Raw genomic sequence first — 62797 nt, 5'->3', positions numbered from 1 at the left:
TCCGGACGGGTCCGTGTCCGCATAGAATAATTTCTCCCCTCGTGCACCTTAATAGCGGCGGTTTTTGTGAAATGCTTTTCAAAAATATTTCTACCAATGTCGAGTGGTCATGCCAATGATGTTTTAAATCAGTCATAATTATAATCTTTAGGCAATATTTTGATATTTTGCTGGCCATCTCTTTTCTTCAATCACCAACATTACAGTTACTTCATTGCTCTACTCTTGCTTAATGATTTCATTTGCATTAATATCTAAAATGGACGATGAATCTGTTGGCAACTACAAGAGAAGGACATTATAGGGGCAAATTATTGCATCCGGTCACCGGACGCGCAGAATAGGTTTGGACATCCAATAAAAACATGTCACATCACCTGCGCTTAAGGCGCGCTTTAACTGTGCTTTATCTACGCTTTTGATGCGCTTAATTTGAAATAATATTTTATTAATATCCGGATCTATCTCCGTGACCGTTGATCGGATGCAATAATTTGCCCATTATAGGGCAACAAATGGGGGCTTCTTTTCTCAAATCATAGGAGTTTTTGAATACAAGCTCAATGTGATACTAAAATTCAGTCCGTTTTCATTCCAATTAGATGAAGTTGTTTGTCTTTGAAAATGTCATTGAGATGTGGAGATGACTTAGGCTTCGTTTGATTGTCTGGTACTTTTTGTAAAAGGTAGGAAACGGAGGTTTCCATCTGAGAAACAAATATCAAAAAGTTCTTCAAAACAGTAGAAAAATGATGCTACGTAAAAAGTTTTTTTACAGAAGCGTCAAATGCAAATGGCAATCAAAAAATAATTGCGCCATTTCGAAACATAAATGGTGAAATTAATTCGTCTCAAACGGTGCCTTAAAAAAGAGTAATAAATGCCACATCTTAGTTCAAATGTTATAGAATTTTATTTTGTCATGTATGTAGATGCATGTTTTTGATGTCCTGCATAAAATAAAATCATTATATTATTATATAAAATTTGTTGTTGTTCAATAAATTATTCAAATATATGAGGACTTTCTGAGCACGTTTATCACGTTTTTTTTGTTAAAACTAAGCGCAAAAATTAGTAAAATATTAGAGGTGTTACCCTCCTATGCAAAATCATAGGAAAGGCTTATTTATTTTTTGCATTGTGAGGAGTTTAAGATATCTTGTGATTTTCCCATTGTTTGAAGATAATAATGCTTCGTTTGGGATTGCTTTTTTAAAATCAGCTTTTTAAACTAAAATTTTCATCAACTATAATTTTTTGTAATAAAAATTATCTCAGAAATCTGAATTTGAGAGAAAGAAAATGCAAAAATGATAAAAAAAGCTTACATTATCTTAATCAGCTCATTAAACTTTCTCTCTCTTATTTGCCTGTCATCAATTCCAAAAAAAACAAAAGTTTTTTTTTTTCATTATATAAAAATTACTATCGAAGAATTGAGTTATGTTTTTATTCCCTTTTATGTCTCAAATGCTATATCATTACCAAAATTATATCATTGTTATTTTGACTAAATATTCTAAAATATCTATCACTTATCCTTCAAAAGAGAGCCTTTCATCTTCCAACTTTCCATGAAAACCTCGTTAAGTAAATAACTTTGGTGCACAATTCAAAAAGCGAAATTATTGCATTCAATTAATTATTTAAATTTTTGTATTATTTAAATATAAAGTCAGAAAGCTTATTGCGTATGTCTCATATAAATTTGAACAAAAGGTTCAAACAGATATGTATAATTGAGTTGAAAAAGCTAATCCTGGCAGCAACAAATTTTCATCTCTTCATCAATGGATCACCTTCATCAATAATTTCACACTTAATAATTTATATATGAATATCAACACATATCTTGAGATTTAAGTTTTTCTTTGAGAAAACTTTCTTAGTGCTTTCTCTAGCAATTGTTTAGCAAAAAAAATCCTATAAAAACAGTTAAAAAATTATCCCAAGTGAACCCTAAGTTTCAAATCATAAACTATAAAGAAGTTCACAAACCAAATTGACGATTAAGGCTTTGTTTGGGACGGCTTTTTTTGTTGGTTTTTAAATCAGTATAAATATTTTAATTTTTATACTGAAAAGTTGTTTTAAAAAGAAACAAAAAAATCGTCCCAAATGAAACCTAAATAAAGGGATTTGCAAACAAGTGCTATGAGGGTAGTTGATGTTAAAAATGAAAACTTGATTATTATAGACATATTATCAGTATCAAGAATGTTGTTGCGGGCTTGAATATACGCGGTGATAGAGTTTTAATTATACGTCTTAGCTTTGCACGGATATTCAGCTCACACACAGAGAACACATGATTTTTTACGTGGAAACTCCTTGAAAGGGGAAAAATCACGAGGCCTAGCCCAGTTGAAAATGATTCTACTGGAATATAAGTTAGTTACAATGGGCTGATTCGCCTCTGAGGGCGATCAGATTACAAATAACAACTGTACGATAGAAGTCCGGGTGTCAGGTGATGGTATGGCAGAACTTCGGGGCTCAGGTGATGGTTTGACGAAGGTGAGGGCCTCTGATGAAGGTGAGGGCCTCTGAAGAAGGTGAAGGCCTCAAATGGTGGTCTAGCGAGGGTAAGGGCCTCTAGGGAAGGTGAGGGCCTTTAACGAAGGTGAGGGCCTCAGGTGGTGGTTCAGCGAAGCTCCAAGCCTCCAGCAGTGGTCCGGCGAGGCTCCGGCGGTGGTCCGTTGAGGCTCCGACGGTGTTCAGGCGTTGGTTCGGCGAGGCTTTGCGCAGTGGTCCGGCGAGGGTGAGGGTCTCATGTGGTGGTCCGACGAGGCTCCAGCGCTTGTCTGGCGAGACTCTGGCGGTGGTCCGGCGAGGCTCCTAGGGTGATCCGGCGAGGTTCCGACGGTGGTCGAGGAAGAACTTCTTGCTTCTCTTCTTCCTTCTCTTCTCTTCTTGCTCGGGTCCCTTTTCAAGAGAAATGAGGGGTCTATTTATAGATTTTCTGGAGTGGCATGGCCCGTAAATAGGTGAGAGATCAAGGGTAAATGGGGAGTGGTTGGATGGACGGTCGATATTGAACCCCTTGATCATGTACCGTTCGTCAGGCATTTGGAAGCCTTAATGATTTCGAAATTCAGTGATCTTGGGCTTGTTGGATTCGTCTCGTCGAGCCGCTCGATTCGACTATAAGCTCGTCATATTTGGAAACCGTTTGGTAACTCAAACAGTGGTACAAAGCTTCCAACAACGCTTTAGTCCTTGATTTGGGCTCATTTTGGCTCGGATTGAGTCGAATTTGGTGTCGTTGGGTTCGTATTTCCAAGACGCTCAATTTGACTGTAAGTTTGCTAAAATCATAGTTTGGGTGACCCCGAATTTAATTTTTGAAGTTTCCTGCCTGATTTTGCCTCGAGATTAGTGCCAGATCAAGATAATTTTTTGATGACCTATCAAATGTAAAGAAGCCCAATCAAGATATGATATCAAGCTTAAAGGGTGAGTAGATACTAAGAAGGTTGTCATAGGAACAAATATATATATATATATATATATATAAAGGAGCATATAAATAGAGAGATAAAGAGAATTATTAAAAATTTTCTCTCTTTGTCTTTCTACTTGCATGTCACTTGAGTTGGTAGCAATGGTCAATTTGAAAAAAAAAATGTAGAAGAGATTATTTTGCTTACAACACGACAGCAAAAAGAAATATTTTTACTATTATAGAAAATAATACATCAAACTTTCTCATAGTTTTTAAATTTTTGAAACAAAAGTGAAAGACCAAATAGCAAAATATAAAGCGTTGAAGAAAGTTATAGTAAAGAAAATCGATTCATAAGGATTTCTCACTCGCTCAAATCAGAATTTCTTCGGAACAACTGAACTTTCCCCTGACAGTATCTCTCTCTCTCTCTCTATCCTTCTCTCTCTCTCTCTACTGACATATTTCCTACAACTCCATCAAAGTTAGAGTAAATATGGGCAACGTTAATTTATGCTTTTATTTGGACAGCTTATTTACTAATTTTTAAATAATAAAAAATTTCTGATTTAAAAAAAATTTTATGCTAAAAAATCACTTTAAAAAGCAATAAAAAAGTTCTCCCAAACAAAGTCTTAGATTGAAGGTCATTAAGGTGGGTCCCACCAATAAGGCACATTATATGAACACCTAAACATGCAAGAAATTGGACTAATTATTCTGTGCAGACACCGGGCGAAGAGAAATGTCTAGATTGGCTGCGCTTTTATTTCTCTTTTGTTGTTGCGCTTTTACAAAGGGCGGTAAAAGAATAACAAAGATTTAATATTTACTAGATAATTGAATATTTGATGGTCTTTTACTGAGTATTTCAAAAAAAACACAATAAATGATAGAAAAAGCACATTCATACTTAAATATTTGCTATCTTTTTATTGCTCTTTTACAAAAGGACAGTAAAAGCACAACAAATCCGGACGGTTCTCTGATAATATATCCGCACAGAATAATTTATCCAGAAATTAACCGGATATCAATGAAAAGAAAATAACTTTAATGGAGTAATGTATAATCATCAAACTTTTGCTCAACTTTGAATCTTAAATTCTAAATTACTTCTTCTAAGTGAATTTTATAGTGGTGGTCTGAGAAAATCCACTACAAAGCAAGATTTGGATCAAGTCAGACATTCAAGTATATTTTGCAAGAACACACAATTTTCTAAAATTATGGCATAGAAAGCAAGCTGAGAATTTCTGTTTATATTGAACTATTCTCATTCCAATTCTTGGAGAAATTTAATAACCAAAATAAATAGCACAAATGACCTAACCCTAAAATGCTTTATTTAGGGCACCATTTGGTTGCTGTTGCTTCTCATATATATATATATATATATATATATATATATATATCAAAATTTCACAAAAAAGATTATTTCATTCAAAGATAAAATGACTAAAAAAAGAATAATTATTGTTAAAAACATTTTTTTCCTATCTAAAGAAACTAAAACTTCGTTTGGGACTACTTTTTTATTGCTCTTAAAACAATTTTTTAGTAAAAAATTAATTTTTTGTACTGAAAAAGTTACTTTAAGAAGCAATAAAAATGCCGTCCCAAACCAACCCTAAATGAGCCGCTACTTAATTTAAAAAATCTAACCAAAACTATGCTACTCAACAAATTACCAAATTCTTTGGACCAATTTTCGCTAAAGTAGAAGATAGAGAATGCACTCTAAATGCCATTGTACTAGACTGAGAGAACCGTACTTCGAAAATTGTAATGAAGTTTGTAAATTTTTTTCCTAACTCATTTTCCCCTAAACTAAGGCTTCGTTTGGGACAGCTTTCATAATGCTTTTTAAAACGAGTACAAAATTTTCAAATTCAAAAAAATTTTGTACTAAAAAACTATTTAAAAAACAAGTAGAAAGCAGTCTCAAGCAAAGCTTAATTCAGTCAATTAACTGCCTGTTCTAGAGAAGACCACAGGCTAATCATGAGGACATAAAGAATGACAAATACAATCATAGCATAATTTACGTAAATTATTCCTAGCAAAGCCATGCTTAAATAATTAAACCATTTAAGCACTGTGAGTACATCATGCAAATAGTTTTTTCATAAATTGGCGTTAAAATACTTACCAATCCTTCAAAATTGGTGCGACTTAGTCCTCCAAAGAGCTGTATTACAAGCTCCAAATATTCATGTAGGAGCTATTATGTGGCCTTTGATGTTTGTGTGTTCTCAGATGATGCTTTGCTATCTGGTTTTGTAGGCTTTGTAGCCCAGATCTTACAGATAGGTATTGTGTCATCCTTGCTCAAGAGCTTCAGTGATGAATGAACTTTAATTTCATGCATAAAAATTTTGTCCCCAATGTCCAAATTTGAAAGGTCCACCTCAACTTTAGGAGGAATATGTTCACTTGGACAGAGATATTTCAGACTGGTTCTAATCTTGTGCAAATGGCCCCCTGTAGCTCAGGAAATAGGAAGGACAACAAAACATATCAATTTACTGCTAAAGGAGAGAACAATGGGGTGAAGTGCATGCCCAGCATCAAAGAAGAAAAGAGAAATGTTAGGGTAAACCACATTTAAGTTGCTATAACTTGTCTATGGTTCCAGTTTGTTATAATTTAAAACTATTCTAATCGAATGCAAAACTCAAAATAATGATGTAAAATTAAAGATAAAAGAAAAAGTAGAATGCTAACTTCTCACATGAACATCACCCAATTTTAAAGCTGTTATGAGACAATGATAGGAAATACTTGAGTTTGCAAGTAACCCTAAGGGAAATACTTGAGTTCGCAAGCAAATCTAGTAATAATTGGTAAAAACAGCAAGAAAGTTGCTGATTTCAGAGAGAAAACAGCAAAAATAATGCAGGAATCTAATGATATTGGAGAGAAACACAAGGAAAACTTCTATTCAATCCACGAATAAGAAAAATAATACAAGATACAAGTTTCTTCAATTCGAGAGGAAGAAACAACTCTCCAATTCTCTAGCAAGCCTAGAGCCCAATAACATAAACCCTAGATCTCAGATCGCTTTCCAAATCAAGATGAAAACCTAATTCTAGCATTAGCCACGAATTAAAGCAAAAGGAGAAATACAAAATCCCTAAACAGCTCCTAATTCAAATTTTCCTCCTAAACACCCATTAAATTAATTTCTTGGGCCCACTAGGGCATCTGCCCCTCCCGCTTGATTCCGCCCCCCTAGGCCGGCGGCTGTAGACGTGAACCGGTTGGACCAATTCAGCCGGCCCCTCCTGAGCCGGCCTAACAGACAACAAATACAAATCGTCATACTTCGATTCATGCTTAATTGCTTTGATGGTACTCGTTCTTTTCCTCTCAACTAGAAACCTAGCTTGACTGAAGAAACGAGGAATTAAGTTGATTGGGAGATGGTTTCACATGGCAAGCCAATCTTTTTGCAGTTTCGTTTGCAGTGATTGCAACCAGTTTATAGGACTTCATCAGGATAATTAAAATAGAGGCACCAAAGCGAACAAAGAACCAGAGTATAAGGGCTATAGAGTGGTCTATCCAAAATAGAAACTATCAGGGATAACATTTTCCAAAAAGACTTCTAGGATAAAGCTAAAAGAAAAACGAATGTCTAAGAAGTGGCTCTACAGAGATCCCTCCCTTGGTTCTCCACATTCCATTGTAATAAGGTTTATTTATATGGAGTTTTCTGGAGGTTTTAGTCATGGGGAATTTTGTTGCTATGCCAGTAAAAATGTAAAATAGAGGATCTTATATAAGCAGGCTGCATTTAAGTACATTATTCTATGAAAACAACAACATACCTCATAAGCACATCTGTGTGTCCTGTTGCATTGCCTGTTTGATAAATAATTCTAAATCATAATTGGAACTCAACAGTTCTACTCTCCAACCAGTAAAACTAAATCATTTAGGAGATAGATTTGACGAATAATTGATTAATTTATCGACACACACGAACACAGGTTAATGATATTAGACATTATTGAATTGATTTTCTAGATAACAAACCTAAGCAATAAGTTGATTTAGTTTATAGATTTGCTAGCTAAATTTCATAATTAAAGATTTATTTCGGACAACTTTCTGTAATCCTTGCTTTCCAAATCACTATCACACTGATGTTTGGCTAATAGCTTATCGACTGTGTTTCAACAAAAGTTTGTTTTCTAGAATAATTTTTCTTGGCAGAATTCATCATCCGACATTCTGATGGCGCAGCTGCCTTATGTAGTTTCTCATTATAAGGTTTTATAATTATTTAATCTATAATTTAAGGAAATGATATGATAACTTGAAACAATAGTTTATCTTATGGCAATTTCACAACTGAATTTTTCTCTTTTCAGGCAGCTTCAACTGCACTAAAAAGACCCTAAGTACTAAAATAATCATTTATGTTAATTTCTTGGGAGTTGACATCCATGCTTACCTCAGGCCACTGAGTAAAGGGCCTGTTTCTAATTTTATAAAAAAGGTTAAAAGAGGTTGGGATTTGATAAATATTGCTCAGAACTTATGATAAATTAGCTCAATAGTTGTAATGACACTGATTGAAGCTATCCGTATTTGAAATTACAATCTTTTGTCCTTATCTTTTGGGAAGATCCTGCCAATCCCTGGTTTAAGACGGGACTGATATAACAGCCTTACCACTGCATTTACACAGAAACTATTTTTTGTGACTTAGAACCTATTTCCTGCATTTGCAGAGAAACTATTTTAACCTATTTCATGCATTTGTAGAGAAGAAACTTAAACCACTGCTCCAAACCAATCCCCCACTCACAATCTGTTGCCCTCTTGAATTATATTTTAGTGAAATTCGTTTTCCACAATATGCACAAATGTAATTTAAAGTGAACTTTCAGCATTTTAAGAATTTGAGATTTTAAGCACATTTTATGTGCGAGCAAGTATTATGGATGTTTCTGAAATGTTATGAACCTTTCTATTCTTTATGATTCATTTTTTGGCTTAAAATTGTCTGAAATCAGGAAAAGAACTCGTCTTACTTTTTAGAAATTAGAGGACTGGACCAACTTTAAAGTTGATCAAGCCAGTTAAGCATGGACCAGCCCTTTTTCTCTGAAAAAAAAAAGTCTGCAAGGGGAAAGACATACAGATGGAGTGTGAATGAACAAGTTTGGGAGAAAAAAGGAGCAGAATTTTTGGCCAATTTGACATCACCACGGCTATAAAGTATTCTCTCACTAATCTACTATTTATGTCTTTGGCATCATCTTTAGTCCTATTACGATACTTATTTTTTAACTTTTGATAAAAAAAAACAGCTATGAATTGCATCGGTCATCCAGTTATCGACCAATAAATGCATATTAATTGTGAACTCTGACATATCATCCCATTTCCATCTCCCATCATCGCCATAAAACTATTACTTTTTGACTATATTTGCTAGTACGACCTTAAAGCATCTCCATTTATATATTTGACCGTATCTAAAGCCTTTGAGATGGCTTCGTATAGAAATGCGTAGACTATAAATGTCTAGTTTATGAGCTATCTCCATGCGGTATCTCAAATTACCGTGTCATTATATGATGCAATTTGATGCAAAATATTGAGGTCAAGATCAACGTAATAAGAAAGTTGTCACGACCCGGCCTGGTTAGCTCGTAAATACGAGGCGGGAACAAAGTCGGACGATCAAAACAATTTAATCATCATATTTCATATATAACAATCCCAAAAGACTTCAATAGAAACATAAAAGCACATCTAAACTTTTCCAAAACGTGTATTTAACATTCTAACCATTAAAAAAGAAGAAGTTCATGTATAAGGTGGTATAAACTTAATATATTCATGTTATGACAAAAACCACCCAAAAGAAAATAACTATAACTAGGAAAAACAAGTAAGAACCTGTCGCCCGTTGCGCGACGACTATATGTAAACCTCGGGTGATCCGCCATCACTTATGAAAGGGTTCTCCTTAAAATTTCCCAAAACTAGGGAGTGAGCTACGCTCAGTAATTGACAACTACAGCTAAAGTTCAAGTGCATATAAAAGAAGATAACTTAGAGGTTAATAACAAGTGCTAATGTATGTCTTGAAGCATGTACTAAGTTGAGTATGTGCTTAACAAGAGATATGCTTGCTTAACATGAGATATGTTTGCTTAACATGAGATATGCAATCGTATGTTTATCTTTTTATTCATATTATATACATCCGTCCCGGAGTACCGAATTGTACTGATCAGGTACGCATCATTAATGGCCATATCATTTTCATTTCGTTCCATATTGTCTCAAAGGCCGTATTTGCTCAAAGAGCCACATATTGGTACTCCGCCATCAACAATCACAAGCCATACATTTCATTTATCTCAAGCTAAGAGAGTACACATTTCATATATCATATGTATGATAGAGTTAAGCATGAATATGGTAAGAAGATGCTCATGCTCATGATTTCATATGAATTGCTAAGGAATTTTCTAACATATAATTTAAAACCATTAAGTAACAATTGAGCGTGAACATGGCATATAGACTTTGAACATAAAATTTCTATTTTCTTTGCAAACAATAACATAAAGCTAGAAATATATAAAGAAATGAACATGTTCCCTAGCATATAGAGTCACTTACTCTCAAGCCTTTCTTTGTAAAATTTTCCGCACAAATCCTTATCACCTTTCCTTATTCCAACCTAAGGGAAAAGAGATTTTCAATTACAACATGTTAAAATATTTGAAAGAAAAATATTTTTCCTAATTTTTATCTAATATTAATCAGAAAATTATTAATATTATTTACTAATTAGATGAAGTGAATGTTTTGACATGTTTTAGTGATGAAAATATCAAATATTGAAAGTCAAAATTTTAGGATTTTTGATAAATCCGAAAATAATATTTATTTTTAAATAAAATTAACAATGTTGGAGATTTAAATGTTTGTAAGAGTAATTGAAAATATATTTTCCCTTAGGTTGGAATAAGGAAAGGTGATAAGGATTTATGCGGAAAATTTTGCAAAGAAAGGCTTGAGAGTAAGTGACTCTATATGCTAGGAAACATGTTCATTTCTTTATATATATCTAGCTTTATGTTATTGTTAGTAAAGAAGATAGAAATTTTATGTTCAAAGTCTATATGTCATATTCACGCTCAATTGTTACTTAATGGTTTTAAATTATATGTTAGAAAATTCCTTAGCAATTCATATGAAATCATGAGCATGAGCATCTTCTTATCATTTTCATGCTTAACTCTATCATACATATGATATATAAAATGTGTACTCTCTTAGCTTGAGATAAATGAAATGTATGGCTTGTGATTGTTGATGGCGGAATACCAATATGTGGCTCTTTGAGCAAATACGGCCTTTGAGGCAATATGGAACGAAATAAAAATGATATGGTCATTAATGATGTGTACCTGATCAGTACAATTCGGTACTTCGGGACGGATGTATATAATATGAATAAAAAGATAAGCATACGATTGCATATCTCATGTTAAACATATCTCATGTTAAGCAAACATATCTCATGTTAAGCAAGCATATCTCTTGTTAAGCACATAGTCAACTTAGTACATGCTTCAAGACAAACATTAAGACATATATTAGCACTTGTTATTGACCTCCAAGTTATCTTCTTTTCTATGCACATGAACTTTAGCTGTAGTTGTCAATTACTAAGCGTAGCTCACTCCCTAGTTTTGAAAAATTTTCAGGAAAACGTACTCATAAGTGATGGCAGAACACCCGAGGTTTACATACAATCGTCGCGCAACGGGTGACCGGTTCTTTTATTGCTTTTATTAGTTATGGTTCCTTACTTTTGGATGGCGTGCATAGCATGATTAGTTAGAAGTTTGCCATCTTGTATATTGTGAACACTCTTTGGAATGGAAATAAAAATGTTTAGAGGCGCTTTTTGTTCTTGAAGTCTTTTAAAAAAAAAAATTGTTTACATGAAAGATGATTAGTGATTGATCTGAACGTCCGATTCGTTCCCGCCTCGTATATACGAGCTAACCGGGCCGGGTCGTGACAGCATGGGTGTTGTACGAGACGCCACTACCTATATTTATCTCACACGACATTAAGAAAGACGTGCAGTGGTGGTACAAGAGGCACCTTGACAAACCTTCAAAGCCATGATGCCAAGAAATGCGTGCATGAAATTTATTGCGCAAGAACAACACGCAACAATGGATAGAAACTGTTGATGCCCAAAAAAGTGAGGACCAAACTGCTTTTACCTTATTTTTTTCCCCTTGAAATACAAAATATTGAATTGTAGTTTTGTGTTGCAGCATACCATATAGCAATGTAGCAATAGATATAGATCAAGCCCAAATCTTGCTAAGCATTTGAACAATAATGCCCAAAGTTTGCCAAATACTCGAACAATCATATAACAATAAACCATGCCCACCAAAATTTTGGCAAATCTCCTTTTATTTTGTTCTAGAATATGTTTATTTGCCACTTGAACAAGTAAAATAATCTAGATAGAACATTTTGGAAATAAATTAAAACAAGTTGGATATAAAATACTCCACTCGATCCAACTTTATCCAAGATCAACCATGTTAAATCATCTCTATCACTATCTTTGTAGTTCAGTCATTTCATGTCTTCTTACTTAGTGCTTTAGAAATGATCATATATATATATATATATATAATTTGGGCTGCAACAAGATGTCATTCAGTGTAGAATGAAAGTTTTCATATAGGCATTTGTTTATGGGCAGTGTGATTCATACCTATTCATACATACAGGACCTACAAGACTATCAACAATTAATCGGTTATCAATTGGAAGTATCTCTCTTCTCATCCTTAAACTATTACGATATTATAAACAAATATTAATCAACATCCATATATCTTAAGCATCAACTGCAGGAAAAAGTGGGTTGATATCTTCTTTTCATGAAAGATAACAATTTAGGATTCCATATCTACATTCAAAACAGAGGACAAATCAACGTACCAAAAGGTTGGGATAAAGCAAATCATTATTGAACAAAACAGAAGTAACCAAATATGTGGTCATCAGGCAAATGATGATTGCATAAAACTGAAGTGACAAAATCTATGGTCATTAGTTAAATCACCGCCATCCTCAGCATCACTCCTATCACAAGTATATTTGACATGGGCTTATTATCGCTAATTATCAGGAAAAATGATACATCATTCATAGCAAATTTTACCTGACACTATCAAGGCGAACCTGATAGCCAACTAATGACCCTTCACCACCTAGACAAGACTCACATCGTTCATCAGACACTCTTTTAGCCACTGACATGGCCTGCAAGTAAGCATTACAAAATACATATTATGCTTACACATAGGAAGATGTACAATAGAACATAAAATCAACATTAAATGCTGATGCATATAACACAAAAAAATTTGAGTTTTAATATTTGTTGACTTAGCATAGTTGTGTCACTTAAGTCACACTCAATTAAATCAGGTTTGGCTAAATGACTCGTTTGTGGACAAAAAAACAAACCAAAGAAACATTAATAACTTGATATGTCGATATACATACAAATATGCATTTACATACTAACAAATATTGAACTTTTTTTATTTAGCCTAACTATACAAATAATGCCTAACTATATATGTATTTGTGTGTGTTTGTGTGTGTATATATATATATATGACAACAAGGGCATATGCATTTACATAATATAAATTTAATCTAATTGCATTAATTAATTAAGTGAATTAGTTAAACAATTTTTTAATTGAATTAAGTTTTAATTTAAAATCAATTACTCTACTCATTAATTTGAATTTTAAAATTGATTGTACATTTTAAAATTACTTAATTATTTAAATTACATAGGTTTCTAATTTAATTTAATTAAATTAAAGGTTTTTAAATTTAATTAATTGTTCCATTTGTTAATTAAATTGAGTTTTAATTTTTTTAATTATTTTAAGGTTTCTGATTTTATTTTGGTAAATTAATCGATATTTAAATTAATTCTTTTTTTTTTCATAGATCAGTTAATTTTTAATTGATTAGTTATTTAATTGTTTAAATTTCTTTAACTAATTTTTAATTGATTAGTTATTTAATTGTTTAAATTAATTCTTTTTTTTTCATAGATCAGTTAATTTTTAATTGATTAGTCATTTAATTTGGTTTATTAATTTTTAAGCCTTAAATTGATTAGAGTCCAATTAGTTAAACTAGTCAATTTCAATTTTATTTTGAATTAATTTTAAATTTATTGATTAGTGAATTTGAATTTTAATTGAGTTTTATTTGAAGCTCTTAAATTTATAAGTCTAGAAATGTTTCTAGTGAAATTTCGGCGACCTCCCGGCATCTAGTGGATGAGCTAAAAACTTCTTTTAGAGGGGGCACAAATTATTTTTTTTAAAATAAATTCCCTCATTATTTTTCATCCGGCCTTAGGACCAGCATTGGCAGTTTAAAAAAAAAAATTTATGAGATTGAATTCAAAATATAAGATGAAAAACACTTACAATTTGTAGCGCCTGTTTTTCATATTTTGAAAAAGATTAATAATTACATAATTAACAATACAATGCAATATTTCCTTCTTAATATAGGCGAGTAAAGTATCATTCATCCACTGATATACAATCATATTTTGTAGTCAAGTTTTAATGATAGACATTGCAGAAAATGTTCTTTCCACTCCTGCTGTTGCAACCGCCAAAACTAAAGCGAGTTTTAATAGCCTAAAAATAAAATGATATAAAATATCCTTCTTGTTTTGCATCATCGTGTTAGCAAGGCATCCAATATCTTTTAACAATGAGAATTGTGGATCACACTGCATATCCATGATATAAGTTTTCAACTGATTATCTATAATTGCTAATTCAACATGACTAAAATCAAATGGATAAAGATTTGTCATTCTAATTAATTTACCTTTATTGAATGCACAAAATGAATTATTTGGATTCAAACATGAAATAGACATAAGTAACTCAAAATCCGTCTCTATGAAACGATTATTTAATTCTTGAAGTTGCATATCAATAACTGTGTAGAAAATTTTAACTTGAAAGTGATGTAAATTTGTCATATCATGAGCTCTACGACGAGGCCATCCTCGAGTAACCCATCTATAATGTATATGTGGAATATCTATTTTTGTTGCTCACAAAAAGAAGTTAGTTTGGTGATATACTCTTCCTATATATTATCTCTCATATCTTGTTGTCTTTTTACACATAGTCGAACCAAAGGCATATCATTTACAATGTCCTGTTCTTTTCTTTGCAAAGCTTGGGACAGCTTAACAGTTATACCAAGTATATCCTACATCAATAACAAGAAAAATGTAAATTTAAACGATTGCATTGACCCTAATAATGCGAATGTCTCGACTTTCTTTTCAAAACTTATACCATCTTCGACAGCATCTTCTAGAATATCAATAACTGATGAAAACAATGTAATTAATCTTATAATTGATTCATAGTGTGATCCCCATCGTGTATCACCTGATAGCCTCAAAGATATTTCTTGATTCAACTCTTGTCCAATTATAAGATTTTCATTCTGTAATTCAATTAAGTCTTCTCCCATTGTTTATCTTGAAGTTGGTCGTGACGCTTCTATGAAATACTAACAATATTCAACATATTTGAAATTACTGTGAATATGAGAGCAAATTGAACATGATTTTTCGCTACAAATATTAAGGCTAACTGGAGTTTGTGTGAGAAACAATGAATGTAATGTGGTGTCTTATTCTCAGTTAGGAACAATGCTTTTAACCCATTAAACTCCCTACTCATATTACTTGCTCCATCATATCCTTAACCACGCAATTTGGATACACTTAAACCATAAGTTGAAAGCATTTCTTCAATAGATCTTTTTAGACTTCTAGCCATCGTATCTGGGACATGAACAATACCTAAAAAACGTTCAACTACCTGTCCTTCTCCATTAACAAATCGAACCACAATAGTCATTTGCTCTTTTGAAGATATGTCGCATGCTTTATCAAATAGAATATAAAAGTAGTTCTCTCCAATTTCTTTCTTTATGAAATATGTGATAGCAATCGATATAGCTCTTATGATATTCCTTTAAATATCTTGTGTAGTTAATTTTAAATTTTCCATAATATTTTTAAGCACAACATTATTTATCTCATTGTTATGTTCAGCCAAAAACTGCAATAGTAAAAATAAATTTTATTGATTTCTGGATGTGTCAGACTCATCAAGTCCTCTGAAAGCTAGTCCTTGTCTTAAAAGAAAATGCACACAATCAACATATGCATTTAGCCGAGTAGGATATGCAGCTGTAGCATAATCTAATTGCTTCTGAAACATAAAACCAATATGTTAACATTGCTTTATTAAATCTTCATAATTATGTCGTGCATTATTATGCGCATTATTATGACCACAACATGAAGTTCAAATTCATCTGATTTTTTCTAATTTGAAAATCCATTCTTATTGAATGCATCGTCATCCTCATTTCCTCTACCTGCTGCTTTGAATAGATAACAATATAAACAATATGTCTTATCTTTGCATATATTGTATTCTAATCAATTAGAATATTTATCAAACCACACAGCATTGAATCGTCTATCCTTTGCCCCAAATTTAGTTTTGGGAAATTCATGAGTGCGATGCTGGAATGGACCTCTTTGAAAGTACGACCGTCAAACTTGATCTTGAATATTAAGTGTAAATTCAGAAATAGGAATTCGCAAACCAGGATCAGATGGAAGGTTCTCTAAGCCTACTTCAAGATTTTTTAATGATTCAATTTCCACCCGAATTATTTTTCAATTTTGCTCCTCATCTTCTTAGTTTGTCTCATTTGAACTCTTTGAAATTTTCTTAAAATATTTCTCCATAAAATTTGTTCTAAATTTAATTATCTAGATAACATAAAAAAACATGATACAATATGAAAATCAACATGAAAACTTATAAGATCGATCAAGAATGCAATGGAAGAAAGAATACAAACCCTAGTGCACAAATAACTCATAAGAACGATTAAGAGACAAGAATGTCGTAGAAGAAAACATATTTGTACCTCAAGCAGTTAAAATTATATTACCTAAAGGCTAAAGAGGAGGCCGAGCGAAATCCATGACCAACTGAGGCGAAGGAGAAGCCGAGGTTGTCGAGCATCACCGAGGTTGTCGAGCATCGGGCACATTTCAGAGACGTCAAACAGGGCAGCGGTTGTCCCTTCATCCGTCGAACAGAGGCTGGGAGGCAAATCGCGAACAGAGCAGCACAAACGGACATTCGTGCTTCGTCCACCGAGGCAAATCGCGAACAGAGCGGTGGAAGGAGGCGAATCACAAAATGGCGCTCAAGGGGAGGTGAGACCTTCGTGCTTCGTCCGAAGAAATGGCGCTCGGGGAGGCAAATTGCAAACATAGCTACTGGGAGGCGAAATCGCATTTGCAACAAATAGAAAATTAGGTTTTTTTTCCTCTTAGGCAACGCTGAATTTAAGATACCCAGCATCGAGCAGATTTCAGAGACGTCAAACAGGGCGGCGGTCGTCCCTTCGTCCATCGAACAGAGGCTGGGAGGAACATCACAAACAGAGTAGCACGGACAAACCTTTGTGCCTCATCCGTCGAGGCAAATCGCGAACAGAGCAGTAGAGGGAGGCAAATCGCAAAATGGTGCTTGGGGGGAGGTGAGACCTTGGTGCTTCGTCCGAAGAAATGGCGCTCGGGGAGGCAAATTGTGAACAGAGCTGCTGGGAGGTGAAATCCCATTTGCAACAAATAGAAAATTAGGTTTTTTTTCCTCTTAAGCAATGCTAAATTTAAGATACCCAGCTTTTTTCCAATTTCAGCTTCGTCCATCGCGCAGAGGATGGAAGGAAAATTACAAACATAGTAGCACAGTCAGACCTTTGTGCCGTTCGTCAAGGCAAATCGCGAACAGAGCAGTGGAGAGAGGCGAATCGCAAAACTGTGATAAAGTTGTGAAGGGTGGTGCTAGGATGAAAGATCACCTTTTAGGGTCTCACAAGAATTTTGCTCCATGCTCTGAAGTTCCTGATACTGTAATGGAGGAGATAAAATCATACATGAATAAATATACCACGTCAAAATATCTTGCACAGAAGCAATTTGAGGATAGAGTTGATGTTGGCTCTTACTACGGGAGTGAGCGCAGCGTTAGGGATTCATCTTCTTCGATGAAGCTCATTTCATCTAAGGGGTCTAGAGGGCCTATGGATCATTATATGGTAGACACATCAGAGGACATGCCTCCTACTATATAGAAGATGGCACTAGAAAATGCAAGGGAGGCACGAAAAAGAGTGTGTAAGGATATAGGCAGATTCTTCTACGAAAATGCAATTCCATTTAATGTTGCAACATCACATGCCTATTATAAATTGATTCGTTCAGTTGGAGCATTTGGGAGAGGGATCAAACCTCCAACCATGTATGATTTGAGAACATGGATTCTGAATGAGGAGTTGGAAAGCACTGATAAAAGCATCGAAGAAATTAAGAGGACTTGGGCCCAAACAGAAGTAACAATTATGTCAGATAGGTGGTCTGATATTAAACATAGAAGTCTGATCAAAATTCTCATTAATAATCCTTATGGTACTGTGTTTTTAAGATCAGTTGAAGCATCTGACCAGGTCAAAGATGCTGAGTTCATATTTAGATTATTAGATAGTAGTGTGGAGGAGGTTGGAGAACATTTGGTTCTATAAGTTGTGATAGATAATGCAAGTTTTTACAAGGTTGCAGGTAACAAACTTATAGAGAAAAGGAAACATCTGTATTGGACTCCATGTGATGCACATTATATAGATTTGATTCTTGAGAAGCTTGGCAAGCTACCTCAACATAAGAATACACTTACAAAAGCAAAAAAAATAACCAAGCTTATTTACAACAACTCTTGGGTTCTAGCTCTTATAAGAAAATTTTCAAAGAAAGAAATTCTAAGGCCAGCAGCAACAAGATTTGCTACCACTTACTTGACCTTAGAGAGCATGATGGATGCTAGATAATCTTTAGATGCTATGTTCACATCTATACAGTGGTTGAGTTGTGCTTGGGCAAAGAAAGCTGAAGGAAAAGAGATTAGAAAGATTATTTTAAATAATAGATTTTGGTAAATTATTTTATATGATATTACAACAACTAGACCTTTGGTTCAAGTTTTAAGGATGGTGGATGCTGAGAAGAAGCCTGCAATGGGTTTTATCTACAACGCCATGGATGAAGCCAAAGAAATAATTGCCTCCAACTTAGGAGGCGAAGAGTGTAGCTTTAGGAAAATTTGAAAAATTATTAATGATAGATGGGAGCTACAACTTCACCGGCACTTGCATGCAGCTGGTTATTACCTAAACCCTCAGTATCAATATACAGAAAATAAGTCTACAAACCCTGAAATAAAGTTGGGATTGTATTATTGCATGGATCGGCTAATAAGTGATGCAAGTGAAAGATCAAATGCTGACATGCAATTGGTACCTTTTAAGAACAAAGAAGGCTTTTTGGGATTACAACAAGCAAAGGATACAATTAACAAACGATCTCCAGGTAATTTTATTTAATGTTTTAAACATTTATTTAAAATTTATTTTTTCGCACTAATTAAACTCTCTTATATAAATATTAGTTGAGTGATGGATTCAATTTGGCAATCTGACTCCATAATTGCAGCGTTTTGCTGTGAAAGTTTTGGGCTTGACATGTTTTTCATATGGCTGTGAAAGAAATTGAGTACCTACAACCAAGTACATACAAAAAGTTGAAATCGCTTGTCCACATTGAGGATGAATTCACTGGTGTACATTATGTATAATAGGTGACTCAGAGATAGAAATTTGAAAAAAAAAATTTATGGATGATGAAGATCCTTTGCTTTGCGAGGATGTGGCATCTGATGATGAGTGGTTTATAGATGATGAAGTTGAAGTGATGCCGTCTGAATTATAAGATGAAGATTTAAATGCTGATTTCTTTGATGGTCTTAAAGCATCTATATCCATCACAACTCAAGAACAAATCAAAAAAGGTATATAAATAATAAAGTTTTATTAAACTTTTACTAATATATTACACTATTATTTATTTTGAAATTGTTCAAAAATATTTAGGGAAGAGGAAGATAACTGATATTGAGGAAGGACCTTATTGGGAGACATTGGACTCTATAGGAGAGGAGGAAGTGGATAGAGTAGTTCATCATACTGATGATTCAAATGAACACCCCCTTAGTGATGACAATGCTGATAACTTATGAGTTCTTATGTGATATGTCATTGCTATTTATTTTTGGAATTATATGTTAATGAAAAAAATATTATGATTTGGGAAAGATGGAGTTTGAGTTGAACTATATTTCATATTGTCTTATTAACAGGGATATTTTGATTTCACTTCATATCTTGTGCATTTTATGTTTTATATATTTTTTACTCATTAGTATATACAAAATTTATCATTTTATGTTTACACAATTTTGTGATTTTGAGGCTTACGCCTCAAAATGCCTTGAGGCTTACGCCTTGCCTCACGAACGAAAAACGCCTCAATACCCAATTACGCAATTTCAAACATTGGATGTGATATTAATGTTTCTCAAAATAAATTTGGATTCATGGCAGGTAAGTCTCCTATGAAAGCTATACATTTATTGAGAGGTTTCATGGAGAAGTATTGAAAGAATAAGGAGGATCTACATATGATATTTATTAATTTAGAAAAAGCTTATGATAAAGTTCCAAGAGAAGTATTATTGAGAGTTTTAGAAAAGAAAGGAGTTAATAATGCTTAATTCTCAATTCATTAAGGATATGTATTGCAGGAGCTATTACTTATGTTCAAACACTAGGAGATTGTACCATGTATTTTCCAATTTCAGTTGGATTACATCAAGAATCAATTTTAAGCCCATATCTTTTTGCTTTGGTCATAGATGTTCTTACTAGACATTTGTAGGAGGATGTACCCTAGTGTATGCTTTTTGTTGATGATATTCTTCTTGTCGATAAGACTAGAGAGGGAGTTGAAGGTAAACTTGAATTATGAAGGTCAACTTTAGAGTCTAAAGATTTTTGTCTAACTATATCAAAAACTGAATACATATAGTGTAATTTTTGTAGAAATAGATCTAATGGGATGATTGTAACTTTGGACGATTAATTCATTAATAAGAATACATAGTTTTAGATATCTCGGGCGTATTGTCTAGAGTGATGGTGAAATAGATGAGGATATTATTAGTAGAATTCAAGTTGAATGGTTGAAGTGGAGGAATGCACCAAGCTTGTTGTGTGAAGGAAAAGTATCCCTCAAACTTAAGAGAAAATTCTCTAAGATGGTGATAAGACCTGCAATGTTTTATAGCACAGAATGTTGGCCATTAGAAGAGAAGCATACAATTAAATTTAAGTGTTGCAGAGATGAGGATGCTAAGGTGGATGAGTGGCTTTACTCTAAGAGATAGAATGTGGAACGAGCACATATGTGAAAAGGTTGGAGTAGCATGAATGGCATATAAAATTAGTGAGTCTCCTTAAATGTTTTGGTCACATAAAACATCTCCTTCTGATAATCCGGTTAGGAGAGTAGGTGCATTAGATTTGGCCAATGTTAAGAGAGGTAGAGGTAGAACTAAAAAGATTTGTTAGAAAATATTAGAAATTACCTTTTTTTTATTAGATCTAAATGAGAATGCTTTTTAACATGACAAAATGAAGAATTGTGTAGCCGACCTCACATAATGGGATAAAGGTTTGATATTATTAATGTTGTGTTGAACACTCCCTAAGATGCTATATATATATATAAAGCATTTAAAATACAAAGACAAAAGAGAAAATAACTGCACATGTTGTGAATAGTCCAAAATTTTGTCAACATTTCAAATGACTATATTAAACTCTACTGACTTAAAGAGAATCCATACCGCAATTCTCCTAGGTTGTGTGCATATGATATTACAAGAACCACCCAATCCTGATTTGATCATGTCATCCAAAATAAACTGAGGAACCTGCAATATTTACATAGGAGAAAGAAGATTGTTAATTATCACAAAAAAAATAATTATCAGTGACTTGAGTGATTTAACACTTCATGCCAAAAACCATGGAGAATATTACTGTTCAGGGTAATCTCCCCTAGGTTTTGCAAAAGAGTGACTATAGTAACCCTTAAATTAAGTATTACAAGATATGAACTTATAGTTAGGGAAACATCTTGATCATATTCAGAAACCATAAAATGCTTTAAGATAACTAATTGTTGATCATGCCAATCAAATATTGAGTAGATGCATTGCATAATAGAAAAGTAAGTTTTCCACAAAGTATATGGGGCGCTTCTCTATGCTTGCATGATTCTAGAACAAGGAATAACTCAGTGTGTTCTTTATTCTTTTTTAAATGGGATCCATCTGCCAAAAGAAGCAAGATTTACATTCATTACTGTGATTCAAACTTAAAGATCAGTTGGCGAGACAAGGTCCTTGATGTTAAAAACTAGAACTGTTAATGGCATCCAACCAATTTAGTTGTTCAAGCTCTAATTGGCATAATAATGTTGAGAGGACTAAGTCTACTCGTTGATCAATTTCTAATTCGCAACTTTTCATTGTACTTCACAAGGTCAAGTATGTGCTTAAAGATGGATGAGGAAACCTTTGTTTGATTCCTTAATTATATCACTGCAAATCAAGCGACACAAAGCGCACCTGAGTTGTTTTACCAGAACCTGTTTCCCCAGAAACAACGATCACATCATTGTCATGGAGCTGTTGTAAAATAGTATCCTTTAGCTTAGCTATAGGAAGAGCTGCTCTACTCTCCAGCATTGTCTGTAGTAATAGACAAAATTAGAAGTCTCATGGATAATAAAACATTAAAGATAAAATAAGTAGTTTATTAAGTAGTGAAACATCCCAAAGAAAAGCTAAATGAGGTTCGCAGTGAATTTCTAAATTTTATGCTCTCTACCACAAAAATTTTATGTTAATCAAACCAAAACATAAACAAAACAAGAATTTTCTTCAAGTTAAAGAGCCCTTTGGTTATTGTTCATTTTCTTGAACGACCAAATGCAAGATCAAGAAAATACCATGTATTTAGGATTCTTCATTTTATTCTGCAGCTCCTCTTTCAAAAGGTTGCTCTCCAGCTGTTCATGATATGTTAAACCTACAGATCACAACAGGCAATTAGAAATAGATAAAATAGCAAAAGGACATCCTGAAGATGTCAACAGTAAAATCTTAGGTTTCAAAATTCAGGAGTACTAAAATTTAAGGGAAGGGTAGGACTAGAAGCTTTTGCATTTGTATGTGGTCTTGTGCGAGTGCAAGAAGTATGTGGTAATGCATGTGCATGCAAGTTGGGGTGGGGGGTGGGGGGTGGGGGTGCCAATCACTAAAATTATGCGCTTAACACATAGGGAGAGAATCAAAACATTGATTCATGGGGACCATAAAAAAGGAAATAGTGATAATCACCTCTGAATCAATGTTGCACTGATACACCTATTTATGAAGGCATGTTATATCCGATACACCAATACACGGATATGCCTCCGATACGCCACCAATACATGTCGGATACGCCAAAGCCGTATCCAATTAAAATACTATTTAATTTCAAAAAGACACGCATGTCAGTTGAAAAACAAAAAGAAATCCAAAAAAAAAGACGCGTCGTATTTACTTCCGCGGCTGCGAGAAAGGTTCTCTCATTTCCTAGATGGATTTGAGTCTCTTGATGATATGGGAATATTAGAAATTACTAATCTTTTACTTGATGAGCCTGAATTAGAAGTTATGATATTTATTGAAGATTATATAGAAGTTCAAAGACAAACCACTGAAGAAGCTAATCATATCATTCCTTTTATTGAATAGTTGTCATTTTTTTTAAAATTTCAAAAATTATGATTTGATTGCTTTCTTAATTTTTATGTATGGTTTATAAATTATAATGACATGTCCACGTTGTACCTGTATCATGTATTTTTAAGAATTGACGTGTCTCATATTCGTACCGTGTCGTATCTATGTCGCCGTATCCGTATCGGTGCAACATAGCTCTAAATTAAGGAATAAATTGAGAATAGATATAAGATAACATATGCTGTAAAAATGAGAGAAAACCCGAGAAATAAGCCAAAACATTATGCACACAAATGCAACTTCTAATCAGTTATGCGTGGAATAGCAAACACCCTACATATTTTATATGACAAATGGCACACATTGGCTTCATATAAAAATTTTTCATTGATTGTAGTTGTGATTTTCACTAAAAATGTAAATAGGCAGATGCAACAAACAATAACAAGAACAGTACCACCTCTTAGCTAGCATCTCCTTCCACCAATTTATTCAAAGACAACCTCTCAATTACTCTTCTTTTAACCCCAAAAACATCTTCTTGTTTTCTTCCATCCTGAAAGGAAAATTTGATCTCAATGTCCTTTAGGGTCCAAAAGAGTTTTTGGGTTTCATTACTGACGATGGGGGAGATCAGAAGGAAGATAAAGGAAGGGAGTGGGAGCATAAGAAATACTTGGGACCAAGCCAGCCGAGGGAGAGTCCTGGGCGTGCGGGTAGGGTTTGGAGAAGAGGAAGGAAGGTAAGTTTTGTTATTTATTCATTAAAGTTTTAATTAAAAATATATATAGTAACTATGTTTAATACTTAAAATAAAACTTAAATTGCCAAATGATTAGTGTTAATAAAGATTATGAGAGTTAAATAAGATATATACTTTAATTGAAAATGATAATTAAAAAATTAATTGTATGCATAATAAATTGAATGATAAACTTTAAAGTAAAAGTAAATCTCAAATATGATAATAAGGAAAATATTGTTTATATAAAAAGTGAGCGAGAGAACAAGTAGTTTTAAAATCAAATTTTAATTAATGAATTAACTAATTAATTAGAGAGATAAGAGCAAATTATAAATTAAATTTTTATGACGGGATATTTTTATAAGTGTTAAGTCTATAGACCTAGAAGTAAGGAATAAAAGTAAAGCTGCGCAATACCTAAATTCAAGGAGAGTATTAATGTTTCTATATTACGATAATTGTGTTGATTCTTCCAATTGTATTTAATTGTTATTGCAAATGATTTATTTTATTATTGTTTCTAATTTCATTGCAAATTATTTATTTTTTCACTTATCAAATGATTGATCATTTCAAATTAAATTAGGATGTTATGTTTTACATAAGGTTAATAAATGATTATGAATGAAATGGCTGGATAGATATGTTTGTATGTGCATGTTGAATTAATGGAGCACACCCTTTTATAATATTGTCTGAGGACGTAATGTACCTTGCATGTAAATGAAAAAGGTTATGATAAAAGAAAAAGGAAATGAACAAAGAGTACCTTCATTGGTACTATTTTAGATGATGGCTCTTGTAACTGCTGTATTATTTACGAGAAATGATAAAGATGTGGATAAAAATATGACATATGCATAATATTGATGGTCATGATGAATTTAAATGGAATTAATTTATATTTAGAAATGAGCAAGCATATTATTTTAAAGGTCTTGTATTACTGTAATTTAGAAGCATGATTTACACACTGAGTTCTTTTATACATGGTTTAAAATTGCGCAATATGAGGCTTGCCTTGAGCCCGCCTTTGAGCAATTCCAGTGAAAAGAGACTTGAGGCTTACACCTCAAGTTTTTTATATGAGGCTTGCGCCTCAACTTGGTTGAGGTCCGCCTTAAGGCACGCCTTGCCTCACTAGCGTGAGGCTTACTCCTAACCCTATATATATTAAAACTTACATAAATCCTGAAGTAAAGCCCCAAACAGATCACACTTCGTGTACCACCAAGTCGCAGCAACTTTCTTTCAACAGCCTTAACCTCCAGCCCGTCGCCTTCGCCTTAACCTCCGTCAAGGATTACTTGAAAGCCGCACACCACCACCACCTCTAAAAATTTTGGAGTATTAATCTCATCTTTATGTTGATGAAAAATATTTTTGAAAGAGGAAGATGCCTGAAATAAAGGAAGAAGAAGCATATTGGGAGGCATTAGACTCCATAGATGAGACGGGAGAGATCAATTTATTATAATAACGACTCAAACAAAGATCCCCTCAGTGACAAAACAGATGATTTTCTAGTTGTTGCTAACTTTTCAGTCTATTTTAGAAATTAAATGTAGATGAGTAGAGAACTGAAAAAAAAAAAGAATTTGAAGTTAAACTTAATATCATATGATACTTTTATGCAATTTCTATATTTAATATTTTTTTTGTAATGTAATATTTGTATTTCATGCAATTTATTACTAGCCACTTTACGTCTTGTGCAATTTTTTGTTTCATATGTATGTCATTGTGTTATTTCATAGTTCAATAGAAAGATAATGTCATTTTTAACATATTATTTGAGTATTATATAAAAATTTATTTTTAACAATTATTTGCACTTAACGCAATTTTTTTTTTTAGGCTCACGCCTCAAAACGCCTTGAGGGTTACGCCTCGCCTTACAAACAAAAAACGCTTCAATACCTAATTACGCAATTTTAAATATTGCTTTTATAACTCCTTTTTGTTTTCCAATAACATTCACAGCTATTATTTGAATAACATAAAATGACTAAAGAGAAGATAATGTATATCGTAGGCCGATACTCTGAGAGAAAGTTATTTATATCATTTTATTTTAAATGTTTCAAAATTTTTAGTGACTCTTTTACTTTGTTGGTGATAGTTTTAGCAAATAAAATTTTAAACTAACCGTCTATTCGCGTCTTGTTAATGTGAGCCTCCGGGCCGGGTCGTGACACCATGATGCTTTAGTTTTTGGAATAGCATTTCATGGGTACGAAAAGATTAATCAACCTTCCAAAATAATTAAATATTAATTTCCTTATGATGCATTGCTGTGGGTTAGGCCCATAAGGTCAAGTTTGATTAAGCTGTGAGCAACAGTGTGTCAATATCTACCAAGACAGATAAACCGTCACAAAATGAATAATGAACAATAGATTTCCTAGTGACTTGGGAAATTCACACGGACATAGTTTTGGCATAACACCAAATAATAAAATTTCTAAAGAAGCCTTGACACAAAACTAGGTTGTGTGGGGGTGTGTGTGTGTGTGTATGCTATGTGGTTCATGTATCAGGCTTGCGGACTTAATTTCTAGAGTCCAAACTTTCCCGTGATAGAACAGCAAGGCATATGAAAGAAACTAACATTCATATTGTCTACCCCCGATTTGCCCATAGCAGACATTTAAATGCTTGTTAGCATACATTATGCTTGAAAATCCTAGAAGCCATAAAAAAGCTGAAATCTCCCTACATCTTTTATTACCACTCTTTCTGCGATACTTGAAATAGAAAAGAGTTAGAGAGAAAGAATAGCTTACCATTCAAATATGGCAATTTTGCTGCTCCGTTAATTAACAAATTTTGTTCATCATCTCTTCTTAGAGGATCAACAAGCATCTCACTACAGACATATTCATCTTTAGCATCTTTGAAAACTGGTGCTCGAGAAACCCCAGCAGCCAATAGAGAATCCACAAATCCTGTTCTACGGTAATCCTCATTGTCTTGTACTTTCGCTGAAAATTCATCTTCTGCACAATCATGATTAAAAGAAAAGATGCAAAGTTACCAAAATACATCTCAGAAAAATGCATCATGTAGATAATAATTGCCTAATTGAAACTATTACCTTCCAGCCGTTTTGTCATAAACGAAGCATATGGCTCTATAAGAAGCTGGTTAAATGGAAGATCGGGAAACAATTGATAAAGAGCAAAGGCTGCTACTTTATTTTGTGCCTCCTGGAACAAATATTGTAATGTCAGTGATTAAGTAAGAAATTAGAAATAATAGAATGATTTAAACAGAGCCCCACCATGAAAGAACTAAAGAAAATAGAGGCAGATCAGACAAAAGAAATAACTAACCGGCAAAAAAGTTCAAAATTTAGTTCAGCATATCAACAAGCGCTCAATAAAAGTAACACTCAAGAGAGAGAAAATGGACACCTCAGTTGATTCAAAGCCTTCATCTTGGTTAGGAAGATGAAAGGTTATCAAACCTCCAACTGTCCGGCTCTTTCCACGCCCGCTAGCTGTCCGCAACACACTAACAGAATAAAGAAATTTATCTTCTTTTGTTGATACCTTGTTGTACTTGGGTGCTTCCCAATGTAGCCTCTGACAAAACTTCTGAAGAACGGCCTTGGGAATGCGTCCCGAATCACCCTGTAATTAGAATATTAAACCATACAGATAGATTATTAAATTATGTAAAATGCATGAGTAAATATACAAGAAATTAACAAATTCAAACTGCATCTAATGAAACTGACACCAATTTTAAAGACAATTTTAATATAATCACAAAAATTCTCAATATAAGTGCATCACAAAAACTTTCGTGATAGTCATAGACAAAGTTTAGAGCCCATAGTAGAGAGAATAAACAAGTAAGAATAGCATGATAGAGATGTAAATGGGCACAAACAAAGCTACAGAACCACAAATAAACAAATAACATAGGCAAAAAGATGCATGCATATAACAGTATATAAAAAGATATGGATGCATGTTCATGTGTCCTTTCACACAGACATGCTTGCATTTAGGTGTCTCTAGATACAAAAATATGTTTGCATCTGATGTATGGATACCTTCACAAGCATAATCATATTTACACGCCCATGCAACATTTTGAAGATAAAAAATAGTAAAAGAGAATGCTACTACAAAATATTACCTTTTTCCATATTTCATCTAAGTTCCCTAACATATGGACATATGCAGAGTGTAACAAATTATCTTTTTTTTGTTGTTTCAGGGCTTCAGAAGGGACAGTTCCACTGGAAGTTGAATCTTCAGAAAATAGATTATCAAGTTCCAACTCTTCAGGCTCCTCTTTCTGTTCACATTCCTCTGTAATAGTAAGGACTGAACTACCAGTAGCATGACTAGGTTCTTCCAAAGTGCAGGAATCAACTATAAATGCACTCACTGCATCTTTGCTGTCAAACTTGACAACATCTGGCAGCTTTGACTCAAGCACTTGACCTTGTGGGGGATCACACGGCACCTTTAAATTATTAATTTCACTTTTCAAATCAGATTCTACATCATTTTCTGATAGTCCTACAACCAAGGTAGATCCGATATCATTTAGTGATGCGAACTTGACACTTGTAAAAAGGAAGGTAAAGCGCTAAGCATGCAAATGTAAAACCTAGGGAAGTGAATTCTTGCTTAAGTTTGTTGATGACTTCACTATAGTGTTTCTGACTAGCCCTGTCTCCCTTTTGCTTTGCTTCTAAGGCTCCCAGCCTTGCCAGACGGTACTCTTTCGTAACGGAAACAGCATAAGAACTTGGATCAACGTCCTGAAATTGAAATCATTAACAAAAACGTAATAGCATTGTACATATTAACAATATATAGAACTTCAATCGACCATTAAAACCACAAATAGTAGTGTAACAAAATTCCAAATTATAACAGCCTTCAAAAAGACTATTCAAACTCAATTGCAATCTACCACATTAAGGCAGTCAGTCAAGCGCCAAAGTCCAAATATCTTTGCAATGCGCAAAAATTTATGTCGGGAGAGTGCACTTACCAAGTCTCTGGAAGGCTAAAATTAAGAATGGGGCTTTATTTTGTATGACATCTAATGGCACCGATTCAAATTAATTATTGCATCAGAATTCAGAACCAATGACCCCATAGAAAGAGATCCAAAAGATAAAGTGGACAAATATTTTATTAATGATGAAATAAATGGATTTTTAGAGTCATTGCGCAAAACAGTAATCCTATCTCTGCATACCTTTTCTTTTTCATTAAATTCATCTTCTTCTTCCTCTTCCTGTTGCTCCAAATATTGTCGAATCCATTCAGCTTGTGATGACTTTCCGAAATCCAAAGATACCTCATCAGGTTGTCCTTTTAACCGAACAGAAATTCCAGAAGAGCCCTCTTTCATTTCCTCTATAACACGCTTAGTAGGAACCAGATTTGTTCGTGCAGTGGAGATGATTCTAACCGACCTATCTGTCAAGAAAAATTGTTGTGAACCCACAACTTAAAGCTCTAATTATTTAGTGATATTTTAAGTCTATAATTAGCATCTATATGAATATTGTAATTAGTATTAATAAGAATATTCAGTTATTTAGTTAGATCTAGACTCTATAAATACCCCATTTGGAGAGAGGAATGAGGCTATGAAGAATAATAAATAATTTCCGCTTTCTTTATCATTGATATTCAAGTCCTTAGCAAAGAAATATAACATTAACAAAATATAACATAACTGAGCCAAGAGAAAAAATATGAAAAGGATTTGATCAAGTTAATTGCATTAAGAATGAAAAAAACAATACATTAATTAAAGTTAAACGCACCCAAAAAAAATGAGAATAATATTTTAGGAAATTATTGAATGAACATTTTAATAGAACAATTATTTAAGAAAAGTTGAAAAAAAAAATTAAGATTGAACCCGAAATTTGAAATTGAGTTAACTTTAAACAAGATAAATAAAAGCTAAAGCTTTACATTCAGCTAAGATACCAATTAAGATTGGAAGAATCAGGGGAGCTATAAGAGAAGCTTGGACACAATTTTTTAAATGAAATCATATACATTAACATGATGTCAATACTGGAAGATCAAGCACTCAAGAAAAAATAAGTAGGGTTGCAAATGAACTAGACATTCGACAAACTACATGTAGCTCGGCTCGATTATATCACGTTCATGATCGTTTGATTAAGTAATCAATTGAACATTTTTTAAATACTCGATGGTTTAATAAACGAATAATATCATTGTAACTCCCAAGCCCTTGATGAGAAAAATGGAGGGTTGCATCAGGTAGTCGACATCAAACATAAAACTTATCAAATAATCAAGGCATGAATCATATAATACATTGTGTTAATGTTAGGGTGTTCCCTCGAAATGACGTATTGAATGACTTGAATACAGAGATAGGTGTGCAAGGGTCGCTGCCCCAGCGCCCAGGTATAGTGTTAAATAAGCAAGAATTCCCACATCATAGACGGATGTAGGCAAAGAAGCTAGTCCATCAAAATAGAATTAGGATAGGAACTTAGAATATATAGTTTTTAGATATAAATTAATAGATATTATGATTCATAAGAAGATAAATATTATACGCATTTAGGAAACTAGAAGGGTTAGAGAGAAGGCTAATAAGATTAATAGTTTAGGATTTAAAATATAGAATTCAGATATGAGTCGTATTAGAAATGGTATAAATTTGATTATAGATAAAAGTGTGAAGGATAATGTTGTAGAAATTAATAGAATTAGAGAAAGAATTATAACTTTAAAAATTTTTATTAATGCTAAGATTATTAAGATTATAAGTGTTTATACTCCACAAATAGATTTGGATATGTATTCATATTTCATAATTAAAATTTTATAATAACTTAGAAGAATTAATACAAATATACCTCTTGAACAATAATTTTTTTAAGGAGATTTAAATGGACATGTTGGTAGAGAGATAAAAGATTTTAACAACATTCATGGTGGCTATGGATTTGAAGTAACTAATGAACATAATAGGATCATATTAAATTTTTCTCTAGCTTATGATTTATAATTGCTAACACTTTATTTAAGAAAAAGATAAGCATCCCTTCACTTATAAAAATAAATATATTAAAACCAAAATTGATTACTTTCTTACAAAAAAAAGATCGTTTACATTAGAAAGATTGTAAAGTTATTCCGAGTGAAAAGTTAAGTAATCAGCATCGCTTATTAGTTTTGGACTTTAAAATGAAGGGTGGAATAAGAAAAAATAAAGCAAATTGTTGTTCTAGGATTAGATTAGAGCATTTTAAAAAACTAATAAAAAAATTTTTGAGAATAAGATTCAAAATTTTGATAGTAAATGAGAAAGTTAATGTTATGTGAGACAAAGTAACTAATGATATTAAAATTGTTACAAAGGATGTGCTTGGAGTATCAAAAGGAAAAGCTCTTAATAGAAAAAATATTTTATGGTGGAATCAAAATGTGCAAGAAAATATCAAAAATAAAAATAATTATTATAAAAATTGGTTTATATGTAAAACTTAAAAAATTGGAAAAGATATAAAAAAGCTTGTAAATAGTCTAAGAAAATAATATGCGACGCAAAGAATTTAGCTTTTAATGATTTATATAATAGATTAGATACTACAGAGGGCAAAAGATGTATAAGTTAGCTAAACAAAGAGATAGGAGAAGTACAAATTTAGTTCAAGATAAATGCATTAAAGATGAAGATTAAAAAGTGCTTTTCCTAGAAGAGGATATGTAACAAAGGTGGAAAAGATATTTTGATAAGTTTTTCAATGAAGATTGTAAGACAAACATTAACTTTAGTGACCTTATAGCCTGAATAGAAAATCAGATTTTTTTTGTTTTTATCAGCATATTAGTAAAATTGAAGTCAGAGAGGCTTTAAAGAAAAAAATAAAATATAAAAAAGCTATTAGACCTAATGATATTCTAATAGAGTGGTAAATGCTTAGGAGATTGAAGGAATTTTTTGGTTTATGAAACTTTTCAAAATTATTTTGAAGACAAAAAAAATGTCAAATGAGTAGCGGAGTTTGTTGATTCCTATTTTTAAGAATAAATGTGATGCACAAAAAATATGCGAATTATAGAGGAATTAAGTTAATGTGCATATATTAAAACTATGGAAGAGGTTTCATGGAGAGGCATAAAGAGAATAAGGAGGATCTACATATGATATTTATTGATTTAGAGAAAGGTTATGATAAAGTTTTAAGAGAAGTGCTATGGAGAGTTTAAGAAAAGAAAGGGATTAATAATACTTATACTCAAATCATTAAGGATATGTATGCATGAATTGTTAATTATGTTCAAACACAAGAAGATTAGACCAAGTATTTCCTATTTCAATTGGATTACATCAAGAATCAGCTTTAAGCCCATATCATTTTGCTTTAGTCATGGATGTTCTTACTAGACATTTGCACGATGATGTACCCTGCTGTATGCTTTTTGCTTATGATATATTCTTCTTGTTGATAAGACTAGAGAGCTAAACTTGAATTATGGATATTAACCTTAAAATCTAAATATTTTCATTTGAATATATCTAAAACCGAATACATAGAGTGTAATTTTAGTAGTAATAGATCTAGTGGGGGGATTGCGACTTTCGAGAATCAAGACATTAATAATAGCACACATTTTAGATATCTAGAGTATATTGTCCAGAGTGATGGTGAAATAGATGGGGATATTAATAGTATAATTCAAGTTGGATGGTTAAAGTGGAGGATTGCATTGGGCCTATTGTGAGATAGAAAAGTAACCCTCAAACTTAAGGGAAAATTCTATAAGATGGTGGTAAAACCTGCAATGCTTTATGGCGTAGAATGTTGGCCATTAAAAGAGTAGCATAAAATTAAGTGTTACAAAGATGAGGATGCTAAGGTGGATGAGTGGCTTTACTCTTAGAGACAGAATGCAAAACAAGCATATCCATGAAAGGGTTGGAGTAACTCCAATGAAAGAAGATTAGAGAGAGTCTCCTTGAATGGTTTGGTCACATAAAACGTCGACCTTCTGATGACTCAGCTAAGAGAGTAGATGTATTAGATTTGGCCTATATTAAGAAAGGTGGAGGTAGACCTAAAAAGACTTGGTTAGAAAATATTAGAAATAATTCTTATTTTTATTAGATTTAAATGAGAATTTGACTCTTAACAAGACAATGGAAAAAAAGGATTCATGTAGCTGACCCCACGTACTAGGATAAAGGCTTGATGTTATTTTTATTGTTGTTGTTGATGGTTCAATAAATAAACTTGAACAACAATATGTTCAACTAATTTATGTTAATGAATAATATTATTTAAAGCTAGTGAACAAGCTCGTTAAAAAGCTTGGTTTATGTTCGATACAGAGATCGAGAATAAAAGTTGTTTATAAGTAATGTTTGAAACTAAATACTATTCTTAAGATTGATTTAAATCTTTATTTGATATATTTTCACATAATTTCTAATTTTATTATAATAAATGAATCTTATTTTATTAAAAAAATTATTTTTTATGTTATTCCTTTTCATTAGAATAAATATGTTCATGAAAAAGAGATATTTGTTCACATTTGTTAGATTATTTGTTTAAAGTGTTCATGAACGAGATTCTTTGTAAGAAGAATCATTTTTTGTCCTGAGCGGGCTCATTTGGTAACTCAACTAAATATATTTGTGAATAAGCTCATTTGGTAGTTCAAAAATACTCGACAAATATGTTCGCGATCAATCTCTAATGTAATTATGTTTTTAGCAAGCTCAATAAGCTAATTTGTTAAGCTATCTAGAAAGTAAAACTCGTTAATAGCTTGATAAGACTTGTTTGTTTAAAACTCAATAAGCATGAAATGAATTGAACTTGAATCGAATACAAACCAAACATGAGCATCTATCATTTTAAACAAACAAGCACCTGCTCAGCTCATCTCAGCTCATTTACACCCCTAAAAATAAGGTGTTAAGTTGTGGTGATTTTAGGTGGATCATTTTTTTGTCACGAAATAATGAAGGTATGGTAAGAAGCAAAGGAATGTAAGCTAAAAGACACATTAGCGTTAAAGAATCAAGTTGGTTTCATGCTAAAGAGATCTACTTTGGGGGTGATTCATTTAGAGAATAATTAATGCAAAAGCATAGAGAGTAATAAAAAGCTCTTCAAAGCACATCAATCTTGAAAAAGTTTGTGCTCTAGTACTAAAAAAATGATTTAATAGGCATTACGTTGAAAAAATGTGCATCAAATATAATTTTAAATTATTAAAATATGTATATTCAGGAAGTTCCTAACATTAAAAGTAGTTTCGGAGTGGCCAGAGAGTTTACAATCATAATGACAATGCATTAATGATTAATATAAATTTTGACAATGGAAGAAATTTTTAGAAGAGAACTAGCACAACACTATGTAATGAAATTTGATGACAATATGTAAGTTCAGTAAATGAGAAATATATTAAATTTATTAAAATGAGGCATACGCCTTGAAGCATTTTGAATCGGTGCCACATTCAAAATAGAGTTTTATTAAATTTATGTGTATTATATTATTATTAATAAATATAACCTATTATATTAACACCTCACCCATTTATTCATTCCAGTGACCAACGACTGTACCAGGCTCAAGCGGGTTGGAATAGGGAGGTCGAGAGCTAGCTTCATCTTTTCCCTCCATCATTTTCTTCATCATCGTCTATATGCTAGCCATCATAGTGCACAAGATTCAAGAGGGGTTCATAATCGGGATCGAGAAGGCCAGGCTTGTGCATCTTCTTTGCAGCCTAGGTTAGTGAACAACTGAACATTTTTTTTCAACTAATTATTTTCAACTAATTAGGCTACTTCGCTCATTTCCAACTTAGATCAATCAGCTACTTTTGCTTTAATGAATTTGATATTGCCTAATAGATTGATTTCCAATGAATAATCAAGTTTATTTTACTCAAATGTTTTATGATCATTATCTTTTGTAGCAAAGGATATGATTGTTTGAGCTTCAATAAATAACGAGTTTATTGATGAAATTTATATATTAGTTTTTTTTTTTTTCTCTTAGAGGTCTTTCACTTATAATGAAGCTATTGATTGTGTAGTTAATTTGTTACTAGGAAATAACATGCTATCAAGTTAGATTTCAACTTGTAATGAAGCTACTAATTATATAGTTAATTTGTTATAAAAAAATTTCGTAGAGGTCTTTCCTTGATTTTGTCCATTAAATCTTAGATTTTAGCTTTTTAAAGCTGATAGTCAAGTCTAATTTATTTTTAAGAATATTTAAAGTTTTATTCGATAGGATAATTATTCAAGTAATTTATTGATATGTTCACTATTTTTTATTGAATAGTGTAATTATCAATTTCTTTAGTTTATTAGAATGGGTGGTGGTGTAAGAATAAAAGGTCCAGCTTTAAAATATGGCACTGAAGTTGAAGTGATAGGTGTGGATGCAAAGGAGTATTTTTGCTTGAAATATAATTTTTTTATGAGAAACAAATTATACTAAAATACTTAAAGATCACTTGGCTTGCACAAAAGTAAATTTTGGAGGATGTAAAAGTACTAGATGAAGTAAAAAATGAATGTGTTGAATATTCAAAGAAATATGTCATCGCCAAAGAAATGGCTCAAAAAATATGGAGGAGATGATAGGGAATAGCTTTTATTTTGATTTTCAACATGATGGTTAAAGTAATGCAAGTCATTTTATTTCTTCTAATAGAGGAACTCAGGGCCAATTGATAGATTTGTTGTGAATATTGATGAAAATAAGAAATATTAACTCTTAAGCAATTCCTTCTCTAACTTCCATATAAGGAAACATAGAAATAGAGTATGTTTAGATATTGCAATGTATTTTTATGAAAATGGTATTTCATTCAACGTGGCTAGGAGTCCTTCATAGATCAACATGTTTCGATCTCTTTGGAAGTATGGTCAAGGTCTAGAACTTCCTAGCATATATAAGTTGTGGACTTGGATGTTAGATGAGAGGGTTCGAATAATGACAATGATGGCCGATGAAGTGAAGAATATATGGGTTGGTAATGTCATATGGTCGATTAAATATTCGACAAAGGAGCATCATAAACTTCATTGTTAACAATCCCTATTGGCCTATATTTTTAAAATTTGTTGATGCAACAACCTTTGTAGATGATGAACAACTGCTATTGCAAATGCTTAAAGAGAGTTGTTGAAGAAGTAACATAAAGTTTAGTTGTTCAAGTTGTTACAGATAATACAAATGACTATAAGGTTGTAGGGATACTATCAATGAAGAAAAGGAAATATCTTTACTAGACCTACGTGCAGTTATTGCCTTGATTTGACGCTTGAGAGATTAAAACAGTTATCACAACATAAATTTGTTTTGTTGAATGCAAAAATAATAAGCAAATTTATTTACAACCACTCTCGGATATTGATTTTGATGAGAAAGTTCACTAATAAAAAAATTAATCCTACCTACAGTTACTAGATTTGTCATAGAAAAATTGATTTTGTAGAGATATAAAGAGTAATGGTAGCTTTTTGAGTCCATGCTTACTTCTGAAGAATGGGATAAAAGTTATTGGGCAAAAAAAAATAGAAGGAAAGAAAGTGAGGAAGATTATTATGGAAAACAACTTTTTTTGGCAAAGTTTTAATTATGTGTTGAATACAACTGGACAATTAGTGAAGTTATTAAGAATAGTTGATAGTGAAAATCCATAGTAATGAGATTTATCTATGTAGCAATGAATAAGACAAAGGAAGAAATAGTACGAGATTTAGGATAATAAAAAACTGTTTATAAAGAAATTTGAGAAATAATAAATGAAAAGTGGAATCATCAACTACACCAACACTTACATACTGATGCATATTGGTTGAACCCTCAATTTTATTATAATAAAGGCTTTCATGATAAGAGATTAAGATTAGTTGATATGCATGCATGAATAGATTTGTTCATGAGGTTGACTATCTTAAAATAAATGATCAAGTCATGGATTTTCATTTGAAGAATGAAATATTTGGATTTAAAGTAGCTCAAGCATGATACAAGACACGCTCTCTTAATACATTTGCATTCATTTATAATTTTAAATCTAAAAGTTTATATTAAAGATTTTTTTATTAATATATGTTAATCATTTACTTTTTCTTCAATTATAAAACATTTATGAGCACAATTTGAAGATGATGTGTCTAAACCTAAAACATCTAGTGAAAGTTCTTACTTCTTAGCTTTACTTGTTTGGCATCTATATGGGAGCAAACACGTTTAACTAAGTTCATAAAAAGAGAAGGAATCAAATGGATACAACGTATGAATAAGTTGATTTATATTATATTAAATAAAAAATTTACAGATATGCATCTCAAATTATTGAGGAAAAGAACTAGTGGTTATGAAATGGATTCTTTGGTCGTTGATGATACATATCAGATGATAAATAGATAATATCAATAAATAGTAAAAGATTTGAAGTTGGAGCTGAACGAATGAGCCTTCATGATAATAAGAACGAAGATATCCATGCTAAAATTGAAAGGACTATTGAATTGAAAGTAGCTTTTACTTCATAAACATATAAAGAAAGAACCAAAGTAGTGTTGGAGCTTCAAAAAAAATAAAAAGTGATTAAGTATAATGGATTATTTTATTGTGTTATTAATTTGCAATGTTACTTAAGATTATGTCTAATGTAATATTAACTAATATATGAAGTAACAAAAAAAATATTATAATTGAAGAAAATTTTGAAGATGACAATAATAAAGACTCTAAGAATGATAGAAATATTACAAACAATAAATCTTTTGAAGAATATGAAAATAATAATGAGGCTATTGTGGATCATAATCATCATTGTGTATTTAAGTTCTAAGTGAGTGCTTACTTTGAATCTCATTTCAAACTTTCGTGTTGTAATAATATTTAATGTTGTGATTTGTGTTTCATATATTTCTAATGATGAATCAAAAAATCTATTGATGGTTTACTTTTTTTTCATTTTTATAATTATTTCTAATTTTGTGAATATTTTATTTTTTGTTACACCTTGAGGCTTATGTCTCACCTCAATAAGAATAAAAAATCTCAATTCTTGCTTTCACCTTTTTAAACCTTGATATATGCATACATACATACATATGTTATTCTTTGAAATGAAAGAAGAATGTTTGTTATTTTTTAATTGAAAACAACAATTTCTTGCTGAAGTTAAGAATTGATAATTAGTGAATTGTGTTTCTTCATGTTTTCATAGACATTTTATCCTGATTACAGTAGTAAACCTTAGACTCTTAAGCATCCTACGTCAAGTTGTACAAAAAGGCTGGCACATAATAAAGTTAAAACCTGGTGTATCATTTGACATGAATGAATGAAGAATAAGGTTTTCAAAAAGTTTGCCCTTGCCGGAAACTCTAACCACACTAATGATGTTATATTTGGACAGAATTGGAATTACAAAAAACCAATGCAAGCAAGCATGAAGCTACCTCCTTCATTTGTGGAAGAAGCTGTCCCGCTAGAAAACTTCAGAGGCAGCTCATTTCCAGGTATATTCAAACACAGCCAGTCCAAGGCAATCTCGAACGTGGCTGCCTCCTATAAATCCAAGGTTTATTACCATCAAATAAACAAGCGATCAGGGCTTACAAAATACAAAACCTAATTGATGAACAAAATTCTTAAAATCAACTGAGCTGGTAAACAAATAACAAACGTTGAGGGCAGAGAGGGCCTGCTCGATTTGATCGGACGTGAAACCCTCGAGAGATAGCTTGTCATAGATGCCGCGGAGCCTTTTCGCCTTTTGAGCCCGGGTTCCAACGGTGTCGAGGGCAGAGATGGGGAGCGCCGTCGGCTCAATGTCTGACTCCGGCTTCTCAGTGTTGAGAAGGAGGCGACGAAGGAGGCGCTCATTCTCGGCCGATATCTGCAATTTTGGAGCAGATTTCGAGACCGACGCATGGCCCTTGGATTTTGAGCGGGCTTTCTCACTACCCTTCCGCTGCTGCTGCTTCCTTGGCGGCATTGTTTGATCTTTGGTTGGGCAGTTGAGAAACGAGGAAATACAGAGTTTCGCGCTGGGCAGAGGGTATCCTTTACGTGTTTGTGTGGAACATGAATAGGTTCGGATATGATTCGTGTCGAGACAATTAAGGGTCACACCCCCAATCAGAATTTATTGGGGGCGGACGTAAAATGCACAGTTTCTCGTCGATGATTAATTAGAATACGTCACCTCAACAATATTGAGCTGGGTACTAAACAATGCTGAGCAACGGTATAGAGCAGTAACAAGTCGAGTATCAAGCATTAGGTGATGTGGTGCATTCTGGTTAGTCTGGACGGCGTTCGAAGTCCGCACAGAATAATTTCTCCCACCTTAGAGCATCTCCAAGGGAAAATCCTATTTTACACTCCCAAATATAATAACTTATTTCCAATCGAATTTCATTTCTTTCTCCTATTTCGCAGGCTTCTTCATCTTACTGCGAAGGTAATCATTTTTCTCTTCTTTGGTGCGCTTCTTCGGCAAATCCCGGAACACCAAAAATTGGAACAATTATTACGTCCTCCGACCGGGCGTAGAGGAACGTCCGGTCGGAGGCCAAATCGCGCCAAAAAACGAGAAATACCGAGCAAATACCGAGCAATATCAAACAATAACGAGGAATACCATCACGTGAAGACCCAATATCGAGTTATACCGAGCTATACCGAGCTATACCGAGTTATACAAAAGTTGTACCGAGTTTTTCCTAGAAAAAACTCGGTACAACTCGGTATTGCTCGGTATAGCTCGGTATAACTCAATATTGGTCTTCACAGATCAGTATTCCTCGTTATTATCAAATAATACCTAGCAATACCGAGCAAATACCGAGTTTTTTTGTGGGATTTTGCCTCCGATCGGACGTTCCTCTACGTCTTTACAACAAACCTAATAAAAGTTCCAAAAATTGACGTAGGTGAACAGTCGCAATATTCACTTACCGAATTTTGACATATAATTTAGCATTCAAATAGAGCAAATGGAGGACGGCATACCACCGTATGCAGTTCGGTTATAGATGATCTTAAGGCCCAGAAGAAAATCATGAGAACCTAATGAAAAGCGTGCAAACTTAATAAAAATTTTAAAATAATTTTAAATTACTATGAATATATGGCTTCAATAATTTATATTCATTAATTAAATTTTCAGTGCATGCATAAAACACCTACCCAATATCCATCAAAATATAAATTAAAATAACATATACTCTTAAGTTGATGTGATTATATAACTTTAACATTATGTATCTAGTAAAGATGGACTTCAAGTGTGAATCTAAATGCTCCTCTAAAAGTTGCACAACTGTTAATCTGAAATTATGAAGTAAAATGTGTGAGTTTTCATGAAACAAATTCAATTGGGAAATCTCACTGAATAAAATATAAACTGAGAGTGGAAAATAAATATTATACTATCATAATTGCAACTAATGTATAGAAGATGAGATTTTTGCATGTATAAATTTGTTGATAGTGCATCTCAAATAACAAAGTTCATAAGAAATTAGTTATGACAAATAGTAATTATTGCATTCAGACAGGGCTGTCAAAATTGGGTCACGTGTCGGGTTCGTGTTGAACCCGAACTGACCCGAAGCTAAACGAGTTGATCGGAACCCGACCCGGTTATGGAAACGGGTCAATATTCAAGACCCGAACCCGACAACCCGGAATGACCCGCTAACCCGAGTTATTTTCAAAAAAAAAAGAATTTTAAAAACAGCTACACAGAAAATTATAAACATAAATTTGCATAAATAAAAATCTTATTTAGGAATCATAACCAATTTGTTAATTACAATATACAAATTATACAAAATATTAAACTATCAAATAAATTACACAAATAATTACAATTTATAAAAATTTCAAACCATAATTACAATTTACAGAATTTTCAACTCCTTGATGTCTTAACTCTTATGCCTACAGCCTGCCCTCATGGAGATATAAGCTAACTGCAAAAAATATAAACAATTAAATAGATATAATTTGAAATCCATGAATTAGTTGAAAGCTTAAGTTATTAGCTCAGATTAACCCTCCAAATAATTCATCATTCAATGAAATATGAGTCAACAATATAATTTTTTGCGGTTGCGGACTTGCGAATTGAGAAATTGCCATCCAAGGCGGCATTTTGTATTTTATACTTAGTATCTGTTTGATTAACCCTCCAAATGCCACCTGGTTGCAATAACTTTTTTCCCACAATTGACTTCACAATAAGTTCAGAATGGTACTCATCATCGCTACTCAACTTTCAATCCTTTCGGAACCAACCATCAACACAGTCAACCAGCAACAACACAGCAAAGTAAGCCAACCGTCAACACAGCCAAACAGAAATAACATCAAACGAATCTCCCTGCCAACACAGCCAAACAGAAATAACAGCAAACCAATCTCCCTACCAACACAGCCAACAAATCTCCCTGCCAACACAGCAAACCCAGCTACCCAGCCAACCATCCAGAGAAACCACTAAATTTATTTCTGTTCTGTTATTTCTGTGCAGTTTCTACTATTTTTTTATGTTCAGCAAACCATCATATAAAATACATTATATAAGTTTATTTTTGTGCAGTTTCTACTATTTTTTTCTGTTCAGCACAACATCCCTGGGCTTCTTGAAGCACCCAACAACAACACACCAAACCCATCAACTAATGTAACCCAGCTAAACACATCAAACTCAGCACCCTAAATGTTTAAAGACAGCAACAACACCAAGACAACAACCAACCCAACAACACAGCCAACCCTCAAAGTATCAAACCAGTTTCTGTTGTTATTTCAGTGCAGTTTCAATTATTTTTTCTGTTGAGCAAACCAGCATTTCAAGACATCTGGCAAATGGGTAAACAACCCTCCAACAAGAATTATAATGGCACATACAGAAATAAAAAATAAGATGAAAAGGAACCTCCACAACACACATAATCCAACTAGCATAAATAATGATCCAGGAATTATACAAACACAACACAACACTAGACAGACAGATAGCAGAAGAAAACATGGTCCAGCTAACAGAAAACCAAATGAAGAGACCAAACCCGAACAACACATCTCTTCATTAGCTTAAAAAAGATAAAAATCATACTTAGAATTAACTTAAATATGAAAAATAGTTAAGTTAATAGGGATGCACAACTGAATACCTTATAGAATGGCCATAGGCTACCATCGCTATTTAGAGATAGCAACCAACCATCAAACCAATTTTTGCTGTTTAGAGACAACACCATAAAAAATAGTTCATTACATCAATTTAAAGAAAAATTAGATAGCAAATAAATTCACAAAAGTCATAAACTGATGTTCATCCAATTACTGAGATTCAGTGTTGGTTTGTAATATCAACTGTCCTATATCACGCATATTTCTTTTCTTATATTTTTCGAGGTGGCGTCTAAGATTACCGGTTCCACTTTTGCTATCACATAGATAAGTAGTACCATAATTCTTGCATTTACATTTTTGTTTTCCATCTTTCGTATTAGGTAACATCTCATAATGGCCCAAAATAACTAAGGTCATTCTTCGCCGTTTCTTAGTAACTATCACATCATTACATTGCTCGTTAGAGGGCTCTACACGTATTTCACAAGTCTGGGGTTCTTCATTTTCAGCAAAAAAAGAATTCCCATGAATGGCATTGGAATCCTCCATCTAACAAAAAAAAATAGAAAATATTACAACTTCACAATGCTATTTGTTAAATTTCTCTTTCAAAAAAATACACATAACACATTGAGACTTTATAATGGCCAACTAACTGCACAAGCCAACCATCCTACACTAAAAAGAAGTATGACTTCAATACTTAATGGGTTGAAGGCTTGTTACTCCAAATACTTAGTAATAACTAATAACGGCCAAATAATTGCAAATTCTTAATGTGTTGTTGAACAACAACTCATCAAAATAATTAGGAGTGTATGGGTGTTAACTAGGAGCAATAACTGAACAGTAAAAACATCAGTAACTGGACAGAAATAACAGTAGAAACTGCACAGAAATAACAGCAGAAACTGCATAGAAATACCAGAACATAGAGCACGACCTGGCTCTTTTGCATAGAAATAACAGCAGAAACTGCACAGAAATAAAAGTAGATACTGCACAGAAATAATAGCAGAAAGTGCCCAGAAATAATAGTAGAAGCTTCACAGAAATAACAGCAGAAACTGCACAGAAGTAATAGTAGAAACTGCACAGAAATAACAGTAGAAACAGCACAGAAATGAAAAAACATAGAGCTCGACCTAGCTCGTTTGCATAGAAATAACAACATAAATTGCACACAAATACCAGAACATAGAGCTCGACATGGCTCGATTACACAGAAATAATAGCAGTAAGTGAACATAAGTGCATAACTGTAGTAAACAAGCAAAAAAACCAGCCAAAATTGACCAAAAAAATCAGAAAATCGAGCTCGACTTTGCTCGTTTGCACCAGAATATCGAAAAACCCTAACCCCAAAAAACAAGAAAATCGAGCCGGAACTTCGCAACACAGCAAGAGAAATCTCTCATATGCTCATATATCATGCTTCTAAAAGGAGAAGAAAGGAAAAAAGATAAGAGATACAAACAACGAGAGATGTAAGTGTTCCTGTTGAGCCAAAGCAGATGTGCACGATGAACACCACAAAACCACGGACCAAGAATATGGCATAGAAGGAGAAAAGAGGAAACCAGAGACAGATCAAGGAGATCTGTAGAGAAGAAACGGAACTTCGGAAACCCTGGACGAAGCAGCGAAGGAAAGGAGAGCTACGGCGCGTGAAATGAGAATGGATGGCATAAACACTAACACGACATAAGTAATCCGCATTCCGCACGCGCTCCGCGTGAAATAAATTCGCGTGCCAAATGGGTCGTTTAACGGGTTATCGGGTTAACCCGAACCCGACCCGAAATTCAATTCGTGTCATTTTTATGAACCCGAACCCGACCCGTTTTCCAAACGGGTCGTATTCAACCCAAAAATTCCGTGTCGTGTTCGAGTTGGGTTTTCGGGTCATGTCAATTATTGACAGCCCTACATTCAAATGCGAAAACATTCACTTAAAAGTATGTTATATCTATATGTACACCAATAACTTGTTAGTCATTTATCTTTTCTCTTATATATATGTATTTATAATTATAGTATGTTTACTACAATACCTTGTAATGAAAGGTATGCACCAATCTCAAGGAAATCTAATATTTCTTATAGAGTCATGATTCTGTGGACATGCTGGTCCAATTAGCCAATATCCAAAAGAGTTTAATACCGATATTACATGCAACATGCACTTAAGCATGTGTTATATAAATTTGCATTTGGAGTAATATCTCTTAATAAAGGTTGTGACAAAAGTAATTTAGTTATCTATTAACAAAATTCATGGCTCGCAGGGGCAATAATTATTAGCTCTTATAGGTTATAGATTTGAATGTTATACTTGATAAGTTAATATTAAAATTTATATGATTAAATGAATATTACAACAAAGACGATTGAGAGTCAAGTACCCCAAAACTCTCTATTTAATCATTTAATCAAAACCTCATAACATAAAATTTAATTTGTGCGTACTTTCATCTCTAGGGCCTATAAAAATTGCACTTATTTATATAAACAAATAGCATTATAGACCTATAAGAAGTAGAACTTGTAAGAATAAATAAATAGAGGGGAAGAAAGTGTCAATGCTTCCTAACATTTTGGTCTCCATTGACTTCCTCTTCATTAACCCTACGGAAGCCATCTAAGTTATCAAATCGGCAAAGCCATCAAACTGTGAAGCAGATGATCATTGGCACATTGCAACTCATGTCGTATGCCATGGAGGCTGCTCTCTCTCTCTCTCTCTCTCTTGGTTGATCGATCCCGCTGACTTTAAGTGCGAATAGCATGAGGTGGAGGTGCTGGGAACTGGGTTGGGAATAACTAGGTTGATCAATTCTGGTCCAAATAAAAGAAAAAATGGCGCTACTACATAAGGATTGTTTGGTTTCTATAAAACATAAGTCGAATGTAGGGGTTATAATTTTTTATACATTTGATTTAACATAAATACGGGCAAGAGGAATTCCCTCTTAAGAATGTTGCATCAAAATTAAAGGAATTGATATGGTGTTGCTTAGTTAAATCATTATTAAGGGGCTCTGACAAAAATATTTTTCTTCACTTTGGAGCAATGGGAATCATTTGATCAAAATTTTACACAAGTTCAATTAGAGAATTTGTTGTCAGCTTGTTCCGGTATATATAAGTCTTCATTTGAAATTTTCCATTTAAATATGTAATTTTTCCCCTTTCTTCATTTCTTTTTCAACCCTTTCTCCACCAACATTTTTATTTTGAAAGTAAAAAAAAAATCTATCATGTATTTAGTTGTTTTTTTTTTTCAGGATTAATTTGTGTGAGTAAGAGAACATGGGAAAACATGAATATTGTTGTATTATTGAGTTACAAGTGAGCTATTGTTCATGTTTCTAATGTTTTTTTCTTTTGATTTGTAGCATTTGGAATTGTTTAAAATTAAATAATTGTTTGTTGAGTTTTTTATCTATTGTTATTTCATCATCTATTTCTTCTCCATTTATTTTTCTTTGATTCTTTAAATGTTTTCAAATTTTGGGAAAGCAAATTTCAATCCATTAATTTGGGATTGAAAAGGGCACATTCATGTTTTCCTTGAATTATTGTCCCTTTGTTTTCTTGCCCCCAATATGAACAAGTAATCATAAAAGCCATGAAATAATTGATTTTGTTGTTTTTTATGTCAGAAAATTATATATGTTTAGGATTAGTACTATAATATATTATGATGTGTGTAAGCATATTGTAATGAAATTCATTGTTTTAGTTGCCAACTTGAGTAATGATATTTCATTCTAAGTTTGAGATTAGCTTATATGATTTAAAAAAATAGTTTTCTTTTCTACAATTTTTTTTTTAAATGACGAAAGATCATTTATCCAATTCAGATGACGTAAGGTTTTATGATAATCAAAATCATTCAATTATTCATATAGTTATTGCTGCAACAATGATGTTATATTCTTACTTGCACATGAGGTAGGGAGAAATAAGTGAAAACATAATATTGAACGAAATGTATATACAACTTCAAATATATCTATCTATGTTATATCTCAAATTTGATTATAATTATATTATTAGGGTGCAAATGAGTAAAGAATATTTTTTAACTTATCAACTTCAAATATATATATACAACTCCTCCTCGACAACTTCAAATATTTTTTAACTTATCAAATTACAACTCCTCCTCGACCACCGCCGAAGTGCTGTCGCACCACCGCCGTAGTCTTGTCGCACCATCGCCGGACCACCAAGTGACGCCGGAGTATTGTCGCAACACCGCTTAGTTCTGCCGTACCACCGACAGACCACCAAGGGATGCTAAAGTGCCATCCGAAGTTGAAGTACCCCCTAACACTGAAGTACCACTACCGGTCTTCCGCCTGACACCGGAGTTCTATCGGATCGCCACCTGACATTGGAGTGACGTTGGACTCTTGCAAAACTCTTAGTTGATACTTGTAATCTGGTCGCCTTCAAGGACGAGTCAGACCATTGTACTTTTCTCAAATTCTAGTGGAATCATTTTCAACTGGGCTAGGCCCCGTGGTTTTTCCCCTTTCCCGGGTTTTCCACGTAAAAAATATTGTGTTCTCTGTGTGTGAGCTGGATATCCGTGCAACGCTAAGACGTAGAATTATAACTCTATCGCCGCGTATATTCTAGCCCGCAACAATCGTTTTTATCATTATCATTAGGAATATTATATAAAACTTCAAACATGTCTTAGATTTATTAATTTTATTAAAAACATTTGAAAAAAGCCATTCTATCTTCATTTCATTTAACAGAGATTTGAAAGAAAAAAAAAGAGAGGGAAAAGAGAGGAAAAATAGAAGAGAGATGAGAGAGAAAAATCCATTTTGAATGGCTTCGGGCCATTTTAACTAATTGGCTGACTTAAGAAATTTGTTCATCTGGAGGCAAGTTATATTATGTCTATATCAGTTTTCAAAATATGAATTTTATTTTAATTTCCAGATTAAATTTATATTTCAATTATCAAAAATTGAGGATAACTTTAGAGAGCAAAAACTTTCACAGTATAATTTTTTATATATTATAGAGATTGAGATTTTAAATATTATTTTAAATATTTTCTAAAAATTATACCCCTGAGTTTGAAAACTTAAGCAGTTTTTATTGAATAGAAAATAATCTAGACTCTAAAAATAGTATTGTAGTACGATTAAAATCTTAAGATGGTGCTTTATACAATATCTGGTAATTTAGTTATGTCTAATACTATACATTTTAACTCGGTAGGATTTTTTTTGCTTATTGTTATAGAAAATTATGTAATTATGAAATTTATCTAATTATACTTAAATTGCTACAATGTGAAAAAACATGTGTTTATGTGATTGAATTATGTGTATTTGAATAGTTTTGATATGAAAAAAATATTTGCTTAGAGATATACCAGGCTAAAATCCTTTGAGATTATGTTTATAACCATGAATCTAAATATGAAAACCTATCTGTTAGGTGCTAGAATGGGCTAGAATCTTTTGAGATTATATCTAAAAGATGGAGAAATTCTGTTGGGAGTCATAAGGGGCCAGAATCCTATGAGATTATGTTTAGGACTGGAAAAATATATGATATAAAATGTTTCATAATATAAATTTTAGTTTAATTAACTAGTCATTATTATTATTTGAATCTTTGGATAATTATCATGCTTTTATATATTACTTTACTTATCACAGTGATTTATTATGTTGCATTTAAATGCACATAACGATCCCAAAAACTCCACTTGTACTGACATGTCTTAAGAATTGCAACAATACTTAAAAATTAGAAAATAATTAGTATAATTAAAATATGATAATATCTATATTATGACAAAAAATGATTTATGATTTGAACTTATAATGACTCATGAAATAATTTTTAACTATTGCAGGTCAAAATATATCTTTTAAAATTTAAGGGTTATTACATATAACATCAATTTAAAAGTCACCCTCAAACTTAAGGGAAAATCTATAAGATGATGGTGAGACCTGCAATGCTCTATTGTGTAGAATGTTGGCCATTAAAAGAAAAGCATACTACTAAGTTAAGTGTTGCAGAGATGAGGATGCTCTGGTGGATGAGTGGATTTATCCTTAAAGATAGGATACAAAATGAACATATACATGAAAAGGTTGGAGTAGCTCCAGTGGAAGATAAAGATTAGATAGAGTTGCCTTTGATGGTTTGGTCACATAAAATGACGACCTTCTGATGAACCGGTTAGGAAAGTAGAGGTATTAGATTTGACTTATATTAAGAAAGGTAGAGGTAGATCTAAAAAAACTTGGTTAGAAAATTTTAGAAAATATCTTTTTTTATTATATTTAAATGAGAATTTAACTTTTAACATAACACAATAGAGAAAAAGGATTCATGTAGCTAACTCCACGTAGTGGGACAAAGTCTTGATGCTATTTTAGTTGTTATAAAGATAACATGATTAATGCTAACGAATATTAGGATTTCCCCATTACGCATATTATAATTATCGGGAGACTCGATCGAGATTGTTATTAAGTTAGGCCTTTGTGGGGCCCGTAGGACTCTTCCATCAAGTCGCATTTACTAAGGGTGAGTTGGGAGAGCAATCTGGTTTCAATGAAGACCAGTGTGTTAGTGTAACAGCCTAAACTCTTAACTATCAAGATTTTGTTTACTTTGCCCTAAAGGCTTCATAATTTTATCCTTGTGGTGTAATTTCCCAGGAGGTCATCCATCCTAGAATTTTTTTGAGATAAGCACGCTTAACTCCAGAGTTTATTAATGAAAATTTAACCATTACACCAAAAGATGTCTTGATCTTTAAAAGTTTAGCTTCTTTTACTTAAGAAATTTTACAATTTCCCACACTTAAGTAACATACATCCTCGTCATTATCCCTATCCCAAAATTATCCACCAGATATATAGGATTATAGAGGTGGCCCCAACAAGTTCAAGTGGTGACTCCCGTCACGTAGCACTTTATCCAATACATGATTCAAGAAGTGGCTCCCAAGACATAAAACTTTGTCTTGTATGACACTTAATTCTCATCTTCCGATTAGTGTGTTTGTAACAGTACATACTCTTAACTATCGAGATATTATTTGCTTTGGCCTAAGAGCCTAACAATTTTATCTTGTTGATGTAACTTCTGAGGAGTCACCTATCCCATGATTTTCTTGGGATGAATAAGCTTAACTATGGAGTTTTTTAATGAAATTCCGACCATTACACCAAAAGACGCCTCGATGTATAAGAGTTTAACTTCTTTTACTTAAGGGGTTTCACATTCTCCCCCCACCCACTTAAGTAATTGACATCCTCATCAGTATCCTTATCCTAGAATCATCCACTAGGCATATGTGATTCTAGATGTGGCCACTACAAGTTTAAGCGGTGACTCCTGACACGTAGCACTTAATTTGTCCCATACATGGTTCAAGAGGTGGCTCTCATGACATAACACTTTATCTTGTATGACACTTAGCTCACATCTTCTGGCTCAGTATTGCTTTGATACCATTTGTAATAGTCCAAAACTCTTAACCATCGAGATATTATCCACTTTGGCCTAAGGACCTAAAAGTTTTTTTTCTATTGGTGTAACTTCTCAAAAGGTCGCCCATCCTAGAATTTCTCTTGGACGAGCACACTTAACTGTGGAGTTTTTTAATGAAATTTTTATTATTACACCAAAATGTGCCTCAATGTTTAAGAGTTTATCTTCTTTTACTTAAGGGGTTTTACAATATTGCTCTGATACCATTTGTAATAGCTCAAACTCTTAACTTTCGAGATATTATCTGCTTCACCAATCTCAGGATTTCTCTGAGATGAGCACGTTTAACTACGGAATTTTTTTAAAAAAATTTCAACCATTATACCAAAAGGTGTCTTGATATTTAAGATTTTAGCTTCTCTTACTTAATGAGTTTCATAGTTAGCACTCGAGCATGCCTATAAACAAATGGATTTTCTCTCAAAAAACTTTTAGAGAAGATTGGTCATATGAACACAGTAAAGGTCAATTTGATAGATCAAATGGCTAATTAACTTTTTGTTTAATCTACTCTTCTCAGAGTTTCACTTAAAATTTTATAGGCCAATAATAGACAAACACCATTGCCTATTATCATTCAAACTATCTTAGTTCAACCACCCTTCGTATACCTCATTCATGTTTTGCACCTACACCAATTTTGTTAAAGACATACATTCCTCCTACAAACCCAACACTTGCTATGGCTGCCACTAATTTATATAAAGTACCTCCTATTGAAGCTCTTTCTGGTGCAAACATTTGCTCAGTGGTTAAGATACAAGAAAAATTTATGATAGTAGCTCAGTATTAAGAGTTTTCTTATATCTTAAGGAGTAAAAAGTAATTTCATATCCCAAGGGATTTGTTCATCCATCTTCATAATTTAATGTTTCTAGCAATCCTCTATGGCTTCTAGCCTAGTTTAGAGTATTGTATTGAAATTTTAGAAATAATGATGCTTTCTTGTTTTGTATATTTATGACATCTATGTCAGGATTTGCATTTGAGTGGTATGCAAATCTCCTAAATGGATCTTTCAAAAACTTTATTGAGTAAGATGAAGTTATGATGAGTTTCTTTGACACTTATAGGCATGTCATATACACATAACCTTGTGTCTATCTAATAAAAGCACTCTGAGACGTTAGCTAGTTTTATTTTGAGATGGCAAAACCTTATTATGAAGTGTGAGTCACCATCATGAAAGAACCATGCACGATCTATTTATGGGGTGTATTTCCTATTATGTTTTTATGATGTTGAACTTTTCTTTCATTCTTACTTTAGAAAATTTTCTTATCAATTACCAAAGCAACTAGCCTTCAAGGTGGGGCATCCTAGTTGATAATGCCTAATGATGGTGCTCCTGAGAATCGAAAAGTAGAAAAATTCACAACCTTCAATTCCCAAAAAGTTGAGATTAATTTTTATTGCTTCTACCACAATCAAGAGACATGCAAATTTATTAACATAAAATATATTTTCACATATGTTAGCTAGTGCCGAACAATATGATGGAAGAAATGTTTAAAACACATAAAAGAGACATGCAATATAATTAGCTATATAAATAATTATGACTATAATATTCAATTTTTAATAAAATTATAAAAATTTGTAAATCAAATTAAAAATGTTCTTTTTCATAAAACAATTAATAATTCATGAATATATTAAATACTTTTCATCATAAAATAATCAAAACAAAATTGATAGATCAAAATTTTTGTATTTTTTTACAATTTTATTTTCAAACTATTAAAACTCTCAAACTCTTATAAGCATTACAACTTTCTCCAAATAAGAAAACATTGAGGTCCTTACTTCAATCTTAATTAACTAAATATTTTGTGCACTGAGACTCAAAATCTCATAAGCATCACAACTTTTCTCCAAATAAGTTACATTGGGACTTTGCAAGGGTGCCACATCCTCTAATTTATAGCTCTCCTCATCCCTTAAGAGACTCTCACTGTCATGATTAACCAAACCATCAAGGACTATAGATGTGTGAACACCAGGAAGTCTCCTTTTTGTCCCACAAGTACTATCATCTTTGCAAGATCCACTCCCCATCGAATAGCAAGGTATCTTCAACAAATGATAAAACACAATTACAAATAAAAATCTTTTGTAATATGATAGGACAATTAGTTATAAAACTCTACTGACACTTCTATACATCTCACCAATAATCAAACATAAAAGTTACATAAATAGATAGAGACAAATCTAAAAGTTAATTATCAAGTAAATATTAAGGCATTATTGTTAATTAGAAACATTTCACTAAATTTAATTATATAGTGGTTGCCATTAAAAGAAACCAACTAGAAACCTCAATATTAGGTGCTAGCACATATTCCAAACTCACCATTTGGGTCATATAGGCAGCTAAGCATTTTCTTTGGGGGCAAATCTAATAGAAAATTTTATTTATATGCAATTTTTATCTTAGACATCAAAGCATGTAAAGGATATTCATATTGGTCAAAGAATAACTAGTGCATAAATTGAATACAAAAAAATGAAATATTAATATTATTGTATTGTATCATTTTCTTATCTTTTAGGATATTTGATATACTTAAGAAATTATAAACACTACTTAGTAGAATTCTCTGCAAATTTATATATTAAGATTTTAAAATCTTATGAATTGAAATTATCATAATTTTCAAAAAGAAAACACTAAATACAAATAATTGATATGTTGATTAAAAAAATGATCATATTCTCACCTAAGTGCTTGATGCCTTGAGGCAAATAGAGGAATCACATTTAATCTTGTACAAGCTCGTGTGTAGATGAGATTACATCGAAAGCCCCTCGTTCGTAGTCTTTGTTTGATGGCATCAATCTTTAAAGCCTGAAAGAATAAAATGATAGTTTACAAATACTTAAAATATAATCAAAGACTATTGAATATTTTATGGGCAATGTTAAACCCTCAAGAATAAATTTAAAATATAAAATTTTCTTTTTTATATTGGCATATGGGTTTAAGGCTTTGTTTGAAACAGCTTTCTTACTACTTTTTAAAGTAGCTTATTAGTACAAAAAATATTAGTTCAAATTTGTACTAAAACACTGTTTTAAAAAGCAATAAGAAAGCTGTCCCAAATGAAGGTTAAAGCAATTTTTTTTATTTCAAAAAGGACATTATTTTTATGAGAGATTTAATTAGGATTTGTTTGGACTACTACAATATTTTATAAAGTTTTTTATGAAGTTATTAGGAGGGAAGTAACTTATAGTAAGAGCTTATAAAAAAAACAATAAGAAAATAACAAATAGTATTAGTAAAACCAAATTATAGTTGTTATTTGAAAAACTAAGCAGGGAGAAAAACTATTCCAAACATAATCTTATATACATGCCGCATAATACTTATGTACTCACATGCATAATATTTAATTTTGATATTTATTATTTACTATATAGTAATTAAATTTGTAAATCACATAAAATATTATTAATATTAGTTTTTTAAAAGTAAAATATATATATTTTTCCTACATATATTTTAATGTGATTAAAATGTATTATATAAATAAATATTAAATTTGATTTTTAGAGATAAAAATAAAAAAAAATTATGTGGCATATATGGAAATTTTATTGTTTTCTTAGATCACCAAATGCCATGTCATTGGATATCTGAAGTGTAATCTTCTCACCTTGGCTCCTGGCCTCAAAGAGTAAGCGTAGCAGCTCGAACTGCAAGCCTTCAAATCAACGGTCAGATCAGAATCCGCATCGTCCGTCCGAGCGAGACGCAGAACAGCGGATTTCACATGATCTCCCGGCCACCTGTACTCCAAATGCGCGTCGTACTCCACGTCAGCAGCCAGATCCCTCCACGGGTAGCAAACCTCGGCCCCACTGCTACAAATCAAAGCATCAAACTTCCTGATCTCCACGTGGCATAGTCTCATTGCCTCCACCGACTCCTCAATGGTGGACCCCGTTGCGAACACAAGCCCTGCAGACAAGTCGGCCCCACAGACTTTCATCAATTGTCGTGCAACCGCCTCCAAATCATCGATCAGCAGCCGTCCGTTGAGATCATAGCAGTCTGCCGCCATGACATATAGTCGCCGCCTCCGGCCGGGCGCAAAATCGGGTGCTGCGGTGCCGACTTCTTTGTGAACTGTGCGATTGTGGTGATGACGGTGAAGCACATCGAGGACGGCTGCGGTGGCGGAGGTTTCGTTGACTGGCTTTGGATCTCCGTCGACGGAGAAATGGAGCGAAATGTCATTGAAATCGCGGAGGGAGTCGGTGGCAGGATCGTATGGAAGCGGAGGGGCGGCGAGGAGCGTGGTGGAAAAGGGGTGGTGGGTTGTGATAAGGCGGCGATGAATTTGGGAGAGGTAAGTGAGGCAGTGTTCTGGCCAGGAGAAACGGTGGATGTTCTTCAAGCCGTTTCGGCGGCATTCAAACCAGAGGGATTTGTCGGCGAGAAGGCGGAGAAGAGCGTCGGCAATTGCGACGGTGTCGTGGGGGTCGACTAGTACGCCGTTATTTAGGGTCTGTGGAGATGATCAGAGCTTTATACTGTGAGATATTAATAATTGCAAATAGGCGGTTTAATTGTTCGATAAACAAAATAAGCTCACAAGAAAAAGAAAATTAAAAGTGGAATATGCCTTTATATACCTCAATTTGAACAAATACTCCCAAGTTTTTTCTTACTCTATTTTGTATTCATAGATTGCTTATAATTAATCATAATGAAATTGATTTGAATTGTTTAGAGTTTGAATATTAATTCAAATTGATCTGATATTTTTTTATAATAATGATTCAAATCTTTCCTTTGTTCTCAAATGTTGCCATTTCCATTAACCTTTCCCCTAACATGCATAGTTGACCCATTATTGTCTTTCGCTTTCTCACACCTTCATATATCATTAATGTCTATTTGCTCCATCATAAATTATTTTTCTCTTTTGTACATTGTCGGACCACGATGTATTTCCTTCTCCAACATATCATTGAAGCACAATCATGCCTATCCCCAGATATCACTAGACTTTGAAAACCTCTCATGCTCCCTTCATCTCTCACTATGAACAATTTTTCTCCTGCACATATTGCCCGTCGATATCACGACCCAAGTCGTCACAAACTTCTCTCCTTCACACAATGATGAATTCCAATCAAACTCGCAAACCAGGGTTGAAGCCAGGTGCAAACCATGTTTGAATTCAATCAAGTTAGAATCAATTTCAAATATGTGGTCATTTAAACTGCTGCTAATGCCCAAAATTAGCATTCGTTTAAAAACCACCGCAGTAATGATGTGGTCTTTGCCTTTTTTTTTAGCAAAACTTAAATGAATAGTCTGTAAATAAAATATTTTATCCTTTATTGGATATAACTTTCTAAAAAAAAATTCAAGTACATTTATCTAAGAAAATAGACTACGGGAGTATTTATACAATTGCATCACAATGAGTTATAAAGTAAATTTTCTAAAAAAAAAAATAACTTTTTTAATATATTAATACAACAACAACAACATCAAGCCTTTATCCCACTACGTGGGGTCGACTACATGAATTCTTTTTCTCCATTGTGTCATATTAAAAGTCAAATTCTCGTTCAAATCTAATAAAGAAAGGTTATTCCTAATATTTTCTAACCAAGTCTTTTTAGGTTTACCCCTACCTTTCTTAACACAAGTCAAATCTAATACCTCTACTCTCCTAACCGGGTCATCGGAAGGCCGCCTTTTTATGTGACCAAACCATCTAAGGCGACTCTCTCTAATCTTATCTTCTACTAGAGCTACTCCAACCTTTTCACGTATATGCTCATCTCGTATCCTATCTCTAAGGGTAAAGCCACTCATCCACCTGAGCATCCTCATCTCTGCCAAACTAGGGGTGTCAAGTCGGGTCAGCGGGTCGGGTTCGGGTCGAACCCGGAACTAGGGGTGTCAATATTTGACACGACACGAAAACCCGACCCGGAAAATCCGGGTTGGACTCGACCCGATTTCAAAACGGGTCGGGTTCGTGTTCCTGAAATTGACCCGTTTAAAAAATGGGTCGGTCAACCCGGCAACCCGCCGGGTCGTGTCCGGGTTCGAAATTTTGACCCGTTTCTCTACCCGGGTCGGGTTAGGGTCGACCCGTTTTCCATTCGGGTTAGTTCGGGTTCGACCCGAACCCGACCCATTTTTAAAAATGGGTCAGATTTTCGGTCCGGGTCAACCCGACCCTACACGAATGACCTGAAGTTGACCTAAAATTGCTAATTTTCGGATAAAAAATCAGGTCAATATTCGATTTTCGTGTCAAAATCGGGTTAAAACGGGTCAATCTCGGGTTTTCGTGTCATTTTCGGGTCAATTTCGGGTTGCTGGGTCAACCCGAACCCGACCTGATTTTTAAAACGGGTTGATTTGTTCATCCCGAACCCGACCCGTTTCACGGATTTTTCCGGGTCGGGTTCGGGTCGGGTTTTGGGTCGTGTCAAAAATTGACACCCCTATGCCACACTTAACTTAGTATTATGCTTCTCTTTTAATGGCCAACATTCGGCACCATAAAGCATTGCAGGCCTCACTACCATCTTATAGAATTTCCCCTTAAGTTTGAGGGGTACATTTCTATCACATAACAAGCTCGATGCATTCCTCCACTTCAACCATCAAACTTGAATTCTGCTGATAATATCCCCATCACTCTGAACAATAGATCCAAGATATCTAAAACGTGTACTCTTATTAATGACTTGATCGTCTAAAGTCACAATCCCCTCACTAGGTCTTTACTACTAAAATTACATTCCATATATTCCGTTTTAGATCTACTCAAGCGAAAACATTTAGACTCTAAGATTGTCCTCCATAATTCAAGTTTACCTTCAACTCCCTCTCTAGTCTTATCAACAAGAAGAATATCATCAGCAAAAAGCATACACCAAGGTACATCCTCTTGCAAATGTCTAGCGAAAACATCCATAACTAAAGCAAAAAGATATGGGCTTAAGGCTGATCCTTGATATTAATAAACTTTTTTAATATATTAATAATGACCATTATTTATTACTAATAAAAAATATATATATGAACATATGTTGACAATACAAAATAAAATTTAATATCCACCTAACGAGTTATCAGGTTCTCACCTTGAGAATGTCTACTGGGCCTCCATTTTTGGTGGCCACAACAGGCAAGCCATAAGCAGCGGCCTTCAAGAAAATGAAATTAAGGAATCTCTGTTCAGAAATTTCATGAAATATTTTCAATTTTACGACCAGAAAAAGATGCTTAAAGCGTTTAAATGAAAGCTAAGCATACCTCTATGAGAGTAAGACCGAAGGGCTCCACGAGAGCAGGGTTGATGAATACTCCCTAGCAATGATGGGATATATATGTGAGCTGGTTGCAAATGGTGTAGAACAATAAGCTATATGATAAATCAGAGAAAAGTTCTCCAATTTCTAAGCCTTCAATCTTTTACTATGATAAAAAAAAAAAAAAAAACACTTTTAGATAATTCACTTGATTATCAAAAATCTCAAGATAATTTTTTAAATTAAAAACGTTTAAAATTAAATTCAGGATCACTCAAATTTTTATTTTAACAAATTTTATTATTGAACTAATTGTCTCAACAAGACAAATTTATCGACAAATCAAGTACTATAAATCCTACTTCAAAATAAGTTCAAATCAATCACTTGAAATATAATCAAGAACTTTGAGACACTAGTTAAAGAAACAAAAAATCTCTAAATTTTGTGTGCTTAGAATCAAATTGATCAGCAGCTCAATAAGATGAATTCAACCCAAGATCATATAATTTTGATGTCATTAAGGCACTTATATGCTAGATAAATGATCAATGATTAAGGGGATAAGTATGAACCAATTATTAGAGTATTTTAGATTTTGGCCAAATTTATTAAAATATCATTTTCTAAAAATCTATAAATAGGACACTATTATTTACATGGAAGGGACTTAAAAGCTAAGAGATCTAAAGAAATCAATTACATTTATCAATGACCATTGCTGATAAACACCATCATTAATTGTCACTATCATTGCCTGATTTTTATCATATGATTATTGACGCTTCATTACTAACATCAAGCCCTATTATTAGACTTCAAATATATCGACAAGAGGACACTCAACTTTTGTAAACCCCACAATGATAACTAAATAATTATTTTAATTGTGTAAATATGTAATTTTCAATTGTGGAGAAAGCAGATTCTTGTACCTACAATTATACAGTGGATTATTACAATTATGATGATTTTTTAGATTCTATATGTAAGAAGGTCACTTACAATTTCTATTTGTGTATATGAGACTTCTTATAAAGATAACATACTAAAAATTGAATCGCAACAAAGTTTTTAGCACATAACAATAACAGTGAGCATAAGCTTCAAAATGTTATTTGCAAACTCATTTAATAATTTGATCGAGTCATTATTAAATTTGCAATGCATTTATTGATACCAGATCAATCAATCTAAAACTCATTAGTTAAAATTGAGCACAATAGTTCTATAAATGGAAATTCCATGTGTTCTCTCAATCAATATGAAAATCTACAATAATCACAGTTCATGATGCATTTTATATGAGGAGAGGCATGTTGGGCTTATATAATGACATAGTAGCTCTTACACAAAAGAAATATCATAATTGGGCTTATATAACGACATATATAGTAGCTCTTATATAATGACATAATAGCTTTTACCCTAATAGTCAGAACATTTATTGCTCATCTTGTGAAGTTGAGCTACATTAAATTTTAACATCAACATATTTTGAAGCATATAGTATCTAATACAATTAAGCATGAATGAGACACTCAGAGGCTGTTTGATTGCCTGTATTTATGGTGTAAAGTAAGTCAAATATAACGGTTCTAGAAATTTTGATATTTGGTTAGTAAAATGTGATTGTAAAATGAGTGCATTTCGAATGTCTCAGGTAGTGCATTTTAAATACCTCAGCTACAATTTTCTTGCAGTTTACAATGCATTCATTTTATTCAATACAAACACTACAGGAAATTCACTGAATATCAGTGGAACTTCTGGCGGTCATTTGACTGCCGGAATTACTGGCGGTCTGACCACCTCTATTTTTCGGCGGTCAAACCGCCGGTCCAAAAGACAAAACTGCCGGTAGTTCTGACGGTCAAGCCCCCAATGATGGACGATTTTCCTATAGTATAAACAAAAAAAATATAAAGTCATATATTTATTTTACATTCATCTAAACATCTCCAAAGTATTTCTTTTACACTGCATTCATTTTACACTACATTAATATTTTTTTATATTACATTTTATCAGGCAATCAAACAACCCCTCAATTTCAGATAAGAACAAACGATAGCATGCAAATTAAACAAATGATCAAATCATTTTCAATCAAAAATATCAAAACTATAAATGATATCCAACAACTTCAATATTTCAGCACAAGTATACTTCTGAACATTCATGAGCCTTAACAATTAATAGGATTACCTTGGTCTTGGCGGCCAGGCGATAAATCTCAGGAACATCTGATTGCTTATGGTGCTTGGGGTAGGCAACCTGGCCATAGAGATCATACCTATCAACTAGCTTGAGAACCGCTGTAAGGACAACGCCGCTGCTTCCAGTCATGATCTCAATGTCATTCCTGTTTCCTAGTATCAGAGTCTGCATTCAAAATTGATGAGATTAGAGAAGCGGTGATTAAAAAAATTGTGCAAGGATATCCTTGATATCTGTTGGATATACGTTAAAATTAATGACTCTTTGATATATGTTAGAGTCTTGAAAAATTCGTGGCGGTAGAGAGTGATGTAGTTTCCGTTTGTTTGTCGACTATCGCCGGATTTGCTCCCGTTCTTCAATTACCGCCGAAATACTTCTCGACCATCGCCGGACTTTCACTCGCCTTTCGGGAATCATCGGACTTCCGTCCGATCATTGATCACCGCCGGAGTTTCTTCCCGATCATTGACAAACTTTCATTCGTTGATCATCGCTAGTCTTCTATCGAACTCTCCAACCTATTTTAATTCCACCATCTCCAAGTAAAGAAGCGAATCAAGCTTTGTAATTCATTCAAAGCTAGTGGAATTTTGTCATCTGGGCGAGACCCCGTGTGGGTTTTTCACATAAAAAATCTTTGGTGTTCTTTTCTCTTTAAACTGTGAAGATTGAGAACGAAGAAGGGGAGCAGGCGAGAACGATGAAGAAGAAGGAAAATGTTTTATTGTATTCTTATCTACCGTATTACAAATACAAGAGATATATATAGATGACTAATACACGGAGGACATTTCTGGAATGCTGACGTATCAGCTATCTTAATGGTGACTTAACATTCCCCCTCAAATTGATCGTTCGAGGATCGAATGGTCAATTTGGAGCGAAGTTCCAGAAATCGATTTATTGGAAGGGTTTTTGTTAGAATATCGGCAAGCTGATCCGATGAACCAATGTGAGCGATACTAATGGTACCTCTTTGTACATGGTCCCTAATGAAATGATAGTCTATTTCGATGTGTTTGGTCCGGGCGTGGAAGACCGGATTATGTGCGAGAGCTATCGTTGATATGTTATCGCAGTAGATGGTGGTGGGAGTGAGCTGTGGGATTCCTAGATCAAAGGCCAATCGCCGAATCCATATGACATCTGATGTCGCAGCCGACAGAGCTCTGTACTCTGCTTCTGTTGAGGACCTGGCGACTGTTTGTTGCTTTTTGACGGACCAGGAGATCAGATTCGGTCCTAGAAAGGAGCAAAATCCTGAGATTGATTTACGATCAGTGGGATTCGCAGCCCAATCAGCATCTGTGTAGCACCTGAGTTGTAGCGGACCGTGTCGAACTGGAAGACCGAACTCAACCATTCCTTTGATATACCGCATCAGTCGTTTGAGTACTTGATAATCGCTGTTGCGAGGATGGTGCATCTGCTGACAGATAGCGTTTGTAGTAAACGCGATGTCCGGTCTAGTGATGGATAGGTATTGAAGAGAGCCAGCGATTTTGCGGAACAACTGTGGATTAGCGAAAGGGTGATTGTCTGGATTTGGTTGCACCCGAGGTGATGCAGGGGACGGTGATGGTTTACAGTTCTCGAATCCTGCAAGGGAAAGAAGATTTTGTGCGTAGTGTGATTGAGACAGAAAATAACCGGTTTTAGTTTTGATCACCTGTATTCCGAGATATAAAGATATGTCGCCGAGTTGTTTTAGACTGAACTCCAATCGGAGGCTTTGAAGAACTTCATTTAGCTTGGTCGAGTTATTTTCGGTGATGAGAATATCGTCGACGTAAATTAGGACGAATAGTTTTGTGTTGTTGTTTTGAAAACATAGAAGCGATGGATTTGCTGTGCTGAATTTGAACCCGAGCGTTTGCAAGAAGCTGGTTAGCTTGTGAAACCATTGCCGCGGGGACTGTTTTAAGCCGTAGATGGATTTCCGCAGCTGACACACATGTTTCGGGTGTTGCTTGTCCTCGAAACCTTTAGGTTGTCGCATATACACCTCGTCTTGAAGATCACCATGAAGGAACGCGTTCGACACATCCAACTGTTTGATTGACCAGTTATGAGTTAGAGCAATTGTAATAAGCATTCGAATGGTTACCATTTTGGCGACGGGACTGAATGTCTCGGTAAAATTGACTCTGAATTCTTGCGAGCAGCCTTGTGCAACAAGGCGAGCTTTGTATTGGATGATTTGACCGTCGGGATTGAGCTTCGTTTTGAACGTCCACTTGCTGCCCATAATGGGCTTGTCTGGTGGAGCTGGAACAAGTGTCCAGGTATTCTGTTTTTGCAATGCCAGAAATTCGGAGGACATAGCGTCGCGCCAATGTGCGTGCTTTACTGCCAGATTGTAAGAAGTGGGGGTGTGAATATTTGCGCCGTGTCGGTAGCGGATAATGTGAATATTTGCTTTGGCTTTGTGATCCCTGAGCGTAGGCGTGTTTGCATCGGGTGCCGAATTGGTGCGGAGAGGGTAGAAGAATCTTGGAAACTGGTATCATATATAGGCGGACTGGCTGATTCAATGTTGGTTGCGGCTGAGGAATCGGTGGGATGGGGTATCTGCTGGATTTGATTGGAAGACGCAATGTCCTTGGTAGAGCTAGTGGATGAATTCAGAGTTGAAGTAGGTACCAAAAGAAGAGGAGAAATGTTCTTAGGCGTTGCTTCTTCGGTGGATGAAGAGACACTGGACGTAGCAGCGTATGGAAATATATTTTCGTGGAACGTCACATGCCGCGATATGTAGAGCTTCTTGTGAGCTGTGTCGAAGCATCGATATCCTTTATGTTGAGTGGAATACCCAAGAAAAATGCATGCATGTGAGCGCGGATCTAATTTGGTACGAGCGTATGGTTTGGTCCAGGGAAAGCATAGGCACCCGAATGTTCGCAAGTGATTGTAGGATGCCGGTGTGCCATGTAGTAGAGTGTAAGGAATTTGATCGTTAATGGCAGCCGAGGGAAGTCTGTTGATAAGGTAATTTGCCGTGGACACGGCTTCGGCCCAAAACGAATGCGGCAGTTGAGAGGCGTGAAGTAGAGTTCTGGTTACTTCAAGAAGGTGCCGATGTTTCCTCTCAGCGGATCCATTTTGTTCGGGGGTGTGCGGACAGCTGGTTTGATGCGTTATTCCCTGTTGAGCCAAATAGTTTCGGAACGCATTGCTGAGGAATTCGCCTCCTCCGTCAGTTCGCAAATTTTGAATGCTAGTATTAAAGTTTGTTCTGATAAGAGCACAGAAAGTTCGAAATTTGGTAAACACTTCATCTTTGATGACAAGAGGATATAACCAAGTAAATTTCGTGCAATCATCTACAAAAATGACATAGAATCTAAAACCATTTAGCGAAGTAGACGGAGCCGGTCCCCATACGTCCGAGTGGACTAGTTGGAACGGCTTATTACAAT

At 33.6% G+C, this 62797-nt stretch overlaps 2 protein-coding genes across 3 annotated transcripts in view; both read right to left on the bottom strand.

Annotated features, from left to right (window-relative positions):
* Positions 1–12660: 12660 nt before the first annotated feature.
* LOC110108168 (DExH-box ATP-dependent RNA helicase DExH7, chloroplastic) lies at positions 12661–39221 on the bottom strand. Of its 2 annotated transcripts, XM_028700687.1 has the most exons (13): positions 38845–39221; positions 38618–38726; positions 29354–29577; positions 28754–28907; positions 28529–28662; positions 28274–28435; positions 27541–27759; positions 27222–27333; positions 26911–27123; positions 22599–22678; positions 22216–22338; positions 21430–21516; positions 12661–12790 (listed from the first exon to the last, which is right to left on the bottom strand). In XM_028700687.1, exons 1-13 carry the CDS (start codon positions 39154–39156, stop codon positions 12686–12688), a joined length of 2034 nt encoding a protein of 677 aa, XP_028556520.1. In that variant the 5' UTR covers positions 39157–39221; the 3' UTR covers positions 12661–12685. The 2 variants fall into 2 exon arrangements, with proteins under 2 accessions (XP_028556520.1, XP_020694344.1); XM_020838685.2 differs by having other exon boundaries at positions 28274–28662.
* Positions 39222–51536: 12315 nt separating this feature from the next.
* The window catches only part of LOC110108196 (probable sucrose-phosphate synthase 4), a 22558-nt gene continuing 11297 nt past the window's right edge, over positions 51537–62797 (bottom strand). The window contains 7 exon segments of the mRNA XM_020838731.2: positions 51537–51865; positions 51868–51932; positions 52583–52710; positions 53522–54376; positions 56988–57050; positions 57160–57213; positions 59364–59540. Coding sequence (XP_020694390.2) covers positions 51681–51865; positions 51868–51932; positions 52583–52710; positions 53522–54376; positions 56988–57050; positions 57160–57213; positions 59364–59540 — 1527 coding nt within the window. The 3' untranslated portion in view covers positions 51537–51680.

Source organism: Dendrobium catenatum, unplaced genomic scaffold (genome assembly GCF_001605985.2).
Source record: "Dendrobium catenatum unplaced genomic scaffold, ASM160598v2 fragScaff_scaffold_1574, whole genome shotgun sequence".
Lineage (NCBI taxonomy): Eukaryota > Viridiplantae > Streptophyta > Magnoliopsida > Asparagales > Orchidaceae > Dendrobium > Dendrobium catenatum.
The sequence above is the reverse complement of the archived record's forward strand: the minus strand, read 5'-3'. Positions and strand labels throughout refer to the sequence as shown.

Coding starts and splice junctions, on each gene's coding strand:
- LOC110108168 (XM_020838685.2), bottom strand. CDS start 39,156: ATGCCGCCAAGGAAGCAGCAGCAGCGGAAGGGTAGTGAGAAAGCCCGC. Junction 28,663..28,753: donor GCAAGAATTCACTTCCCTAG/GTTTTACATTTG, acceptor CCTTGGTTGTAG/GACTATCAGAAAATGATGTA. Junction 21,517..22,215: donor GTTCTGGTAAAACAACTCAG/GTGCGCTTTGTG, acceptor TAAATATTGCAG/GTTCCTCAGTTTATTTTGGA.